At 36.8% G+C, this 72,089-nt stretch overlaps 4 protein-coding genes and 1 non-coding gene across 5 annotated transcripts in view; 3 read left to right on the top strand and 2 right to left on the bottom strand.

Annotated features, from left to right (window-relative positions):
* The window catches only part of LOC133788359 (alkaline/neutral invertase A, mitochondrial), a 4,714-nt gene extending 617 nt beyond the window's left edge, over nucleotides 1-4,097 (bottom strand). The window contains exons 1-6 of the mRNA XM_062225821.1: nucleotides 2,976-4,097; nucleotides 2,184-2,343; nucleotides 1,754-1,965; nucleotides 678-1,171; nucleotides 527-575; nucleotides 1-155 (exon numbers count right to left, since the gene is read on the bottom strand). The exon at nucleotides 1-155 is cut by the window's left edge and continues 617 nt beyond it. Of these exons, the coding sequence (XP_062081805.1) occupies nucleotides 1-155; nucleotides 527-575; nucleotides 678-1,171; nucleotides 1,754-1,965; nucleotides 2,184-2,343; nucleotides 2,976-3,776 (1,871 nt within the window). The 5' untranslated portion in view covers nucleotides 3,777-4,097. The remainder of the gene's footprint in view (nucleotides 156-526; nucleotides 576-677; nucleotides 1,172-1,753; nucleotides 1,966-2,183; nucleotides 2,344-2,975) is intronic.
* Nucleotides 4,098-38,688: 34,591 nt separating this feature from the next.
* LOC133792895 (small nucleolar RNA R71) lies at nucleotides 38,689-38,795 on the bottom strand. The gene has a single exon (XR_009874365.1). It is a non-coding gene; the product is annotated as a small nucleolar RNA R71 (small nucleolar RNA).
* Nucleotides 38,796-39,477: 682 nt separating this feature from the next.
* LOC133791899 (uncharacterized) lies at nucleotides 39,478-40,681 on the top strand. The gene is made up of 2 exons (XM_062229806.1): nucleotides 39,478-39,958; nucleotides 40,047-40,681. Exons 1-2 carry the CDS (start codon nucleotides 39,478-39,480, stop codon nucleotides 40,679-40,681), a joined length of 1,116 nt encoding a protein of 371 aa, XP_062085790.1.
* A 5,160-nt stretch (nucleotides 40,682-45,841) lies between these two features.
* Nucleotides 45,842-46,545, top strand: LOC133791898 (uncharacterized). Its single transcript, XM_062229805.1, has 3 exons — nucleotides 45,842-46,022; nucleotides 46,133-46,207; nucleotides 46,382-46,545. The coding sequence occupies exons 1-3, from the start codon at nucleotides 45,842-45,844 to the stop codon at nucleotides 46,543-46,545; spliced, it is 420 nt and encodes a 139-aa protein (XP_062085789.1).
* Nucleotides 46,546-46,640: 95 nt separating this feature from the next.
* LOC133791897 (uncharacterized) lies at nucleotides 46,641-50,779 on the top strand. Its single transcript, XM_062229804.1, has 3 exons — nucleotides 46,641-46,937; nucleotides 50,107-50,268; nucleotides 50,366-50,779. The coding sequence occupies exons 1-3, from the start codon at nucleotides 46,641-46,643 to the stop codon at nucleotides 50,777-50,779; spliced, it is 873 nt and encodes a 290-aa protein (XP_062085788.1).
* The last annotated feature ends 21,310 nt before the right edge of the window (nucleotides 50,780-72,089 follow it).

Raw genomic sequence — 72,089 nt, 5'->3', positions numbered from 1 at the left:
CATGTTTGGTAAAGTCGAGATTGCTTTCCAATAAATTTCCCTGTTCTGGTGTCATAATATTCAGGCCAATGGTCACCTAAAAGCCTCTTCTCAGCCAAAGCAACTGCTTTTCGAGCAAGATCTAATTTTCTCATCTTAATACAAGCCAGTGTGAACTGCGAATATAAAAAATTATGGTGAGAATGCAGCTTGATAAACAAAAAATAAAGACCTATCTAATCCTGCAAGGTCTCTAATCTCTAAAGCAAAAACAAACTATGGATGCAAGACCTTTTGTTTGCACAAATAAAAAACCAACAAAGGCAAAATATGGTTAAATTCTTGACTCTCCTTTATTATTTCCTATCTAAGCTCAAATTTAGTTTCCTTGCATATGTACTGTTTATTATTAGTATCCTGGAAGAGGAGCTAAAGAACTAATGGACTGAATAATACAGATCATTTATGCATGAGGAAATTTTTTTATAAGGTCTACAGTTCTAAAACCATCTCCAAACTGAACTGTTGTAACAGAATCCAGTCTTACCTGCCACAGAAGTGTTGGCCAAGACCCGCCATTGTGATATGACCAAGGACTGTACAAGACAAGCATATGTTAGTGTAATGAACATAAATAAAACCACTAAAAATTATATAGCTGTAAAATTCAAAACATTGATACGATGCTGTAAACTTACGTGTTCTTAGGGTCACTGCCAGTTATTATACGCCAGTCTTCAGACTCCAGGGCAGGATAACAAATCTTAAGGGGCATATGGCCCACAAGATCATCCCATTTGGCTTCAATCAGATTTAGTATAGCTTCATTCTGCCTAGGAGTACCTAAAGATGAAACAATGGACCAAAGATTTCCAAGGGTGAAAAACCTAAAATCCATATGTGCTGGCTGTAAATTGCCAATGAGATATCCGCCTTCCTCTGGAATCCAATCCATTAGCCATGAAGGAATTTGTTCAGGGTAGATATTGAACTTATTGGTAGCATCCAAAGAGTACTCCTCTGTCTTGTACCGATAGATCTCATTGATCTTTTTCATATCCACCCAATAATATTCTCTAATGTGGAATGACAGAGCACTGAGCCTGTTGTTGATGGCCCTCACCAAATTCTTGGATCCATCATTCACAGAAAGCATCTCACGAGAGCAGCGCAGAGCTGAGTAAAATAAGGCCTAAAAGAAGTCATCATAAAAAAAGGTAAGCCAAAATTCAGATAAAACATCATTAAAAAGAGTAAAAAAAAAAAAAAAGAAAATGAAAAGAGAAAGATCCGTTACCGTCCATTATGATTTTTGAACTTTCCATATATAAGAAAGAAGTAATAACAACAAGCAATACAAAGGTACATGTAAACATATGAAAAGGCAAATAAAAGTATTAACTCAAAATCCATTGCCAAATACACACCCTAAGCTCTTTATAACAGTGTCAAGGTAAAATAAACAAATAAATTAACTGTAAAAACATTGGAAAGAAAAAGGAACAATTGAACATTTAGTAAACAGTGTTGAAGTTATTAAATTTGCTACACCTAAAAGTGACCTCCAACACACCCTAATGGTTTTCCTACTGGCTAAAAATCTGTTAGTTACCAGCTCAAAGTGAAAGAAGTTACAACTATGACAATAAAATCAGAATATTAAAAAAGCTGTGGAAAGTTAAAATTTGAAGAGAACAAGAACTGAATTTATTCAGTCCCCAGTAATTTGTACTAACACAAACTATCTAACCATTTAAAAACAGAAGGAACTCACTTGGATTTCAAGTGGGTGACCATGAATACCCATACGTCGGTCTATCATGCAGGACCCATCAGTGACCAACAGTGAAGGAAACATATCAAAACCATCAGTTAAACACAAGTTCAAGATCATTTTTAACCCTGTTTGAACATCTACTCTTTCTTGCAAAGCATAGTCCCCGGTGATTTTTCCATAAGCCCTCAACAGAATAATCCACCATAACCCTATAAGGAAGTATAAAATCAGAAATAACATGTCAAAGCACATTCAAAATGACATGGTGAAAGATATGTTTTAAAAAATACATTTTAGTTAGGCAATTTTGATAAGTACAAAATGACCATCCCATTAGAAATGGCGGGGAAAACATGGGTTGCAAATCAGCAATGACAAAAAATAGTTCATTATCTGTACACATATAATCAAATTTGTATATGCCAACCTGAATCTACAGGTGCAACACGACCAATTGCAGATTCACCAAAATCTGGATCAAGAACTTCTTCAAATTTATTGCCATCAAGAGGCACAGTTCTAACTTTGAAACTTGCCGGCATCAAACCCTGCCCTGGGCTATAGCAGTCAACTGTTTTTTCCCAACTCTACACAAGGCAAGAAAACACTTAGAACATCAGGAATCTAAGAGAGGTATTTTGTCACATCTGCAAACGTTATGCTAGAGTAACGAGACAAGCTTGGATTTTTTTTTCTCAAAAACATGAAAACAGGAGATAGGAAGATTATTAAAAAATTCCAAGTTCCCTAAGCGTATGGAATACTTCGGTACTTCCATTATTAATAAAGTAGGTTCATTAATGGGGCAAATAAGAAGATAAAATAACAAAACTGCAAGGTATTAAAAGAAAAAAGTCTTCAAAACAGACCAATCAAAGAAGTCCATTGCCCAGTAAAACTACGGGTCAAGCAATATTCCAAATTGAAGATAATTAAATAACACTTAAAGATATTATACTACCTCCTCTTCAATCTTCATAAATCAGGGAAGTAATCTAAAGCCTCCTCTTCGAAAACATTAAAACTTAAAATTCAACTCTTAAATTGAAATGCAAAACTGCCAAATTATACGGACAAGTTAATATTAAAAAACACATAAAAGCTTGTTTGAGAAAATCGCACAGGGGCAAAAAAAAAAGGGTCTAAGATATTTTCATGAGAAAAAAAAAATCCTGCTTGATATAAGAATGATAACAACACAGCAGGCATTAAAAATTACCTGTAATTGCAAGGTATGAAGGAGGAAGTTCCTAACAATCTCTCCTTCTCCCTTGAGCAAAAAAGCGAGTGCTGAAGGAACAAAGTCCCGAATAAAGACCTGGTCATAATTCAATGGCTGCTTGTCACCCGGATCATTTGCAGCCACAGTTCCCACAGGGCTCCCACAATATGTAACAACCGCATCCTTCAACAACTTCCATGCTTCCTTCTCAATCTGCGACTCCTCCCTCTTAGGACTTTCAACCTTGAGCTCATTTACACCCTCTTCATTCTCTACATTCACTTTTTCACCAACAGCTTCTATCCCAGAAGCTTCTTCTCCTCCCACAATATTCTCATCTTTATCAATTCTTTCCACAACTAAAGGTTTCACATTTACACCACCCTGAACATAAATCCTCTCAAAATTGGATTCATTGACACGGGTTTCGATCGATGTTGAGAAATCCCGAAACCTAGATGAAGCATTAGCAATAACAGATACAGCCCTATTTCTCATCCCAACATCACTAGACCTTGATATAACCCCAGATTGGCCAAAACTCCAATTGGGTACCCGAAATTGTTTGCGGGTATCATCGACAATACGGCGAAAACCAGATAAATTATGACAAGGGCTGGTGTGAAATTGGCAATTCCGCTCAAAATTGCGGCATAACTTGGCTGAATTTCCATTAACAACTAAACCATTTACGCATTTTTCAGGTGGGAACCCGAAAATCGCCGCGCTTCGAAAACTAAATAGGATTCTACAAGTGGATTTCATTGTTGAATGTCCAAGAAAACTTGGAGTATTCATAAAGAAGAATACGAACAAGGATTAATCAACAAAATCGAATAGGAAAACGATGTAATGGGTGCTACAACCATGCATACAGCTATAACGTGTTTCAATATTATCGAGGATTGAAATGAGCTTTTGAATTTCTTGAAACTTACAGGAAGAAGAAAAGAGACCAAGGCCGTTGGTCTGAGAGATAATAATTTATAAATAGAAAGAAAACTGCGTCCGAAATTTTGGAAAAGCAAAGAAAGAATGGCTCAAAATGTTAGGCGGGCGGTCGATGCATTTTTCATTTGACGCGGTGAGGAAGAAAGGGCAGTTTGGTGATTCACTATTAATGGGACAGTGGAATTGAACCTCAAGTCATAGTAAGAAAAAAAAACATAAGCCTGATTTTCAGTTTATTAAATTGTTATGAATAGGATACCATTTATATTAAGTAATAAATAAAGTACCAATAACATTCTTTTCTTTTGTTTTTTTTTCATATATAAATAAATTAAATGGCAATTTTGTTTTTAAAAACTATTAGCAAAATTTTCAAAATATGAAGTATAATTTTTTTTTTACTGAATTGAAAATTTTAAATTACACATATACTTATAACAAAAATTATTATTATGGAGACCATTAGTACTTAACATTACAAAATTAATACAGATATGAATTCATATAATAGTTTTTTTTAGAGATAATTCATATAATACTTTATCATGATAAAAACTATTTGTACTAGACTACAATTTTTTTAAGAGAAAAATTATTTGGCTACAATGTTAGGTTAAAAAGCTACACTTAATTGTGTATATGGTGGGTGCTACGAATTGAGGCAATAAATATCTAGTTATGTTTAAGATAATTTATTAAAGTAGTACCTTTGACTATAGTTGTTTACCACAAATATAATGCAATTAAAAAATTAAAAAATATGTATAAAAAAAAATTGCATATATATTACCCTTCCACGACAAGAAATTGGGTGCTAAACCACACAAGTAATAATAGGTTTTTGTTATGTTTGAATGAAAAATCTGATGCTAATTTTAATGTATTTTCTTAATTTTTGTGGATACAATGCCTTTGATTTTGAAGGCTAACAATTTGCACGTGCGGCAGAAGAGAAGGGAGATAGAGGTGGTGACGTGGTCACGCTTGTTATCCATACTTTTCATGTCCCAATGCCCTTTTTTTTTTTTTAAGAAACATTGATATCTTTTTTGAGGATGTACAATTGTTAATATGTGCTTGGCATTCGACAAAGTTATCTATCAACTCCCACGTGGCAAAAGGTGCAAAAGAAAAGGGAAATTAGATTATTTATGCATTATATGGGTACTAACTCAAAAATAATTTCTCATTATTCACGTGTCAATTTGGTCCTATTATTTTCATTTGTTCTCAAAATATCTTTGGCATTTGTTTACCACTCTCTCTCTATTGTCTCGTTCTCTCTCTATTCTCCCCCTCACTCTCTTGATTGCGAAACCAAATCCAAAAAAACCCTCAAATCTACCCTCTAAACTCTCAGTTTCTCTCTAAACCCCCACGGGCATTACTCGGATCTCTATCCTTCACGTTGGTGTGTTGAAGGGGATGACTGAAGACGACGACGACCCATACATCGAAGAAGGCACCTAGAAGAAGGCGAAGGTTAGGGCTGGAACCATTTCTTTATTTACACTGCATTTTTTATTTGCACGAGTTTTTTTTTTTTTTTTGTTAATTTTGTTCATAGGTTAGATCAGGGTTGGGAATACATAATATCTGAGTTTTTTTCCAAAATTTTCATCCACATCGATAGAAATCGATCGGCCTCGATAGCTCTCGACATGACTCGATAAAACTTGATAGAATTTGAAAAATATAGAATTTATATTACCTCGATAGACCTCGATGGGGCTCGAATGGGCTCGACAAGGTTCGATGGATGTTACCTCGACATGCTTGATGAAAATCGATAGGCTTTGAAATGGGAAAATTTATGAGTACCTCAATACGCCTCGATAAAAACTAGATTATTAAACATATATTTATTTTTTATTAACTGTTTTTTTTTTTGCAGATGTCTGGCCTTATTATACATTTGGAGAAGCACTTTCCAGGCCGTGTTACTTATAGGGGGAGTGCTCACATGTTAACGCTTTTAGAGCAATTTGAGAGGCATGACTTGATTGAAAGGGCAAAAGCATGCCCATTTTCTGTCTTTCAAGGTGAAGGATTTTAGTTTTTCTGGGGTTTTATTGCACCAATTAATGTTGCGTAAGGTGGAAAGTAAGAAGCCTGAAGATGGTCAGTTCTATCTGGGGAACAATCTATATAGATTCAGGGTCGTGGAGTTTGCCCTAGTCACCGGTCTAAATTTCGGGAAGACGTCATCCATAGATGAGTTGAAAGAGCAGCTGACCAGTGATTGGATAATCTAGGAATATTTTAATGGTGAGGTGAAGGTTAGTTTCGGTCAGTAGGAATATGCTCTAAAGGATTGTACAAACCCTGAAGATGCATTTAAGGTGGGTTTATGCTACTTGATCGAACGAGTACTGCATGCCCTTGAGAAGACAACTACCATATAGGGAGATTCACTGAAGTTGGTTGACGATCTTGATTACTTTTTCAAGTATCATTGGGGCAAGTTGTCCTTCAAGAATTGATTAGAGGAGTTCAAAGAGACATGAAGAAACAATTGAAATTGTACGAGGATAAAAAAAAGGACAATTCAGGGAAACAACAAAAAGAGTCCAAGTATAGTTTCTATGGTTACGCCCCCGCACTTCAGTATTGGGATTTTGAGGCCATACCAGATATTGGGAGGAAATATGGTGACAAGAGTGGGAACCAGATTCCCAGAATGCTCAGTTGGTCCAACAAGACTGATATCCTCCATTCTACAGCTAAGTTGGCACCATTGTTCGCCAAGACTCGTGTAAGTTCACTTTATATTCTTAAATAATAAAATTAATTTCTTAAGGGTTTACTTTATTAAAGTATTTCTAACATATGTTCTTTGTTATTGCAGTTGGTTGTATTTTCCATGTTGAAGCCACGTCCTAGTGAGGTGGAATACTACAATAGCCTCACAGATGTTGATGGTGATCTATTCCCTGAGTTGGGAACGTGAGTAGGCGAGGTTGAGAATGAAGTTGAAGAAGAAGTAAATCCAGAGAAAGTTGTAGAGAAGCTGGATGAGGTTGCAAAATCAGCTTCTATTTTTTACGAGGATGTCCCGAAGGAAATTGAGCCCATTCCACCAGCAGCATCATCATCATCAGGGCATGTGTCCTATCTTGAATGGGACCATCTAGTACAGAGGCTTGAGAGGGTCGAGCAGGGCCAAACAAATTTGCTAGAGAATCAGTCAGTAATCATGACTCAATTGGCCAAGTTATTGTTATTGGTTGAGAAGTAGTCCATGGCATCGGTTACAGAGTCTGACATTTTCCCTGCAGATTATCAAGCTGATGATCATCCTCCTACTTCTGTGAAGGAGGCTATGATGGACAGTGATGATAGTACACCTGGGGTAGTCATTGTCAACCCTAGTGATGTAGAAGGCTTTGAGGTTAGCTTTAAGAACTACCGACCCGACGAAGTGGACACGCATGCGCACAGACAAAGGTTTAGTCGTTATAGAACCTTTGAAGTCGTGTGACGAGAAGCAATTGCATACTTTTGAAAAGTGGATCCTATGGAAGATTAACAACAAGCAGGATCGGGATGTGAAGACTTGGAACCATAATGTGGCGTGGTTCATACAGTTGAACACAATCCGGACTTGGCTTTGGAATTCTATAAGTACTTTAGTTAATTTTTTTTCCAATTTGAAATAAGTTTTTTTTGTCCTAACGAATTTCCCTTTATTGCAGCATATTGATGCGACCCTCCACTTGTTGCGTTGATGACGCCACTTCTTGAAGGCAGCGTATCACCAAGACGTTGTTATTCTAAATACAACCCTCCCTCGGGTGTGCATTGGTTGTTGGCAGAATGCTAAGAAGACTGGGGAGAAGTTTATGTGGGATGACAACATAATGCGCTTCACCAGTGGCATCCCTGATCAGTTCCTGGCATCATGGAAGGATGCTACTTATTTATATTTTGCCTTGCACATCCCACATGCACAATATTGGGTTGCCATCGAGGTTTCAATTGTTAATTAGACCTTGATCGTTTATGATTCCAATATTTCGGTCCTGAGTGACACCGCTCTAAGGGAAATCATGACTCATTGGTGCAAGCTCCTCCCTAGTTTGCTATATTAGTCTGGGCTATTCGATGACCATGAGATGCTACAGTTGCAACCAGGCGATTGGCCTTCGAACTTTCAAATTTTACGACTACGACCAGAAAATGTCCCTCAATCAAAATCAAGGCACAAATGCTAACACTAGTGTAATATGAAATCAATATATCATTTTTAAATTAATTTATTAACGATGTTTAACTTTCCTTGAAAGCAGTGGCGATTGTGGCATGTATACCATAAAACATATAGAGCACCGTATGGCGAATGTCCCACTTGACACCATTGTGGATGAAAACATGCAGCTGTTCAGGACCCGATGGTGCGAGGACATATTTTACCAAGCATTAGTTCCTTGAGTTGATTACCAGTGTTTTTTTTTCTTTGTATTTATGTTTATAAGTTTCATTGTTTTGGGATATCTATTTAGTTGGTTTTCTTTTGTATGCAAAAAACTATGACAATTTTTGTGAGTCTACCTTAATATAAATTGATATGCCTCAATAGGCCACGATATGCCTATTTCAAAATTTGCAAAATCCTGAAATTTTAGTCTGCCTTGATGAGGCTCGACGAACCTCGATACACTAATACTAGTCTACCTCAATGGGGCTTGATAAGGCTCGACGAAACTCAATACCCCAATAATAGTCTGCCTCGATGGGTGTCATTATCAACCTCAACATGACATGTCTCGATAAACCTCGATAAATCTCGATAGGGCTCGATAGACGTATGCAAATTTAGTTGTAACATTATACCTTGACGTGCCTTGATAAACCTCGACAAGGCTCGATATACGTATGCAATTTTAGTGGGAGATTAAACCTCGACATGCCTCGATAAAAATTGATAGGACTCGATAAGTCGAGGCAGACAACAACAAAATTATAAAAATTCCTTTTTTTTGGATAAAACCAAAAATTAACAGCAGAAGTACTTGAAATTTAAATTATGAAACAAACACAGTGAAATCAATGAAATCAATACAATAGTTACCAATGTTAATATCCCAATGACATACATTTAAAGCCTAGCATTACATGACTTCCTATCATGCCCACTACCACCACATCTGCTACACTTACGTAGTTGCACCACACGTTCCTCATTTGAAGGAAAGTGTTTTGTCTTTAGCCTCCCTAATTTCTTTTTCTTGGGCCTTCCTACATAATTTTTCTTTACTGGGACGCTGACAATGATATCTTTGATGTGTTCATGAAGTATCCATTCACCCTCGTTACCACAAGGGTAAATCGTTTCCTTATAAGTCTTCCACCATAACTCAAATGTGTAGTAAGGAGAACATAATAAGTAGATGCTTATGCTCCTTTTTCTAGCTGCAGCAAATGCATGGACACACAGTATCCCAATGGTTTGGAACATGCCACACGAGCATGATATTGTGAATTTATTAATTCCTCGTGACTCCACTATAGACTCAAAATTGCACTCTTGAATTCATAGAACATATTTCCACTAATGTAAATACGTTATCCATTGTTATAACCATTACCGTTAGTCAATCCTCTATCGATGACCTACTAATGAGTTGGGTGAATTTGACCATTTTACCCCTCATTAGTATTTTATCCTTAACTCCCACTAAGTTCCTTATAAATGATAATTCTATAAACTTAATTACAGAAATGAGTACTCAATCATTTAACCATTTGAACTAAGCTATAAAGGAAATCATCTTTTCACTTCTATTACGAAAACTATAGATTTCATATCTATGATAAATACTCTCATTCAATATTACACCATTGAATATACTACTTAAGCAAGTTAGACAATGTCAGTGGAAAAATGAGGAACTAAGACTTCTTGGAAGCGATCCAAATTGGTGAGAATTTGGATGGATAGACAGTAAATGTCTAAAATTTCTTATTCCATAAGAGAGGATTGGTTGTGGCAAATATTCCTAATCTGAAAGAATGTTATTATCAAGGGCATAGATCTAAGTTTGTACATGCTGAAAGTATAAAAATGTACCAAGACATGAAGAGACGAGACTGGTGGGAAGGCATGGAGTATATCCAACTTTGTCACAAAGTATTTGGGTGTCAATAGGTTAAGGCCGAGCACTAGAGACACTCGAGTTTGCTTCAGCCATTGCTTATACTAAAATGGACATGGAACAAGATCACCACAAATTTTGTTAATGGTTTGCCTTGATGCTTTTTAAGGCAGTATATTGTTGGATAATTGATGACCAGTTGACTAAGTTTGCTCAATTATTAAAAAAAATTATTATTACAAAATTAGCTTGACTATATGTGGATAGTATAGTTGACTGCAAGAAGTGTCTTTGAGCATTGTGTCAGATTGAGATCTTCTTTTCACCTCAAAGTTTTGGTAAAAATTTAAGGAAGATTTAGAGAATGAATTAGACTCAAGTATTGCTCACATTCTTAGGTTGTTGGATAGTTTGAGAAGACAATAAGGATGTTGAGAGACATGCCTCATTCTTGCATCATAGATTTAAGAAATTACTTGGAATCCCATGTTGTGAGTGAAGTTCACTTAAAATCAAAATTTCTTTATCTTCTATAAAATATGACTTCCTATGAGAATCTATACGGGAGACCATGAAGATCGCCCTTTTGTTGGGCATGATTGGACGAGCATGTCACCATTGGACTTCAAATTTTTCTAACATAGTAAGTAACCTCGAGAGCATACAATGACTTAAGGTTGTTCAAAGTCATCAGAATAGCTATCTTGATTGTAACGTCCCAAATTACCTAATAAGGCTTAGGGCCTTGATTAGGGGGCCAGGATGGAAAATTATGGAAATTATGTGTTTATGTGATATATATGTATATCATTATATGATTATGTGAGTTATATTATAATATGACTTGATATGCATGTTTAGGTGTATTAAATATGCATGTGGGCACATTTCTGATTAAAAGGGAAATTTTCGTAATTTGGCCTGTTATGGGTATATTTGGCATATATGTGATATATGTGTGAGACCGAATCATTATGTGGATATATATTTGGGTTACTCGGCACGAGACAATCCTAGGGAGCAAGTTAGCACGAAAGTCACAACGGGACCAATATTTGACTCGGGGTAAGTCACAAGGTGTTTTGGGTATTTAGTACATTACCGGGATATTGGGTAATGAGAATAAATATTTGAGGATATATTTGAAGTTTGTGAGATCAGGAGGGAGTTATGGAAATTTTGACTATTTTACCCTCAGGGACGTTTTTGGGGTACCCCGAGTCTTGGAATTCGCTTAAGGTTACTTAAGCTCGAAGTAACCTGACAGAAACAGAAACACGTTCAAACTCTCTCTCTCTCTCTCTCTCTCTCTCTCTCTCTCTCTCTCTCTCTCTCTCTCTCTCTCCTGTTCTCCTTTTTGATGGTTGATAGCATTTTCGAAAGAAACTCGAGTTTTAGGGCTCAGATTCAAGTAAGGTTAGAGTCATAATGATTCTAGGGAAGATTAGAAGCTTGATAGTCAGAGGATTTATCTGAGAAACTACTTAATCAGGGTAATCCAAGCTTTAAGTTTCTTAAGTTTGACTGGATTTTTGAGTTTTGATGAGTTTTTAATTCATTTGTAATTTGGGTTTGGTTGCCTGGGATGTACTAATGATGTTCTTGGATTGAATTATGAGCTTGGGTACTGTTTGGATAGGCTTTTGGAGGGATTTGGCTTGAGGAAAACAGAGAAAAAAAATGAGTTTTCATGTCGAGCCGCGACCCTGTTCTTGGTGCGTCGCAACTCAAATTGGACAAGGGAGAAGCAAGTGCCTCTGGGCTATTTGAGTCGCTGTGCCTGTTAAGGAGCATCGCGGCATGGGTGCAGTCAGGGATGAGCCTTGGGCTCTCTCACTTGGGGTGGGTCGCGGCTCAAATGTTTGGGCTGTGATGCTTAAGGGATTTTGGGCCTTGGGGACGTTTTGAGTGTGGGAACTTAAACCTAAGGGCTCAGGATCGATCCTACTAGCCAGTTTAGTAGGATTCGATGTCTCGAAGGCTAGGACTTGGTCCGAAAGCCTTTATTTACTCATTTTTTATGGGATTCTATACTTGGTTGTGACTAGGTTATCGCTAGGGGCTCAGAACCGGGATCGTGCTCGAGTGTCGTTCATTCGTAACCTATACTTGGACCAAAGGTAAGAAAACTGCACCCGTATGTTATACATGTGATTATGGCTTGGCCCAAATTTTTAAATAGGAGGATGAATAGGGCATGAACGCCTGTGAATGTGCATGATTATGATTATGCTTGTGATTGTTGATTAAGAATGATGAATGTTTTGTATTTGGATATCTGATATATGATATATGCTTGTCTGCATTATATGGTTGAAAAAGGCTTGACTTATGAGTTAAGGAAGGCAATAGCACTGAGCTCTAGTCGAAAAGCATTGAATTATAAGTCAAGGGCGGCAATAGCGCGCTGAGCGCTGGTCGTTTTGGTTAGGCTAACCAGGAGCGCATCATACACTTGTCCGACCTATTGGTCGTGGAAAACTCAGCGCTAGGTACGCTGGGCCAACTCTAAGGCTGGTTATATTGAGGATAGGGCGAAGGGCCCTAGGGTGACTTATTAGTCCCATATCCTAGGGCTGGGCCTGGACTTGACTTATAAGTCAAGGAACGACATTAGCACGTTGAGTGATGGTCGAAAGCATTGACTTATAAGTCAAGGGAGACGATAGCGTGCTGAGCGTTGGTCGGTATGGTTATGCCTAATCAGGAGCATGATATACGCTTGACCAACCTACTGGTCGTGGAAAACTAAAATGTCAGGTATGCTGGACCAACTCTAAGGCTAGTTATACAGAGGATGGGGCAAAAGGCCCCAGGGAGACTTATTAATCCCATATCTTAGGGCGCTGAGCCCCAGTATGATTTATTAATCATGTATTAAGTCGTTGAGCCCCAATATGATTTATTAATCATGTATTAAGTCGCTGAGCCCCAGTATGATTTATTAATCATGTATTAGGACGCTGAGCCCCAGTATGATTCATTAATCATGTATTTTGGGCAACGGTCCCCGGTATGATTCATTGATCATTTATCTTGGGTTATTGGCCCCATATGACGTGTTGTAGTCATTTATATGAATGGTGTATGCATGAGTAGGGTTATTACTGCTAGGCATGCTTATTATGATTTAGTAACATAATATTAACTACTAATGAGCATGTTTAAGTTTACTTGCCAAGCCTTGGCTCACGGGTGCTATGTGGTGCAAGTAAGGGGAAAAGGAAGCTGGGACATCCATGAGTTGTAGAGCTTCGGTGATGATGTGTACATATGCAGCTGCTCGACCACCACGGTCGGGGTTTTTCAGAGGAACTAGGGTCAAACCCTATTTTTTCGCTTAGGTCGACTGATTGTAACTTTTCAATTGTAATTAACCTTTTAAATGTTAGTTTGGGATCACATGTATGGAAGTAAACATTTTAATGAAACGGTTATACCTTTTGACTAAAAAAATTTAACCCTAAACCATTTATCATGTTTGGTTACACGGTTATGGCCAAATGACTCATTTAGCGTGTCAAGCACTATTTAAAATACACAATGTAATAGTCCCTGGGCAGTAGGGCATTACATTGATTTTCATCGATGAGAGGTTGAGTTCGATGTTGGTGGCTATGTCTTACTAAAAGTTACTCTCATGTATGGCGTAACGAGGTTTAGAGTGAAGGGCAAGCTAGCCATGATGTATGCAAAACCTTTCAAGGTTATCAAAAGGGTTGAGGGATATCACTTACCAGTTAAATTTACTAGCATGATTGGGGCACGTTTACAATGAGATCCATGTGCCAATGTTGAGGAAGTATAATCCATAACAATCACACCTTATTGGATATGAGGTTGTCCATCGTCGGAAGGATGTCATCTACAAAAAATAACTTCTCACAATTTTGGCAAGCGAGTTAAATGTGCAAAGGTACAGGGAGATTCCACTAATTATGTTCTTATGGTGGATCCATAGAATAGACGGGAATACTTGGGAGTTGGAGTTGGGCATGGAGGTGTTTGCCTATGAGAATTGTCCTTGCATGTTTGAATTTTCTAAGTGCGGGAGTAATGCTAAATTTTGGGATGAAATTTTTTTAAGGAGGAAAGAATGTAAAACCCACACTTTTTTTTTTATATAAATATATATATATATATTAATTCCAAAGTGGTGGGACCCACTCAAAAGAAAAAAAATCTTTTGGTCAAAGACCATTTTTCTTTTCACTCCCACCTGAGTTTTCTTCTTCTTTTTCTTCTCTCTCTCTCTCTCTCTCTCTTACCTTCTTTCCTTCTCTCTCTCGTTCTTCTCTCTGCCATAGCCACGAGAAGGAACCAGGCAGCCACCCAGACCACCACCATTTCATACACGCGCCAGATCTATAGAACCACCGGCCGGGAATGACAACAACCCTGAAATTTGGTGACCATCAAAGCAAGAACGTGCCCATACGACCACACCAAAGTTTCATCGTCGAAACTTTGATGTGACTTTTCAGTGAACTCCGACCACTATTTGGAGAGTGGTTGGAACCATTGGAACCAATGCGAAGAGAGAAATGTCACCCACTAAGTCATTCCGCTCAACTTGCCATTTTTTTCCAGCGAGATTTTGGGTTTCTCAGCCCCTTTGGAAGCATTTTCCGGTGACACCGGCGGTTTTTCGGACTAATGGGTTGTATAATTGTGGTCTACTTGTTGACAGAATCATTTTGATATATGCCAAGCCTACATTCAATGATGTTTTTGGTACACCGCTCTTTGCCACCACCAATGGCTACTATTTCCGACTCGGTAAGGCTTCAGAACTTCAAACTTCAAAGATAGTCATATTATATGTTGTTGGACACAATTTTGAATAAGGAATACAATGATGATAATCATTTGCTCATTTGATACACGCGGGAAAAACGTGATATTGAAATTGGACTAAATCACTCTAGGATCATTGTTAAGCGTAGAAGCATTGCTTTGGACTCAGATTGACAATTCTAAGGAGGTAGGGACTCAACTTGATTATTAGACTTATTTATCTTGTATTGAATTAAAAATATTCCAATTTTGATATTTATAAAATGTTTAAAAAAATGAAAAAAACTTAATCTGCATGTTTTTCTGGATTGTTCTAACGGCACTATGTGCCAATTATATTTTTATATACATATTGATACAGGTTATGATTTTTGGGTTTTATTCAAATGTAACTGTTATGCTACCAAATTTTTTAAAATATAAGAGAATATGTTTCATGCTATTCATGTTTACCTGCATTTTTTTATACTGATGAGAGCCATAGTAATCATGGTTTGTGCATGTTGTTATTTCACGGCCTAGTCTCTGTGTCATCATAGGTAGGCCAGGTGTCCACTCACCTGTGTTGGGGGAGAGTGAGATAACACCACCTCAAAATTTAGAATCTACACAAAAAATGGATTGACAGAGACTAAATAAAGATTGAGAAAGATTATGCAAATCCGAGTTGGTGAATGATCTTCTTGAACCTTGATGAACCTTCAAAACCTTTGTAGAACCAGGCTTATACACGTTTCATAACATTGTCCCAATACTTTATTTCCTAGCCACCATTGATGCTTGAGGCCCTTTCTAGGAGGAAATGAGGATTGAGATTGAACAAGCCTTAAACTCACAAAGTCAATCACTTTATTTATGAGTTCTTGGAGAAAACTTGAGATTCTTGGAGCTAGAGAATGAGAGAGAGAGAGAGAGAGAGAGAGAGAGAGAGAGAGAGAGTAGAGAGAGATTGAAGAGAGTGATCAAGTCTTCCAAAACTCTATTTTGACCCTTATATAGAGTAGGCACCATCATAACGTTTAACCAATAGGATTAGACTTGTAAAACACGTCATTTAGAGCAATTTACGTAACTTGTACGGACTCTAGTAGGTGATGCGTCGCCTGCCAGGCAATATGTCGCCTACATGCAGGCGATGCATCGCCCGCTAGGGTTTTTTGAAACCCTAAACATCAAGCGATACTAAGTCACTTGGGTGGTGACACATCGCCACCCTCTCTGTTTTCGGACCTCTTGCTCCAAATGCTACCAAACTTTTTGGGGACCCTTAGATACCTCCATGCAACACTTTGGACCCAAAAATACATTTTTAAAGTGCTACAATTAAAATTCAAATTTCACAACTTCAATATGTGAAATTCACTAAGTGTTTATACCTTGCTTGTATTTTAACACTTATCTTTTTGTATTTAACCAATCATAACAACTTGTAGGTGTGTAAAGACCTAACATCCGTATACATGAAGTGTTATGAGCCTCCCTCTTATGGTGGTTATCAATTCCGGCTACTTGGTTTAGGATGTTGGTTTTTCTATGGTGGGTATCGAGAACTAGGGATCTAGTGGATGGTGTGATCTGCACATGTAGTTTGTCTCTTGTGATTATGTGTGTTCTCTCTATTTTTGTTTACACACGATGATGGTATGTTTTGTTTTAAAAAGCTAACCATGCAGAGATTTTTATTAAAATGATGGGTCCTTTGTGAATATTTGTTTTCCTACTGGGCTTTATAAGCTCACCCCTATTTATCTCTTCCAAGAAATTCTCAATTTGAGATTGAGGGATACCAAGATGGATGGGGATCCAATGTTTGGATTTTTCCTAATTTAGTCCAATCTAGTTTCCTTTAAGGTCTCATGTTCAAGATGAAGTATATGTCTTGTGAATTATTCTTGATTCTATTAAGGTATATGAATTGGAATTTAGATATGTTATTTATTTTTGAGGAATTACAAATGCTAAGTATATATATATTTTATAATTTGTAACTTATTAAATTTAACTATTTGGTGATTGCATAATTGTGGGAATAGTATGTAAAGTATTGATTGATTAAATTTTACACCTCAACAATATTACTCAATGAGATACTTCATTTTTTATATTTTTTTTAAAAACCCAGCTACAATAACCATGTTACATTTAGAGAGCACTACTTATCGATTAAAGTGTATTTTATTAATCTTTCACTTGTTCCTCATTCCCTCACTTTCTTTATAACTTGGCTCGAAACACATAAACATGGCGTACCAAGTACCAATTTTTTTTTTTTAATTTCATATTCTATATATGCCTCGTGGGATTTTATCAATTAATTTAATTCAAGAACACATTCAATAGTTGATCTAGTCAACCTAATGTTTGATCGAGAGATATTTAATTTCCTGAACATCTTATTCATAAAGAAATCTTTCTAATTATATAAAGTATCGATTGAGGAAATTTTATACCTTAACAATACTACCCATCAGATACTTTACTTTTATATTCAATTGTAGTAACCACGCTATATTTATAGAGCACCATTTATCCTTCAAAGCACATTTTGTTAATTTCTCAGTATTTCCTCTTTCCTCTCCCTCCTTCTTTCGCTTTCTCTGAAGCTTGACACCAAACATAGAGGCACGACTATCTTGTCAACCACTAGTGAACCAAGTATTCCTAGGGTCGTAAATGCCCCGTAGTGTTCTTTTATTTAATTTTATATTTGCATATTTCAAAATTTTCTTATATAATTAAGCAATTAAATTTCTTCTTCCAGTTACTCCCATGGAATTTCTTTATCAATTTAATTTATGAACACATTAAATGATTGATCTGGTCAGCTCAATATATGATTAAAAGATATTTAATTATCTTAACATCTTATTAAAAGAATCTTTCTAATTATGGAAAATATAAATTGAGAAAATTTTACTTTTCAACAATACTACTCCATCAGATACTTTATTTTGTATTTTTTTTACATTCAACTATAGTAACCGTGTTACATTTAGAAAGCACTATTTATCCTTTAAAAAATATTTTATTAATGTCTCACTCATTCCTCTTTCCTTTATTTCATTCCCTCATTTTCTCTGTATCTTGGCACCAAATATAGAAGCACAACACTCTTGTTGACCACTAACAAACTAAGTATTCCTAGGACAGTAAATGTGCCTAATATATTTTTTTTCTTTTCAATTTCATATTTTTCATTTGCGCATTTGGGTTTTTTTATTTTGTAATTAAGTATATGAGGTTCTTCCTACAAGTACCCCTGTAGGTTTTCTCCATCAATTCAATTCAAGAACACATTAAATGATTGATTTAGTCAATTTAATGTGTGATGGGTTATTTATAAACTTGAGATCTTATTCGTGAATAAATATTTTTAATTATGGAAAGTGGTGATTGAGAAAATTTTACTCCTCAACAATACTACTCCATCATATTCTTTTTTTTTTTACACTCATCTACAATAACTATGCTACATTTAGAGGGTACTATTCATCATTTCAAACATATTTGATTAATTTATTGTTCATTCTGTTTTCCTCTATTTCATTCCATTGCTTTCCCTATATATTGGTGTCAAATACAGAAGTTCAACACTCTTGTCAATTATTGACAGACTTAGTACATTCATAGGGGGCAACTAGCCCTTGCCCCCTTGTTTTTTTTTAATTTCATATATTTGCATATTTGGTCTTTTTCTCGTATAATTAATCATTGGAGGTTCTTTTTGCAGGTGTTAAATAGGATTTTCTTTATCAATTTAACTCAAGAACGCATTCAATGGTTTATCTAGTCAATTTAATGTGTGATCGAGAGATGTTTAATTTCTTGAATATCTTATTCGTAACAAATCTTTTTAATTATGGAAAGTATTGATGGAGGAAATTTTACACCTCAACAATACTACTCCATCAAATACTTTATATATTTTTTATGCAACTATAGTAACCATGCTGCATTTAGAAATCATTATTTATCCATCAAAACATACATTATTAATTTCTCACTCATTCCTCCTTCCTTTATTTCTATCTCCCGCTTTCTCTGCATCTTGGTGCCAAACAGAGAAGTACAACAATCTTGTCAACTACTGGCAGACCTAGTACCCTCATAGGGGCAATTGTCCCCTTGTTTTGTTTTTTAATTTTATATTATATATGTTGTACCCTAAAATTAGCGCGAGTTCAATTACTCAGCTCGAGTACAGCTGACAGATGAATGTATGGAAAAATAGCCAAGCAGAATATTTGGTTATCAATGGTATGAACAGCTCGAGTTTGGGGGATCGACAGCACGGTACATCCAACTTTGGGCACTCTGAGCTTACTACGAGCTAGGGTTCAGATAGTCGTTGAACACGAGCTCGGGTGAGATATTCAACTCTTGTGAACCTGAACAGAACGCATACTGAAGGAACCCAAGAGATTTGGAGACTCTTTATATGCTCATTAATGCCCATATTGTATCACATATCTATCATTTATTATCCGAGATAGTAGGAGTATATTTATTCTGTTATCAAATCATATCCCAATGTAAATGGGAATAATCTGTATTAATTATATACCTTATTTAATCACGCAGTGACCCAAACCTGTCCATGAAATTCCCCTATAAATACTATGAATATTGGACAGGAAAACGGGCGACCATTTTTGTATTACCAAAACTCTGCAGAAATTAAGAGAGAAAGTAATAATATTGACTCGTGGACTAGATGGATTTTAACCACTGAACCACGTAAAAGTTGTGCGTGTTCGAGAGAGTTTTTACAATTTCATTATGGTTTATAATCTAGCACTAATCTACATGTTTAATTTCTTAATACATTGTTGGCGAAAAACCGCGTCAACAGTTTGGTGCTTTCATTGAGAGGAAATTAGTGCTTCACAAGTTTCAGTCGACTTTCATCATGGTGCTTACTCGATCGATGCATGATAATGAGATGGAACAGCCTGGTGGGCAGTAGGCCCATCATACCGATGTTCCCAATGAAAGGGGCCCAGATGTTCAGCAACGTCCGGGAAAACAACCAGTGGGTCAAGACGACGCTAGGAGTTCAGCGTCACTACCACCAAATCCTAATCCAGGATACTTGACTGCTGTCGAGATGGAAAATGCCCAGTTAAGGAGCCATCTTGCTAGGGAAAACAGGCAGATTGAAGAGGTCTTGGCTCGGTTACCCCTTCTTGCAACTGACATTAGTGTTGGAAAGAGGCAAAATGGGTCTCATAAGTCCCACAGGAATAAACGGTCCAAACCGAGTCATTCTGTTAGAATCGTCACTCTGAGTTTTGCGCCTTCATAGCGAAACCATTGGAGTGCTCAGCCCACTGGTCATCACAGGGGTCATCATCAGCATGTCAGTCGGTCAGTTAGGACTGCGACCCCAAGCTTTGTGCCTTCTGCACATATTCCCTGAAACACCCATAACAACCCATAGGGAGGGGTTGGGATGAGCTCACGAAGGAAAAATGCCCCAGCAAATCCCTCTGTGCCACGGTCAGAGCCCCAGGCACAGAGAACTAGGGACGTTGGAATAGAACCGAGGCGGGCTAATTTAGTCCGTCCTGATAGAACGAGGATAGCCTCACCAATAAGGCATCCTCCGTCACCTGTAATATATCCAACACCACCTCACCCTCAAAGAGATGCTCCAGCTCGCGGGAACAGTAGGAGAAATCCTCCTCTGTCCGTAAATACTTACACCCCACGGACGCGTGCTGAGAATCTAGGTCCTCGATCTCAACCGCGAGCTGTAAGTTTCGTAAATGGAAGTTACTGGACAGAGAGCCAGCGTGGAGGCAGGTCCAAGAGCGGCCTAAGAAATCACTTGAGTTCAGCACAAAGTCCTTGATATAATCCACAACTCGACCTGCGCGATCATTTGAACTCACAGAGAAGGTATCGGGATGTTAGCTATACTCGGCATGAGGGAGGTTTGACCATTATACGCGACAATGGGAATGTCCCACCTAACCAAGCTCGAACTTGGAGGGACAATAACCCATCAAACGTGTATAATATGATGGGAGATGTTGAACGGCCCCCAGCTAACCTAGGGACCAAGGACCAAACCCTTGTAAGACTGGCTTTGATGGAAGAGCAAATGAAAAAGGCTCTTATCTGGGAAGGGAAAGGACGATTGTGACTTAGATGAGGAGCTCGAGCCTTTTGCTCCAAACATTGCAACGACAACATATCCTATTGGATTTAGGATGCCGCACATGCCAACGTTTGATGGAGACGCAGGTCCATCTGATCACCTCGTAATGTTTAACACCATGATGATGGCCCACAATGTTGGGCTCGATCTAAGATGTATCTTATTCCCTGCGACTCTGGTCGGACCTGCCAGGCAGTGGTTTAAACAGTACAAGAAGCATTCAATATGCTCGTTGAAGAAATTTTCCTCCGAGTTTAAAAGAGCATTCTGAGCTTCACAGGCAGCTCGTGTTGAAGCTGATTCATTGGCCAACGTAAAACAACAACCCGACGAGACATTGAAAGCATACCTAAGAAGATTTTCCAATGTTGCTACACGAGCTAGGGACGTTGATGAAAGCTCCAAGCTCATGGCAATGAGAACGAGAATCCTTGTGGGGGGTGACCTGTGGCAAGAACTCCAAAGAAAAGGAGTTAAAAGCATAGATGAATTTCTGGCCCGAGCTTAGGAGTGGATAAATCTAAAGGAGGCACGAGCTTTTGTTGCAGGAACCAGCCAGACCCCTGTCCAACCCATTGGAGCAGTGACGGATGTCGCAGCTATAACTCAAGCCGTTACTCCGAATAACTAAGATGGAAATAACAAGAGAAAGGGGAATGGTGAGGGTGACCAGAACAGAACGAAGAAGAACAAGTCTGTGGAGAAATTCAAGCCCATTTACGTCACCTATACAGATCTAACAGACACCCGAGAGCATATCTTCCTGGCTAATTCTAATCGCCTCCCATGGAAGAATCCAGAACCTTTAAGGCACCAAAGGCAAAGATAGATCCTTCAAATTTTTGCCGATTCCACAATGACATCGGTCATAACACTAATGATTGCTGAAATCTGAAGGATGAAATTAAGACTCTCATTCGAGCTGGACCATTAGCCTTATACGCTCGAAATCGGGTAGTTCCCAGTCAACCTGCCGGGTAGAATTCTCAGTCAGCTCCAGAAGCTCCGATAGACCAATCTGGAGCTCAGACAAATCAGGTCGATCCTCCCCCAATAGTAGGAGATATAACCACTATTGCTGGAGGACCTCATTTAGCGGGCACGAGCAGCGAGGCCCAAAAGAGGTATATCAATGAGTTGAAGGCTCATAATGGAGTGGAGTTTGTCTCAGAGCAGCGGTTATTGAAGCAACAACGATTAGAAAAGCAACCAATCATTTTCATAGTTGATGATGCTAGCCACGTCCAATTCCCACACAATGATCGACTGGTGATAACCGTGCAGCTCGCCAACCGAAGGGTACAGAGAATACTGGTGGATAATGGAAGTTCCATAAATTTACTTTTTAGTTCCACCCTGGAAAAATGGGATTGTCTGTATCCGATTCAAAGGTGACCTCAATGACTCTGTATAGGTTTTCAGGTGAAGGAACAGTGACCATAGGGAAAATCAGACTAGTGGTGACATTGGGAGAAGAGTCACGAACTGTCTCCAAAATACTCAAGTTCATGGTAATCGATTGTTCGGCCGCATACAATGTGATTTTGGGCCGACCCGTGTTGATGGCATTCGAAGCCGTCACATCGATCCGACACCTGGCAATGAAATTCCCCTCAACTTGGGGGATATGCACAGTAAGAGGAGACCAGCTCGCTACCAGAGAAAGCTATAGCATTTCTATGAAGGGAAAATCACAACCCAGGCAGCAGGAGATGGTCATAAATGAGGGAGGTGAGGAGTCCCAGGAAATGGAAGTCACTCGTGGGACAGAAGAACCTCAAGAAGAAGATGGTGAGGTCACCCAACGTGATGACATTGATCCGCAGGTAGGCAAAGACAGGCCTGAGGTTAAAGCTATAGAAGAGCTCGAGGAAGTAAACATCGACCCGAAAGAATCTTCAAGGGTTGTAAAAATTGGGAAAAATCTTAAAGACAAAAGGAAGAAGGAGCTGGTCGAGTTTTTATGGAAGAACCTAGATGTTTTTGCCTGGTCGCACAAGGATATGGTGGGAATAAGTTTGAGTATAATAATACATACCTTAAACTTGGACAAGAGCGTGCCTGCAAAGTCCAAAAAATGGAGGCTTTTAGGGACAGTACGAGCTGAAGCATTAGAGGAAAGAAATAGCTCGTCTACTAAAATGGGGGTTTATCAAGGAAGCAAAATACCTGATCTGGGTTGCTAATCTCGTGCTGGTCCCGAAGCCAAATGGGAAGTGGAGAACCTGTATCAATTTCTCCAACTTCAACAAGGCTTGTCCTAAGGACTGTTTCCCACTACCAAGGATTGACCAGTTGGTAGACGCCATAGCAGGTCACGAGTTCATGTCTTTCATGGACGCATAATCTAGATATAATCAAATCGCGATGAACCCTGCAGACCAAGAGAATACTAGTTTCATGACCGAGCATAACGTATATTGTAACAAAGTTATGCTGTAACGCCCCAAACTCCAGGGACCGTTACGGTGTGCCTTGTAAACAGTGCTAAACTCGCTAATCGAGTCATTTGGCCAAAATCGTGAACTAAGTATGATTAGCGGTTTAGGGATTAAGAGCTTTGGTTAGGATGTAACGTTTCACTAGAACGTTTAGTTTATACATTGGGATCCCGAAAATATAATTTTCAGAGTTTATTACAGAAAATATTTACAACAGGTCGTTCTAAGCGGCAAAACAGGGTTCAACCCTAGTTCCACTTTAAAACCTCGGCCGTGGCGGACGAGCAGCTGCATATGTACACGTCATCACCTAAGCTCTCCAACTCAAGGATGGTCCAACTTCCTCTTGCCTTTACCTGCACCACGTAGCACCCGTGAGCCGAAGCCCAGCAAGAAAACACAGAATAACATGATATAATATCAACAATAACCATAGTAACCATTCAGGACTATCACTCCAAGCAAATAGGTGACAATAGCCAAACGTCACAATAATGAGCATCGCTCCTTCTAGCCATGTGACGATAGGGTCACCAGGGCTTAGCTGATAAATGATCTTTTCATAAGTTTGATTAGGACAGGTGCATGGTGATTAGTCACCAACATAACCTTCCTCACGACTCGAGAGTCGAAACTATGGACAACGTCCCTTAGCCATGTGACAAACGGTCACCGGGGTCATATACCTTGGCTATAATCATCTGGTCGTAGACCAGGCAAGCGCTTATGGTTCTCATTGACCTTCCGGTCAGTCCAGCATTAATACCCCATATGAGTCATTCAATGTCGACCTTGATTGGATCCAATCTTTATTTGGCCCGGCGTTCACAACGCACTGCCACTTCTGACCCTTGGGTCGGTAAAATGTGACCAGTGCTCAGTCCGTGGTGAACCTAACTGATAAGTCACAGCTTCACAGACGGATCTGGCACCATTGTCGATTCTAACTAATAAGTCAGCGCCATACACAGGTAAGCCATGCCACCAACATATACCACATGCCCAATATCCAATAACAAGTATTCATAATGCTTACACAACATATATTAGTACAATTAGGACTATGCATTAACACAGAGGCTCAAGCTCTAGACGGTATCACACCCAGTATACAAAGCATGTCCTAATCACATGTTTGTCATGCATCATATGCAATATATCCAGCAATCCAACATGCACCAATAACAGCCATGCATGTCACATTTAACAGTCAACCAACATGCATCAAGAATAGCCATGCATGTCATACATAATAATCAACCAACATGCATCAATAATAACCATGCATATCCCATATACAAAGGGTGCAGTTTTCTTACCTCAAAGCCGAGCTAGAACGATTAAGAGAGCGACCCTTGAGAACGATCAACTTTTCGTCCTTTAGCGGTCACCTAGTCATAACCAAATATAAGGTATCATTAATAAAAATGATAACTGAGGGTTCCCAAACCAAAACCCAGCCCCCGAGACCTCAAATACTACCCAACCGGGTACTAGGTCCAACCCCGAGGCCTATGGTTTGAATCCCTAGGCTAAAAACCACTTTTTAGCAAATTTGGCCTTAAGGGCCGCGGCCCCCAAAAGCTGTGCCGCGACACGCCCCCAAACAGAGAGGCCCCCATCTGCCAGACGCGCATGGGCCGCGGCACGCAAAAGCTGTGCCGCGGCACCCAGCCCAGTTCAGCCTAAAACCAGCACGCGAACTCAGAATTTGCCCCTGCGTTTTCCCTTAGAACCAGCCCCTCAAATTAGCCCAAAACCCCTTCCAAACACTCATTCAAACCTCTAGACACCACCCATAACCTCCCCTCATCAAAACCCAATCTAATCACCCATCAAAACCCCTTTGAATCCAAACTTCCAACAAGAAATCAAAGCTGTAAAACCAAAGAAGAAAACAGAGTATCACCTGAGTTCAAAGACTAAAACTCACCTCAAACACAGCTTTGAATCCCCTTTGATGGTTGTTACAGGTTCCCTAGCTGCCACCTTTAATCCCCTAGCTCAACACCTCCATTTGAGCTCTCAAAATCCAAGGAAAGGTGAGGAAGGATGCTTGTACGGGATGGAAGGGAGAAAGAGAGGATATGCTCTGTTTTACTCTGCCTTCTACAGCCTACTAAACCTCATGTATATCCAAGCCAAATAACCTAAATGCCCCTAGGTCTTTTAAAGGCTTCTAAACACTCCCAAGGGTAAAATCGTCATTTACAACCTATACCGTTAATCATAATTAACGCTCAATATTCTCAATCATCAATAAATCGTATCTCATTAACCTTTAATTCCCGGGAATGCTCTAATCATTAAATTCACCCCGAGACTCACCCCGAGCCCCGAACTTAAACCCGTTATGACTAGACCGAACGCTTACACCCCATGATCGTCTCATGTCGACAAGCTCGAACCAATCCACCTTATAATGTGGCTATATTAATTAATCACCATCACGCACCCAAAATATACATTTACGCCCACAGTGGCCAAATTACCAAATTACCCCCATAATTAACATATGAGCCCATATGCATGCATTCACCATCATATAATAATATAATTCACGTAAACATGCATATAATCATTAATTATTATAATAAATCAATTATGGCCCTCCCGGCCTCCTAATCAAGGTCCCAGACCTTATTAGGATATTCGGGGCATTACATATGCCATTCAGATTGAAAAATGTCAGGGCTACATACCAATGGTTGGTCAACAAAATGTTCGCTAACCAGACTTGGAGAAGCATGGAGGTGTATGTTGATGACATGCTCGTCAAGTCAAAGACTGCAAATAACCATGTATCCGACCTGGAAGAATGTTTTGGCATCTTGAGAAAGTATGACATGAAGTTGAATTCCCAGAAATGCACTTTCGGGGTGGTATCTGGAAAATTTTTGGGGTTCATAGTCAACACAAGGGGGATAGAGGTGAATCTGGAAAAAATCAGGTCGTTGTTAGATATGCCTTCACCCAAGTCGCGTAAGGAAGTTCAAAGCCTAACTGGAAAGGTGGCAGCTCTAAACCACTTTATTTCAAAATCCACTGACAAGTGTCTACCATTCTACAACCTTCTCATTGGAGACAAGAAATTTAAGTGGATCGAAGAATGCAATCAGGCATTTCACAATCTGAAAACACATCTACCTGAACCCCCCGTACTATCAAAGCCGACGTCTGGAGAGGGCCTGTCTCTTTACTTGGCCGTGACAGAAAACACAGTCAGTGCCGTGTTAGTTTGAGAAGAAAACCGGGCGCAGAAACCTGTATATTACATAAGCAATAGGCTTCTCGGAGCTGAATCATGGTACCCATTGATAGAGAAGTTGGCATTTTGTCTAATTTTGGCTTCCAGAAAGCCCAGGCCATATTTCCAGTCCCATTCTATTGACATCTTAACCGACCAAACTTTAAGGCAGGTATTGCAAAAGCCTAAAACGTCAGGACGTCTCTTAAAATGGGCCATCAAACTAAGCCAGTTCGAGATATTATACATGCCATGAACAACAATCAAGAGTCAAGCCCTTGCTGATTTTGTGGCTAAGTGCACTGGTTTTCAGGATGAGCTCATAGGGGAGCCAGTACAGGAATTATGGAAAATCTTCGTTGATGGATCGTCAAACGAAAACGGATTAGAAGCTGGGATAATCTTAATCTAACCTGAAGGACATCAGTTCCATACAACTCTTAGATTCGGGTTTGAAGCATCCAACAATGAAGTAGAGTATGAGGCCTTATTGGCAGGGCTAAGGGTGGCGAAAGAGCTGAAGGCAAAAGCCATCCAATGCTATAGTGATTCCAAACTCATGGTAAATCAAATATTGGGAGAATACAAGCTCGAGGCATCAAGATGGCAACCTACCTAGCTAAGTTAAAGGGCGAGTTGTCTGAATTTGAGTTTAGCTCTGTTGAACAGATACCCCGCGAGTAGAATTCTAACGCTTATGCTCTAGCTCGACTTGCTACCACCAAAGAGGTCGAAACATTGAATGTAGTTCCAGTGGAGTTCTTGGAAACCCAAGTGTAATGGGAGAAATAGTGGAGGTCGGAATGATTGACATAAGACCGACCTGGATGACTCCTATAATGGAATATCTCATGACTGGAAAACTACCTGATGACAGGAAAGACGCTAGAAAACTGCTCTATCAAGCTCCACGGTATGTAATAGTTGAGGGAATCCTCTATCGGCGAGGTCATTTGTTGCCCCTCCTGCGGTGTGTTCTGCCCGAGGAAGCCAAAACCATTTTACAAGAGATACACGAAGGTTTTTGTGGAGACCACGCTGGGGGGGGGGGGGGGGCAAAACCTAGCACTGAAGGTACTGAGACAGGGCTATTTTTGGCCCACTTTAATGAAGGACTCGATCTCGTATGTTCAAAAGTGTGACAAATGCCAGCGTTTCGCCATAGTTGCCTGAGCTTCCAGTCGAGCTAATCCCCTTGGCCATTTGCAGCATGGGGAATTGACCTGATAGGTTCCCTACCTATGGGAAAGGGAGGAGTTCGGTATGCAGTAGTGGCGATCGATTACTTCACAAAGTGGGCAGAGGCTGAACCTCTAGCAACCATCACCTCAAAGTGAGTCCTTGATTTCATTGCGAAGAATATCGTATGTCAATTTGGACTCCCTAAAAATATTATGTCAGACAACGGAACATAGTTCGATAGTGATCTCTTCATAGACTTTTGTGAAAGATACGACATAATGAAGAGTTTCTCGTCGGTAGCACACCCACAAGCCAATGGGTAGGTCGAGGCTGTAAATAAGACCCTCAAGGCGAGCCTGAAGAAAAGATTGGATGAAGCCAAAGGATTATGGCCCGAGTAGCTCCCACAAGTGCTTTGGGCCTACCGAACTTCGCATAGAACCTCCACGGGACATACTCCCTTTTCCCTAACCTTTGGAAGCGAGGCCATGCTTCCAATTGAGGAAATGGTGGCTACTCACAGACAAAGGACATTTAATCAAGATCATAACAACGAGCTACTTAGTGCATCCCTCGATCTGATTGAAGAAAAATGAGAGGCATCGCAATTACAGCTTGCCCATTATCAACAAAAGATCACTCATTATTTCAATTCAAAGGTCAAGGGACATAGACTCAGATTAGACGATCTGGTTCTCCGAAGGGTCTTTTTGGCAAATAAAGATCCCAAGGATGGTGTGTTAGGCCTGAACTATGAAGGATCGTATAAGATCGTAGAGGTCCTACACGAAGGAACTTTTAAGCTAGCCCGACTAAGTGGGGAAATAGTCCCACGGACTTGGAATGCTCTTCATTTGAAAAAGTATTATCAATAATGCTACCATTTATGTACGGCTTACTTATAAAAGCCATTTCAATTCAATAACAATTGGATTATTAAATAACCACTTCTTTGTTTTATTATTATGAGCTCACATTGTAAAAGCAACCAAGAACGTTTATACATTCTAGTTACTTGGGGGGCACATAGTCGAGGAAAGTTTTTGAGAAACCTAAGCTTACTCGAATAATGATTAAAAACTTGTGAATTTGGAGAAATTGATTATTCAACGACTATCTAAAGCTTGAGTTTTCAATAATCCTAACGTGAACTAAGTTTGAGTCATTATTAAAAACCCTAGATATAACCAAGTCCGAGGCCTGATTCTTAACAGGTATAATGCTATTAAGTTTATGAAAAACCTTGGATATAACCAGGCCCGAGGACTGATTCACAACAGGTATGACGCAAATAAGCAAGCAAAATCTTGGATACAACTAAGATATTGATAAAATATATCTCGATCTAAGAGTCAATCCCTAAGATTTCAAATGTACAAGAGTCTAAGGATTCATAAATATGAGAAAATAATAAATCGAGGGAAACACAAATAGATCACAAGTTAGGTGTATATTCAAAAGTATATTGTCATCTCGAGGAGAAAAAACCTCGAACTAGCCCGAAGGCAATTGTTTTGGTCCTAAAGGACTATTACAAAAAATAAAAAATAATGATACAAAGGGTGAAATAAAATCACTGAGCTCCGTCAGCACACTTTAATGAGGTCACCTCCTCACCATCCCCATATGTAACTCTGGAAGCTTCGTTGGTCTCAGAGGGTTCCTGCGAGAACTGAATCTTGAACCTAGCAAGATACGGATCCCACAGCTCAGGCTGCATGAAAGAGAAGTTCCCATCCTGGTTAAAGGCCCAGCAACCGTAAAGCATCTCCTCCATTTGAAATGAGGACACTGCAGCTTCCTCCTTGGCCTTAGCCTCAGCCTCGATCAACTTCGTCTTGAGTTCTTTGTTTTCAGCCTGAAACTGATTTGCGTGACGGCATGCCTCCACGACCTAAGCCTAAGAGGTGGACAAGGCGGCCTTTGCATATCGTTCACCCTCCTAAGAAGAAGTAAGGGCAGCTTTGGCAGCCTGCTCGTTCTCTTGAGTGACACTCAGGGCAGCTTTGGCGGTCTACTCGTTCTCTGTAGCGACATTCAGGGCAACTCAGAGTTCCACGTTCCTATCTTTAACGTGAGCTATGCTTTGATATTGGGCCAAGACAAACTGCAGAAGAATGAAGCAAGTCAAGAATAGTTTTTTTTTTTTTAAAAAAAGAAACCTAAAGAAAAAGGAAAAGTTAGGAGGGTGAAATGGACTTATGGTAAGGTTCATCCCCATAGCAGATTCATGGACGTCTTTAGGGTTGCGCACCTGTATAGCCCTTAAATCCCTAGCACTAGCTTTGTAAGCATGGCCCACCATGTGGCTTTCTGTCTCGTACACAATTCCCTAAAAGGCCTCGGGGATCTTGTCCAAGTTGTGTGGCTCAACCGGGATCTGGACAATGGGAGCCTCGCTTTGAATAACTTGAGGATTTGAGGGAGGTATGTGTCGATGAGGAGGATGGGGAGCTTGATGAACAGTAACCGTTGTTACCGGAGCTGAGGGGAGCTCTCTTTGTGGCTGCTCTCGAGCGGTGTTGGCACCCTTATCCTTAGACGGGGATTTAGTGATACCCCCCATCTTTGGAGTTGCTTTCTTTATCACCCTAGGCCTCTTCACCACGGGACCAGCTCTGGTCCCACCAACCTTAAAGGCACCTCTCAAATCCAGAGCTCCTGGCAATTCCATCTCTTCACCTAAAAAAGAGCGAACAAAGGATTCTATTCACAGGAGTAATACTTCAAAAATATTATAAATACAAAAAAAAGAGCAGGGATCCTACCCTCAGGGCTAAGGGAGGAATCTATTACGATTAGCTCGGGGGTATTGACCGGGCTAGGCACAACCTCCAACTTTGGGATTAATGGAGGAAGGGGGAATCTAAAGCTATGACCTCCTGGATCGTAGGGGGTTCAGGTCCTTCCTCGGGGCTGAACTCATCTACGTACTGCCTAAAACCAGGGGCATACGTGCCCTGGAGTAGGGAAGGCCAGGACCTACGGTTTGTCCCATACTCCTAAAAAATGGTGGATCTAAAATATAAAGTGTAGTCAACTATGATGGTGCCTTTGGGATAGCTATGATCATAGCGTACCACCAACTGATCCACGCACTAAAGGAGAGATGTGTTTAGGTCCGGATCAGTAGGGTGACGACTAACGAGCTGGTTAGGGTTAAATCGAATTAGCCTATAACTGGCAGCAGCCTGATCTAACTCTCTATAAGGGTATGGGTTACCTTGGCTGGAGGGGCCGACTGTTGCCCCGGACACAACTCGCTCAGGATCAGGCCCCTGATTATATTTAGGAGCCCACCTTTTACGTACAAGCGGTGCCATGTTTTCTTCCTCCTCGACGTCCTCGTTGGCTGGCAAGGCCTCTTGAGAAAGAGGGAGCTCGGAGATGACTGGAAGAGGAGCTCGGGTCCTTAGAGCTAATGTAATGCCCCAAAATCCCTAATGCGGTTTAATGGTTGGATTAGTAGGCCAGAAGGGCCATAACTTTTTAATTATGCCATTAAATAATTATATGCATGTTTATGTGAATTATATTATAATATGATGTTAAATGCATGCATATGGGTCCACATTTCATTACAGGGGTGTTTTGGTAATTTGGCCTGTTGAGAGCGTAATTGTATATTTGTATGCATGTCGGTGACCTATTGTTGAGACCACATTATAATGTGGGTTTGTTCGAGCTATTCGGCATGAGATGATCTTGGAATGTTAATTAGCGGCTTAGTCATAATAGGTTTGAGTTCGGGACTCGGGGTGAGTCTCGGGGTGATTTTTAATGATTAGAGTGTTGCTGTGAATTAAAGGGTAATGGGACATGAATTATTGATGTTTGCGAATATCGAGAGTAGCGGGAATTGGAGAGTGTTAATTATGATTAATGAAATAGGTGGAAATGTCAATTTTTCCCTTGGAAGCCTTTAGAAACCCTTAATTGACCTAGGTGTATTTTGGTCCTTTCACCCCTAAGATAGATATAATCCATTGAAGGCTGTAGAAAGAAGAGGAAAATAGAGCATCTTCAAGAGCTTCTCCCGTACCTATTTTCTTTGTGATTTTTTAGCTTAATTTGAGGATTCAAGCTTGGGAAGTAAGTCTTGAGAGCTTGGGAGTGTGTTCCCCCATTGAAGAGTATCATAATCTGAGCTTAAGGTAAGTTTATAGCCATTAAATTCCCTGGTTTGCTCTGTTTTAGCTTTGGTTTTTAGTTGAGATTTCTAGGTTGGATGATTGGTTTTGTTGGGTGTTTTGGCTAGGGTTCTTATGGCTGTGATGCTTAGGGTATGTGAGGATGGTTTTTGGGTTCATTTGGCATAAAAAATGAGGTTTGGAAGCATTAGAATCGAGTTGGAATTGAAGGAGCCGAAGGAAGAAGTTTCAGGGGAGTTTTTAGCTGGGTGTAGCGCAACAGCGCCCATGAGAGGGCGCTATAGCACTACACAGGTTTTTGTTGGGCAGATTGGGGTTCTGAGTATAGCAATGGGGCGCTATTGAGCAGCGCTACTCTGTTCCTCCTGAATCCTGTTTTGAGTGTTTTTAAGGGTTTTTGGCTCGGGGTTTCATCCTTAAGGCCCAGGATCGAATCTACTCACCGTGTGGGCATGTTTCGAGGTCCCGAGAGTGGGGTTTAGGTTAAGATCCTTTCATTGTTGATTTTCATTAATGGAGGTTATAATTGGTTATGATTAGGTAACCGCTAAAGAATCAAAAGGTCGATCGTTCTCAAGAGTCGTTCTTGTTCTATTTCTCGCTCGAACCAGAGGTAAGAAAACTGCACCCTGTGTATATGACATGCATGATTGTTGATAAGGCATGTTGGTTGATAAATGTGGACATTGATTGAATATTAAATGCTGGTAGATCTTGCTTACTTGTGTATGACACTGATTAGTCAGGGATGGCATTGGTCGCGTATTACTGACCTGAGAGTCAGAAACGGCATAAGCGTCCTGAACGCAGGGCCGACTAAAGATTGGATCTAATCGATATCAGCATTGAATGACTCTAAGGCATTAATGCTGGATCGAACCTAAGGTCGATGAAGATTATAAGCGCTTGACTAGTCTAAGCTAGTTACTCAGAGCCAGGGCCTAAGGCCTAGGTGACAACCTGTCACGTGGCTAGGGAGCGGAATCCCACGGTTATGACTCTATGGTCATGCGATAGGTTATATTGGTGACCTGTTCACCGAGCACCTATCTTGATAAGTTAGTGAAAGGTTCACTTATTTGTTAAGCCCAGTGACCCTATCGTCACATGGCTAAAGGAAGCTGAACCCACCTTAGGGACTTTTGCGACTGTCACTCATCTATTTTGGACTGAAAGTCCTGAATGATTATTATGATCATTGTTGATATTATATTCATGTTATATTGTGTTTTCTTGCTGGGCTTTGGCTCATGGGTGCTATGTGGTACAGGTAAAGGGAAAGAAAAGCTCACCTAGCCTAGAGTGGAGAACTTAGGTGGTGCTGTGTACATATGCGGCCGCTTGACCACCACGGCCAAGGAGTTCTCAAAGGAACTAGGGTGTTTACCCTATTTTTGCCGCTTAGGTCTGCGGGTTTGTAAATTTGAAACAGTAATGACCATTTTGAGTTGTAAATAACTTGTAAATGTTTTTATGGGCCCATGAATAGTTTTATGTTTAATAAAATATATCCTTTCTTTTTTATTGGTTTTCTACCTTATCCTGTTAATAACACTTAGAAGCACGTTTTTAACCAAAGGACTTGGGCAGCGAGTTAAATTTATGGTTCACTGTTCACCGTAACTGTTCTGGGGTAACTAGGGCGTTACAACTAATGTTTGGCCCTTGCTGATTAGTTTGCAAGCCACCATGGTGTCGTCGTTCACAATCTGGTGATAGTCTTTCTCCCCGGGAGGAAGACTAGACAGGGTCTCGTACTGACCCCCGAGGGTCACAGACCGCTCTTTCCTTGCGAATATAGCTGCACAAAGAGCGAACTCAGCCAAAATCTTTTTTTTTTTTTTTTTTAAATTTATACATAATGCACAAGTGAAAAAAGTTCACGTGCTGAATTCACAAAGATAAAATAATTACGAGGACAGTTGAAGAATCGATGGTCACAGTTCTTGAACCAATTTGACATAAAGAATAAATATTTATAGTCATTTGGGTTGCTGGGAAGGTCGATGGCAGAGACGAATTTCGGGAAACGAGTCAGGTAGTAAAATCTGTCACCGCCCTTTCTGGTTGAGACTGGCCTTGAGGTAGAAGAAGTACATGATGTCTGCTAGAGTGGGGACCTCCCACTTGGGAATCAGAGACAAATATTTTAACCCCGCCAATTTCCTGTATGAGTTTGGGGGGAAGGCACTGGCCTTCGGGTGCTCATCACTCCAAGCCCCGTAGTCATCTTGGAGAGGGGCGTAGCTCCATTCTCCCTCAAGCGTAGGTTGGGCGACAAGACCGTCAGCTCCCATCTCAATCTTGTGACTCAGCAAGATCTTGTTCACTTTCCCCTTTGTCCTTATCTGAGAGACTATATGCTCGGCCTCAAAGAATGTGTTGGGGTCGACTACAATCTCTCTCTCCACCACAGGACCAAAGTGAGGGATGGGAGAATCAGAGGTGATCTGCTTTCCTTTATCTTTGTTTTGAGCAGAGGAGCTCGCGGTATTCTTCTTTGTAGGTGCCATGATTCAAACCACCTTACGACAAAACGACCTATTAGTAGGTGACCTAAGATGGTTTTTAACCACGATTGTAAAGTTATGGAAGATCAAAGGTTTAATTGGTTTACTTTTGAGATTTGAAAGTTTATATGAGCTAAGCTTTGCCCTAGCCTCAATGCGTGGTCCCACGCGGGGTCCTAGGCCACGCGGCTCGATTTCTTAAAATCCCTAGATACTTTGGGATTCGTGTGTCAGATCCGTCAGATCCATTACTTTCCTTTTGAAAGCAGTTTAATGCAAAATTGCCTAAGGAATCGTATCCTTTAAGCTACCTAGGATTAAACCTAAAACCCCTTCGGCTTTTACACCCCAAATAGGTATATGGACCGATTTACCATTAGAATTTTCTCAGAAAAAATCCAAAAAATATGCCCAGTTTTGAGAGTACCTTACTTCTGAACAAATCTGATTTCATTCATCTAGCCTAAACCGAATCCTATTTCCCATTTACACTCAGACATAACCTAAAAGATATTGAGCAAAGAGCATTTTTTGAAGTAAAAATAAAACTCACTGGAAGATAAAGAATCGAAAAATTCAAACCAGGTGAAGAAATACTTACAAATTATATGCTCGTTCAAGGAAGATGTTGATACGTCCACAGGAAAGTTCTTTGAAAGCTTCTGAAAGTCTGAAAGCCGATGGAGGGTTTTTGGGAGATTTTGGAGAAGAAAAAGGGATACTTGGGTTTTTGAAAAGGAAATTTTTTGAATGCAAGGGTGGTGAAGTTTCAAGTCTGATTATCCTATTTATACGTAAACTGCGGAAATTAATCTAAGTTATCTGATTGGGTTAGTTCGAGATTCGAAGGCCAAGATTAAATGAGTCATATGGCGGCAAAAAGTTGACAGGACAGTTGTCTCGATCCTCAAAACCCGAACGGATGCCAATTGTAGGAATCCACGTGTCCAATACTTGAGTAGTGGGTAGGCACAATTTTATATGGCAGAAGTCTAAAAGCCCCTATTGTGCATGTTAGAAAGTGATGACATCAAGCACGAGCAGGAGCTTGGGGGGAAAATGTTGTACCCTAAAATTAGCACGAGTTCAATTACTCAGCTCGGTTACAACTGGCAGATGAATGTATGGAAAAATAGCCAAGTAGAATATCTGGTTAACAATGGTGTGAACAACTCGAGTTTGGGGGATCGACAACACGATACATCCAACTTTGGGCGCTCTGAGCTTACTACGAGACAAGGTTTAGATAGTTGTTGAACACGAGCTTGGGTGAGATATTCTGCTCGTGACAACATGGACATAACTCATAATGAAGGATCCCAAGAGATTCAGAGACTCTTTATCGCTCATTAATGCCCAGATTGTATCACATATCTATCATTTATTATCCAAGATAGCAGGAGAATATTTATTCTGTTATCAAATCATACCATATGTAAATGGGAATAATCTGTATTAATTATATACCTTATTTAATCATGCGGTGACCCAAACCTGTCCATGGAATTTCCCTATAAATACTAGGAATATTGGACATGAAAAAGGACGACCATTTTTGTATTACCAAAACTATGTAGAAATTGAGAGAGAAAAGTAATAATATTGAATCGTGGACTAGATTGATTTTAACCACTGAACCACGTAAAAGTTGTGTGTTCGAGAGAGTGTTTACTATTTTATTACGGTTTATAATCTAGCACTAATCTACTTGTTTAATTTCTTAATACACTGTTGGCGAAAAACCGCGCAACAATATATATATGTGTATATTTGGTCTTTTTCTTGTATAATTAAGTGCTAGAGGTTCTTTTTGTAATCACTCCTATGGGTTTCGTCCAATCCAATCTGCACTATTCTGCTCATAATGCATGCAATCTGCACTAAGTACAAATTTCATATTTTGGATCCAATTCGCAATAGTTCAAAATTGATCGATTATTTTATATTGGTTTTTTTTAGTATAAAATTATTCACTAAAATACATATTATTTTTCACATCACCAAAATCAATAAAACATCTAAATATTGAAAATAAATATGCATTTTATCTTTAAATATTTAACAAAAAAATATGAAAGATCCAATTACACATAAGCATAATAGCTCATTAAGTCCCCAACAACAAATCAAAATAAATAAATAAAAAACAGCAAGCTCCAAATCTCTAAGAGCACAAATAACAAGCTCCAACAACATCGAAACAATAAGCTTCAGAAAATTCTAACGACAAATAGAAAAATAATGATTAGTCAAATGATGTTATTGATCATGATCAGCTTAATAATCACTAGCCATCTCCATTTACATACATACGTGGACAAAACAAAATAGCATTCTATTACAAACATAACCCTAACCCCATTTAAGAATCAAATAATTTTTAGAAAGAAAACAAAAATCATTACAAGCTAAATGTGTACCGTGTGAGTTCTTGCTACACAACTTTGTCGGTGTGTCTAGAGGCGACACAGACGAATACCGTGGATGACTGCACTAGTCCGCTGATGAGTGCATGTTTTATGCACTCAAATATCGATTTTTATCCTTAGAATGGTTTGTTTTTCCTTACTTTTTGTGTAGATTTGATGAATTGAGTTTTTAGGTGTTTTGAATATTATTTTGGGTGTTCAACTCAGAGAATGATATCTTACGTCGCTTCCAAGAGGCGAGAAGTCGATGAAATTCGTGAAAAATTAAAACCTAGAAAAGTCCAGGCGACATGTCTCCTGACATAAGGCGATGCATCGCTTGGAATATGGTGATACGACGCTCGGGATATGGCGACACGTCGCCTGTTACGCCACAAAAATAGGAAAACATGTTTTTCCACACGTTTTTCACTTGAATTAAAAAGTAGTATGGCTAAGGAGATTTCTATTTTAGTCCAATATTGTTCTTGTGTTCTACTTTGAATCATTGTTGCTTTAATTGTAATTTTCATATTGTTCTTTATAGTATATGAATTATAATCAGAGTTGTATTTAGATTATGAAAGTTATTACTCGAGAGGGGAACATTCAAACAATCCAGCAGCGGGTAGAACAACTTAGGTTGTGTGAGATTGAGAGACAAGCATAAATCTAGGTAACAAAGATAATTTTAGATTGTGAAATCGAGAGGTGGAATATTTAGGATTATTTCTAGAGTGGAACTTAATGAGTGTAAGGATAAATAGTGGTATAGAGATATAGGCTATGTATCACTTGCACATTCTTTATGCGACATTTGAGAGAGGGTATAGATATCAAAATTGCTTTAGGTTTTTGAACATATTAGATTTATTTAGGCACATTAATGATTAGGGGTAAGATTGTTAGAAAGTGAAGTCAAAACCTTAACAATTGTTATTATCTTGACTCTATTCACATTTAGTTATTTGTTCTTTAAAATTCATAGTTATTTATTATTTTGCTTCTGGTTATCTTTTGAAATTGATTGCTTAGATAAAGTTAGGATTTTAGTATTTTCTATATTTAATTTATTTAATTGATTTTAATCCTGGTGGAACGATATCTGTCTTTAGACTACTTTACTGCTTGCAAGCATATTCATTATTTTTCGCAACAAGCTTTTGGCGTCATTACAGAGGATTAAAAAACAAATTAAAATTGAATTACTATAGCAAAGAAAATATCAAATTTTAATCTAAGTATTTTTATTTATTTATTTATTTTTACTAACTTTGGTTTCTAAATTTTTTGTGGTTAAAGGTGTATGCGAAAAGTTCGTCCATCAAATCTCCTATCATTGGATTTTGAAATTGAAAGAACTATATCTTCTATTAGGTGAGAGCGACGAGCTAGATCACAAAAAATGGCGGACCAAGTTAACAACAATAATGTACTAGCCACTTCTTCGGGCATTCAAAGGAAACAAGTGAATGTCAACAATTTCGAGCTTAAACCAACCTTGGTTAACATGGTGCAGCAAAATCAACATTCTGGCCTAGCTGATGAAGACCCCAATATTCACTTGGCAACTTTCTTGGAGATTTGTGACATGATCAAGATCAATGGGGTCACGACAGATACTATATGATTGAAGCTATTTTTATTTTCGTTGAGAGATAGAGCTCAAGCTTTGTTTCAATCTATACCTCCAGGAATTGTGATTACTTGGGAGGATATGGCACATAAATTCCTCACAAATTTTTTCCCGCCATCTAAAACGTCACAACTAAGGGCTGAGATTACTCAATTTAGATAGATGGAGTCTGAGTAATTGTATGAGACATGGGATAGATTTAAGGAGATGCTAAGAAAGTGTCCTCAACATGGCATAGAGGATTGGTTTCAGGTTCAACTATTCTACAATGAGCTCAATGGTTCAACAAGATCACATATTGATGTCGCATCTGGCAAAACCATTCTATCAAAGACACTAGTGGAAGCATTAATCTTGGTTGAGGATATGGCCATGAATAGTTGTCAATGGCAGAGTGAGAGATCGATGGTTAAGAAGGCAGTTGAGGTTTTCAAAGTAGATCAAATAGCGTCATTGATGGTGCAGATGTTTGCTTTGACTAATCAAATTAAGGATCTCACTGAAAATAAAGTAGCGACAAGTCAAGAAATAGTAAATGTGGCACAAGATGCTAGTTTGAATGGGTTGGTGGATGAACAATGCCAATATTTCAATCAGAACTACAACTTTAGGCCCAACAAATGCCAACAATAGAAACGTTCTCCAACCACCTCAAGAGCCACCTAGACCAATGGGGAGAAGCCTTCACCATCACTTGAAGAGTTATTGAAGACTTACATAGTGGACTCCAAGGCAAGGCTAGATCAACATGACACTCGTCTCAACAATATTAAAACACATTGTACTAATATGGGAGCAACGATGAAGACATTGGAAACACAAGTGGGTAAATTGGCCAATACTATGAAGACTCAAATGTCTAGATCTTTTCCAAGTGATACGGAGAAGAATCCAAAAGAGTGAAATGCAATTACTTTGATGAGTGGAAAAGAATTGGACGCTCCTACAGTTGAGAAGAAAAAGGTTAATGAGATCCCAATGAATGGTGAGAAAGAAGAAGACAAGCAAAAGGAGGAGAATCTGAGGAAAGAGCCATTGGTGGCTAATCCGGGTTCAATTACTTTTCTGGAAAACCCACCCAAGATTACTACTCCATTACCATTTCCTCAAAGATTTCACAATAAGGCGATTGATGAAAAATATGCAAAGTTCTTGAATATTTTCAAGAAAATAAATATTAACATTCTGTTTGTAGATGCCCTTGAACAAATTCCAAACTACGCTAACTTTATGAAGGAGGTGATGCCTAAGAAGCGTAAGTTAGAGGATTATGAAACAATGAATCTAATAGAAGAATGTAGTGCCATTATCAAGAGACAGTTACTGGAAAAGTTGAAAGATCTGGGAAGTTTTACAATTCCATGCGTTATTGGTGAACTACATATTGAGAAGGCCTTGTGTGATTTGGGTGCTAGTATCAATCTAATGTCTCTCTTTATCTTTTGGAAACTCAATCTTGGAGAGGTCTATTTCCTTACAATTGGCAGATTGTTCTTTGATGTATCCTAGAGGTATCATTGAAGATGTTCTAGTGAAGATTGATAGATTCATTTTTCCGGTTGATTTTGTTGTACTTGACATGGAGGAAGACCAAGAAATTATGATAATCTTGGGAAGACCTTTCCTAGCAACTGGGAAAGCTTTAATTGATGTACGTGATGGTAACTTGACTCTAAGGGTGAATGGCAAAGAAGTAAAGTTCAACATTAGTAATGCTATGAAGTTTCCCAAGGAGCAAGTGGATTGTAAGAGAGTGGATGTAGTTACTCCATGCTTAAGAGACTTTTTCAAGACCATGGTTCATAATGATCCTTTGGAACTATGTTTGACAACGCCGATTTCTAAAGAGGACCTTGGAGTGGATTTGGGAATGAATGATATGGAGGTGGTTGATAGTGTCTTTGCTTTAGAAGCATTACCAGTAGAAAATGAGGTGTCTAAGAAGGGAGATATCTATAAGGCTCCAACTCTTGATAATAGCTTAGAGAAAAAGAATACTACTAGTGATGGGCTTGTTTTGAAGAAATTACCCGCTCATCTTAGGTATGCATTTTTGGGAGATGGATCTACCATTAATCATAATAATTTCGTAATCATTGCACGTGGGTCTGTTTCTTATTAAAAGGGCATTTTCGTAATTTTGGCCTGTTGAGGGCATATTTGTATATTTGGGTGCATATATGTGATATATGTGTGAGACCACATTATTATGTAGATATATTTGAGTTACTCGGCATGAGGTGATCCTAGGAGGCAAGTTAGCGATTTAGTCATAACGGGGTCAAATACCAGACTCGGGGTGAGCCTAGGGGTAATTTGGTACTTAGTACATTACCGGGATTGAGCGGGTAATGGGAAATTATTTGGTAATTATTTGAGGACATCGGGAGTAACGAGGATTGTGAGTCGTTAATTATGATTAAACGAGACAAATGGCTAATGACAAGTTTGCCCTTGGGGCATCAAAGGACCTAGATTTGACTAAGGGGTAAAAGGGTCATTTCCTAGCCAAGGGAGGATTTATATAGAACACTCTAGCTTTATTTTTCTTCCTTCTCGATAGTTCTCTTTCTCTTGCTCTCTTGAGCTATTTTTTTTTTAGAAAATCAAAGAATCATTGAGGCTAAGCTTAAGGATTTAAGGCTTGAGGATTTAAGATTGAATTGCTGCAGCTAAGAGGCTTCAATTCACAACTGAGGTAAGGGTTTATAAACTCTATTTTAGTTGGTTTTCTCTATGGTTTTGGTTGTTATTAAGCTTGAAAGTTTAAGGTTGTGATTGGGTTGTTGGTGGTGTTTTGAATGTGTTAAAGCCTGGGTTTTGATGCTGATAGTGTGTTGATGATGATTGGGGGTTTTAGTTTTGGCTTTGGGAAGGATTTGTTATGATTTTGGTTGAGTTTAGGCTGAAGTAAAAATAGGGGTTCTGGGTTCGCAGGGTTAAGTCGTGACCGTGTTCTTGGGCATCGCGACCTATGCGAAGCCCAGGGCCTAGGAGAGGCTCTATGCTGATGGCGCGCTGCGGCCCTCAGGGGCAAGTCAGGCCCGCCCCCTGGACCCAGACAGGGGGGCTTTCTGTCTGGGAGGCGTGCCGCGGCCCGCTTGGTCCTTTTTGGCCACCCTAGGTTTTAATGACAGGGTTTTGAACCTTAAGGCTCGGGATCGAATCTACTACCCGGTTGGTAGAATTCGAGATCCCAGAGGCTAGGACTTGGTACGGAAGCCTTTAATTGCTCATTATTGATAGGATTTTATATTTGAATATGACGAGGTTTGTAACACCCCAAACTCCAGGGACCGTTACGGTGTGCCTTGTAAACAGAGCTAAACTCGCTAATCGAGTCATTTGGCCAAAATCGTGAACTAAGTATGATTAGCGGTTTAGGGATTAAAAACTTTGGTTAGGATGTAACGTTTCACTAGAACGTTTAATATATACATTGGGATCCCGAAAATAAAGTTTCAGAGTCTATTACAGAAAATATTTACAACAGGCCATTCTAAGCGGCAAAACAGGGTTCAACCCTAGTTCCACTTTAAACCTCGGCCGTGGCGGACGAGCAGCTGCATATGTACACGTCATCACCTAAGCTCTCCAACTCAAGGATGGTCCAGCTTCCTCTTGCCTTTACCTGCACCACGTAGCACCCGTGAGCTGAAGCCCAGCAAGAAAACACAGTAAAGCATGGTATAATATCAACAACGATCATAATAACCATTCAGGACTATCAGTCCAGGCAAATAGGTGACAATAGCCAAAAGTCACAATAATGAGCATCGCTCCCTCTAGCCATGTGACGATAGGGTCACCAGGGCTTAACTGATAAGTGATCCTTTCATAAGTTTGATTAGGACAGGTGCATGGTGAATGGTCACCAACATAACCTTCCTCCCGACTCTAGAGTCGTGCTATGGACAGCGTCCCCTAGCCATGTGACAAACAGTCACCGGGGTCATATACCTTGGCTATAAACATCTGGTCATAGACCAGGCAAGCGCTTATAAGTTCTTTGACCTTAGGGTCGGTCCCGCATTAATGCCATGGAGCTATTCAATGCGTGATCATCGACCTTAGGGTCGATCTGGCATTAGTGCCTTAGAGCCACTCAATGCACGATTCTCGACTTTAGAGTCGATCCATCATTAATGCCATGGAGCCATTCAATGCATGATTCATCGACCTTAGGGTCGGTCTAGCATTAATGCCATAGAGCCATTCAATGCATGATTCTCGACTTTAGAGTCGGTCCCTGACTAGTCAGTGTCAAACACAAGTAAGTCATGCCACCAATCATATATCACGTGTTCCATATCCATAAACAGGGTATCCAGCATGCTTACTAAACAAGTACAAGTACAATTAGGACGATGCATAAACACAGAGGCTCAAGCTCTGAATGATATCATACTCAGTATACAAAGCATGTCCTAATCACATGTTTCTCATGCATCATATGCAATATATCCAGCAATCCAACATGCACCAACAACAGCCATGCATGTCACGTTTAACAGTCAACCAACATGCATCAAGAACAGCCATGCATGTCATACTCAATAATCAACCAACATGCATCATGATAGCCATGCATGTCATACTCAATAATCAACCAACATGCATCAATAATAGCCATGCATGTCACATATACACAGGGTGCAGTTTTTTTTACCTCAAAGTCGAGCTAGAATGATTAAAAGAACGACCCTTGAGAACGATCAACTTTTAGTCCTTTAGCGGTCACCTAGTCATAACCAAATATAAGGTATAATCAATAAAAATGGTCAACATAAGTTCCCAAATCAATATCTAGCCTCCGGGACATCAATCCCCACTTAACTGGGTACTAGGTTCAACCCCGAGGCCTATGGTAAGCATCCCTAGTCTAAAAACACAATTTTGGTCAAATCTGCCCTGATAGGCCGCGGCTCACCACAGCCATGCCGCGGCTCATCACCTTGACAGAGGAATATTTTCCTCAGAAGCCACCTTAGGCCGCGGCACACAAAAGCCAGGCCGCGACTCATTACCCAGACCAGCCAAAAATCAGCAACGCACCAGCTCGACCTCCCCTGCATATTCCCTTAGAACCAAGCCTTCAAACCAGTTCCAAACCTTCTCCAAACACTCAATTAAACCTCTAAACATCACCCATAATTCCCCCTCATCAAAACCCAAAGAAAACATCACCCAAACTTCTATTAATCCAAGCTTTCTACAAGAGATTCACAAGCTGAAAACCAAAGCTTAAAAACAGAGCACGCCATTAAATTCATATCTGGAACTCACCTCAAACACGGTTTTGAATCCCCTTTAATGGCTGAAACAAGTTCCCTAGATCCCACCTTTGATCTCCTAGCTCAACTCCTCAATTTGGGCTCTCAAAATTCAAAGAAAAGTGAAGGGAGAAGCTTGTACGGGAGAGAGAGGAAGAGAGGATGAGGTTGGCTCTGTTTTATTCTATTTTCCACAGCTTTCTAAACACCCAAAGCTGATATAAATCCTTAAGGTCAAAAGACCATAATGCCCTTAAGCCAAATAAACCCCTTTAAAGGCTTCCAAGGGTAAAACCGTCCTTTCCCGCCTATCTCGTTAATTATAATTAACGCTCCCCAATTCCCGCTATTCTCAATATTCCCAAATACCAATAAATCATATCCCATTACCCTTTAATTCCCGGTAATGCTCTAATCATTAAATTCACTCCGAGTCTCACCCCAAGCCTCGAACTTTACCCGTTATGACTAGACCAAACACTTACATCTCATGATCGTCTCATGTTGATTAGCTCGAACCAATCCACCTTATAATGTGGCTATATTAATTAATCACAACCATGCACCCAAAATATACAATTACGCCCACAGTGGCCAAATTACCAAATTACCCTCATATTTAACATATGAACCCATATGCATGCATTCATCATCATATAATAATATAATTCACGTAAACATGCATATAATCATTAAATACTATAATAAATCAATTATGGCCCTCCCGGCCTCCTAATCAAGGTCCTAAACCTTATTAGGAAATTTGGGGCATTACAAGGTTACCGCAAAGGGCTTAAGATCAAGATCATACTCGAGGGTCATTCTTAATTTATTTTACACTCGGACCTGAGGTAAGAAAACTGCACCCATTACGTGACATACATGATTAGAGCTTGGCCCGAATGTTGAATATAGTTTTGATTGGGCATTGGCCCCTGTAAATGCGCATGATTATGATTATGCATGTGATTATTGATGAAGCATGTTGAGTGCTCTATAAATTGATATTTATTATATGATGAATGCTTGTTTGCATTATATACTTGAGAAAAGTATTGTCTTATCAGTCAAGGACGGCAATAGCGTTGAGCGCTGGTCGTAAAGAATTAACTTATGGGTCAAGGGCGGCAATATCACGTCAAGCACTGTTCGATATGATTAGATCTAATCAGGAGAGCATTACACGCTCGTTCAACCCAATGGTCATAGAAAACTAAAGCACTTGACTCTCTCTATGGCTAGTTACTCATAGCTAGGGCAAAGGACCTAGGTTGACTCTATGGTCATCTATTTAGGGCAAAGGGCCCCCAACTTGACTATATGGTCATCTGATTAGGGCTGCGAGCCCCAGAATGATTCTATAATCATTTATTGGTACTTGTATGCATGCATGAGCAGGTTATCACTGCTGGGTATGCTAGATATACATCTGAATCTATATATATTGCTCATGCAATTGTATTAAGTTTTCTTGTTGGGCCTTGGCTCACGGGTGATATGTGGTGCAGGTAAAGGAAAAGAAAAGTTGGACTAGCCATGAGTTGGAAAGCTTAGGTGGCGACGTGTACATATGCGGCCGCTTGACTACCACGAACAAGGTTTCTTAGAGGAACTAGGGTTTAACCCTATTTTCGCCGCTTAGGTCGGCAGATTGCAACTTTTGAGTTGCAATGACCATTTTGGAATTGTAAACAACTTTGTAAACGTTATTATGAGATCCCATGTACAGTTTAATGTTTTTAATGAAATAACCATTCCTTTTGACCGAGATTTTAACCTTGGACCATTAATCACATTTAGATGCACGTTTATGGCCTAATGACTCGTTTAGCGAGTTAAGCACTATTTAAAATACATAGTGTAACGTTCTAGGCTAACCAGGGCGTTGCACCTTTGCTTGGCAAATTTTAGATGTTAAAGGCATTAGTCCAGTGATTTGTACGCACAAGATTCTTATGGAGGACTCCTATAAACCTTCTATTGAACATAAATGATGACTTAATCCAACTATGAAAGAGGTTGTGAGAGTGGAAGTCTTGAAGCTTTTGAATGATGGAATTATTTATGCCATTTCTGATAGTTCATGGGTGAGTCCGGTTCAAGTGGTACCAAAGAAAGGAGGAATGGCGGTTGTAATGAATGAAAATAATGAAATAATTCCAACTCGTACTGTGACGGGGTGGAGACTGTGTATTGATTATAGGAAGCTTAATAAGGAAACTCGAAAGGATCATTTCCCTTGCCTTTCATTGACCAATTATTAGATCGCTTGGTGTGCCATGATTTTTATTGGTTTCTAGATGGTTATTCGGGATATAACCAAATTTTTATTGCTCCAGAGGACCAAGAGAAGACCATCTTTACTTGTCCATATGGTACGTTCGCCTTTCGTAGGATGCCATTTGGCTTGTGTAATGCACCATCCACTTTTCAAAAGTGTATGATGGCCATTTTCACTGACTTAATGGAGAATATAATGGAGGTATTTATGGACGATTTTTTAGTTTTTGGTTCCTCGTTTGACTCCTGTTTGTGCAACCTTGGGATAGTTCTCAAAAGATGTGCGGAGATCAATCTTGTTCTTAATTTGGAGAAATGCCATTTCATGGTTAAGGAGGGGATTGTACTTGGGCATCGAGTTTCTTCTTTGGGTTTGGAGGTGGATAAAGCAAAAATTTCTACTATTGAGACCTACCACCACCAACTAATGTGAAGGGGATTCGATGTTTTCTAGGCCATGTCGGTTTTTATAGGCGAATTATTAAAGACTTCTCTAAAGTTACTAAGCCATTATGCAAGTTATTAGAGATGGATGAGCCTTTTCTTTTTGATGAGTCATGTTTGAAAGCTTTTAATGTCCTTAAAGAGAAACTCATTGCAGTACCCATTCGTATTATGCCTGATTGGAGTGAGACATTTGAGATAATGTGTGATGCAAGTGACTTTGCTATTGGAGCAGTTCTTGGGCAGCGAAGAGACAAGATTTTTAGAGTTATTTTTTACTCTAGTTGTAAAGCTCAAGAGAATTATACAACTACTGAGAAGGAGATGTTAGCGGTGGTTTATTCTTGTGACAAGTTTCGTCCTTATATAATTGGATCTAAGGTAATGATCTAGACTGGTCATGCAACTATTCGGTACTTGTTTGAGAAAAAGGATGCTAAAACTCGCTTGATTAGATGGGTTCTATTGCTCCAAGAATTTGATTTGGAGATCCGAGATAAGCGAGGGAGTGAGAATGTAGTTGTAACGCCCTACAATCCAGGGATCGTTATGTTGTGCATTTTAAACAGTGCTAAACTCGCTAACCGAGCCATTTGGTCATAATGGTGTACCTAATTATAATTAACGGTTTAGGGTTAAAAAATTTGGTCAAAGATACAACGTTTCACTAAAATGTTTACTGTATACATTGGGATCCCGAAAATATATTTTAAAGGTTAATTACAATAAAATATTTACAACCAGCCGACCTAAGTGGAAAAATAGGGTTTGACCCTTTAAACCCTTGGTCGTGGTGGTCGAGCAGCCGCATATGTACACATCGTCACCTAAGCTCTCCAACTCAAGGATGGTCCAGCTTTATTTTTCCTTTACCTATACCACATAGCACCCGTGAGCCGAGGCTCAGCAAGAAAACTCAATATGCTCATGAACAAGTAATAACATGTCACCAAATCACAATAGGCATGCCTAGCAGTAATAACCCCACTCATGCATGAAAGCAAGTACAAATAAATGTTTGTGGAGTCCTGCTCTCTGAGTAGATGACTAATAAGTCTCTCGCTCTGAGGTAAATGACTAATAAGTATCTCTGAGGTAGATGACTAATAAATCTCTCTCTGAATAGACAACTAATAAGTCATACTCTGTATAGATGACTAATAAGTCTATCTCTATGTAGATGACTGATAAGTCCATCTCTATATATATGACTGATAAGTCTATCTCCATATAGATAACTGATAAGTCTTTCTTTGAGTAGATGACTGATAAGTTTATCTTTGTTTAGATGACTGATAAGTCTATCTCCGTATAGATGACTGATAAGTCTATCCCTATGTAGATGACTGATAAGTCCATCTCTATATAGATAACTGATAAGTCTATCTCTATGTAGATGACTGATAGGTTTATCTTCGTATAGATGATTGATAAGTCTATCTCTATGTAGATAACTGATAAGTCTATCTTTGAGGTCCCACACCCTCCTAGCCATGTGACGTATCAGTCACCTGAGCTTATAGCCCTGGCTCTATGTAACAAGCCTTTAGACCAGACAAGCGCTTTTGTTTTCATCGAACTTAGGGTCGGTCAAGCATTTCATACTTATGTTGATAATGCTTATGTCGATTAGATCTAATATTTTCAGCTTGCGTTAAACATGCTAATACCGTTCTTGACTCATAAGCCAATACCATACTACTAGTTCCCAGTACCACTGCCGAACTTGACTAATAAGTCACAGCTTCACAATCAATACTAACACCATTGTCGTTGCTGACTAATAAGTCAGTACCATACACAGATAAGCAAAGCTGCTATGCATTTACTATGCAATTAATGTCCATATATATAGCACTCAACATGCCTCATCAACAATTACCAACATAAATATAACCATGCACCTTCAACATCCATATATAAGGTATTCAACATGCTTAATCGATAATCACAAGCATAATCATGATCATGCACAATTACAGAGACTCAAGCTCTGATCAATTCCATATTCAACATTCATGCCATGCCATAACCATATGTATCATATGCATCTCATGCATCACATACTGGGTGCAATTTTCTTACCTTTGGTCCAAGCATAGGTTACCAATGAACGACCTTCGAGCACGATCCTGATTCCAAGCCCCTAGAGATAACCTAGTCACAACCATAAATGGTGTTTCAATGAGTTCAAGTTCCTAAACCCAATCCTGAGCTTTAGGGACCTCCAATCCCACCAAACAGGGTGGTGGAATCATCCCCCGAGCCCTCGGGCCAAAACCCCAAAAAGTACCCAAAAAAACCACGTTTTGAAGACTGTGTAGCGCTACAGTGCTACCTATTGGGTGCTACAATGCTACCTATTGGGCTCTATAGCGCTATAAGAAGAACATCATCCCCCAAATAGAAAACATAGCGCTGTAGCGCTACCAACCTAACGCTACAGCGCTGGTACCAGATTTATGGGTTTCTAACTTCGTGTTCTTTGAGCTTCAAAGCTCCAAATTCAATCCCTACGGGTCCCTAGCCCCTCAAATCAACATTTTAATCCCCCAAACAGCTCACCCAATAGCATAGCAACATTAAAACAACAACAAATACCCAAAATCCCCATAGGAACTCATAATCTAAGTCTTGAGTTCATAAAACTCAAGAACACCAAGAACATCGAATAAACTCAGGAATTCAAATCTTAAATTACCTCTAATTATGTCGTTCCTCACTAAATCCTCTAGCTAATAAGCTTCTAATCGTTTCTAGAATTGCTATACCTCGATCCTCGCTTGAATCCGAGTCCTAAAACTCAAGTTTCCTTCGTAAATGCTAACAGTGTCAAAAATGGAACGAGAGAGAGAGAGAGAGAGAGAGAAAATATATTGAATGTTGTTTTTATGTTTCTGATAGGTTACTTCAAGCTTAAGTAACCTCAAGCAAATCCTAATGCTCGGGGTCCCGAAAACGCCATTGGGGGTAAAATAGTCAAAATTCCCAGAATTTCCCCGTGATCTCACTAACTCTCAATTTATCATCAAATATTTATTCCCATTACCCAATATCCCAGTAATGTGCTAAATACCCATTGACTCACTCCAAGTCAAGTATGAATTCTGTTGTGACTTTCCCACTAGCTTGCCTCCTAGGATCATCTCGTGCTGAGTAACCCTAGCATAACCAAATAATAATGAAGCACCACACACATACCACATATATGCCAAATATACCCGAAATGGCCAAAATATGAAAATTGCCCAATTAAACAGAAATGGGCCCGCATGCATATTTAATACACCTAAACATGCATACTAGTCATATTATAATATAACTCACATATTCACATAATGATACACATAAATATCACATAATCACATAATTCCAAGATTTGCCATCCTGGCCCCCTAATCAAGGCCCTAAGCCTCATTAGGAAATTTGGGACGTTACAGTAGGGGCTGATCATCTATCTCGTCTTGAGGGGGTAAATAGTGGAGATGAAAGTTTGCCAATTTTGGAAGCTTTTTTAGATAAGCAATTATTTTCGGTGGCATATGTGAAGAGTTGTGATTGGTGTCAACATGTGGGAAACATATCTAGAAGACATGAGTTGCCTCTCACTAATATTCTAGAAGTGGAGATCTTTGATGTGTGGGGTGTTGATTTCATGGGACCATTCCCACCTTTGTTTGGTAATCTATACAGTCTCTTGGCGGTGGACTATGTAAGTAAATGGGTAGAAGTTGCTACAACAACTACAAATTATGCTCGGATAGTCAAATTTATTCAAACGAATATTTTTTTATAGATTTGGTACATAGAGAGCAATACTTAGTGATGAAGGTACCCATTTCGCTAATAAGGTTTTTGATGCTCTTATGGCAAAGTACGGAGTAAGACATAAGATGGCCCTAGCTTATCATCCACAATCTAATGGTCAAGCGAAGATATCTAATCGGGAATTAAAGCTTATCTTGGAGAAAACGGAGCAATCCAATAGAAAGGATTGGTATAATAAGCTTGATGACGCTTTATGGGCATATATGACAACTTTCAAGACACCTATCGGCATGCCTCCTTATCGAATTGTGTTTGGGAAGGCTTGTCATCTACCATTTGAGCTTGAGCACCGTGCACAATGGGCCATTAAAAAGCTGAATTTTGATTTGAAAGCTTTGGGAGAGAAAATACTTCTCCAACTGAATGAGTTAGAAGAAATTTGTCATGAAGCTTAAGAGAATGCACAGATTTATAAGGAACGAACGAAAAAGTGGCATGATAAAAAAAATTCTTCGAAGGGAGTTTGTACCAGGAGAGAAGGTTCTTTTATTCAATTCTCGTCTTAAACTCTTTCCTGGTAAATTAAAGTCTCATTGGTCAAGACCGTTCATAGTTATTCAAGTCTTTCCATTTGGAGCTGTTGAGATTCAACAAGGTGATGAACTTGCGTTCAAAGTAAATGGCCAACGGTTGAAGCATTATTTTGGAGTAAAAGTAGAGAAACTGGCGAGCATTAAGCTTGTTGATGAGTAGTTTGGTATTGAGGTACAAGGTCTAGCTAAAGACTTTAAATTAAGCGCTTAATGGGAGACAACCCATCTTTTTGATGACTTTTATTTATTTTTCGTAGATTTTATTAGTGATTTAGTTTAGGATTAATATTAATTTTAGTTTCGAAAGTTTTATAAAAAAAATGAAAAATGAAAAAAAAAATTGAGGCAGGCGATATACATCGCCAAAAGTGGAACTTTTTCGCTCTTTTTGGGCCACAAAACAGAGAGCCTGGCGATGCGTCGCTCGGATTTTGGCGACGCATTTTGCCTAAACCTTAATCGCACCAGGCGATGCATCGCCTGGTGAGTGGTGACACATCACCACTTCTGTTAAAAAAATTCAAATTTTAAAAGAAATCAGCACAAGAGTCACATTTTTTTTAGTTAGGTAGTTTTTTCTTTCATTTTCTTTTTACTTATTTACTTTTACTTATTTTTATTTTCTTTCATTCTCTCCCATTCCCACAATTCTACCTTCTTTTTTTCTTCTTCAAGCTCTATCACCATCATTTTTGTTCATCATCATCTTCCTCATACTTCTCATCTTTTTATGATCCATTCTCCTCACATTATTATTTCCTTGCTATATTTCTATCATTTATTACGTTACATTATATTTCTCAAGCTTTCCTCAATGACAAAGTGGAGATGAACAAGGGTTTCCATTCCATCCCAAGTAAGGTTATTTCTCTTCTTTTGGTTGTATTCTTTGCTTTATTGTGATGATAATTTGAAGTTTGGACTATTTAGTGTCATGATATGTACTTTTGGAGAAGATTCAATGTCTAGAGTGGTGTTGGAGGTGTGTGGTTCTTTAAGACATATCAAGTGTTTGATAAAATGCTCCAATGGCAGTTTCCATTGATTTTTGAGGAATTACTTGACTTTTGTGGGTGATTTTAATTTGTGTATGTTTGGAGATACATTAGAAAGTTTAGGGGTGATTAATTTTGGCAATTATGCATTGATTTAGTATATGTGGGATGTTGATATTTTTTTATGATTGGTGCTTTTCATTGGAGTTTGGGGGAGAATTTTGGTGTTTTGTGAGAGGTAGTTGGGTTCAAGAGTGTTGTTGATCTTAAGAGTGGTTGTGAGGGTCTTTGATTATTGCTTATGGGGCTTAAAAAGAAGAGAACCAAGGCCTCTATCTTGATGTCTTTTATTGTTCAACATTCTCTTGTAAATGATGAGGACAAGGCTAAATATAGGTTGTATAATGATCGGAATAAGAAATCATCATGGAATCTTCTTTTCAGTTGGTGCCATGTGATGGAAATTTGTTGAGCATGATTTAAGAACGTGGATGGTAACACTTATGTGAGGTGTCCATTATGGGGAATATTAGTGTGGTTAGAGAATTTTATGCTAATGGAACCCAACAAAGAGAGAACAATTCTGTGATGGTAAGGGGTCGAATGGTGAATCTTTCTCTGTCGGTGATTAATGCAATTATGGGTTACCACGAGTTTTGGATGATGAATATCATACTATGGTGAGAGAGGGACCATATTACAGATTTATCTTAAGTCATCTTGCTCCCCCTGGTGTGGATTGGAATTATTCTACTATTGATCCGACGGTGCCCCATAATGTGTTTAGTACAGTGTTGAATCCTTATGCCAAAGCATGTAATAGTTTTATTTGTTCAACATTGATGCTCTCTACCAATAAGTCTGAGATTCCGGTTGACCAAATGGTTTTGTTGTATTGTATTTGTGCTGGCAAGTCTATTGATGTTGGAATATTAATTCGGGACAATATTTTTAAGATTAGGAGGGGTGCTACTATAACGGCCCAAAAATGCTAATAGGGTTTAGAGCCTTAATTAGCGTGCTGGGAGGGCATAATTGGATATGTACGTGATTATGCGATTTAAATGCATGACTATGTGACATGCATGATATATATGATGATGTGAATATATTATATGCATGTTTATGAGTATTAGATATGTATGTGGGCCCTTTATTGTTTATAAGGGGATATCTGTAATTTTGGCCCGTTAGGGCGTAAATGCGATTATATGTGATAAATGGTTGAGACCACATTATTATGTGAATATATTTACGGTACATGGCTCGAGGCGATCCTAATGAGCGAATTAGTGAAATAGTTGCAACAAGTTTTAATACCCAACTCGGGGTGAGCTTAGGGGTATTTTGCGAAGTTTAATGTATATTTGGGATTTATTGAGTAACAGATAGGTATTTGATAATTAGTTGGACATGATGGGATTAATTGGAAATTTTTAGGATGACTCGAGGAATTAGTGGGAATCTGGATTAATGACCGTTTTACCCTTAAGGGCAACAAAAAGGGATGAGTTAGCTTAAGGGGTAATTTAGTCTTTTTGGGTTAAGGATATACACAGAAACTTTAGGAATGTATCAGAAAAACCAAGAATCATTCTCAGCTCTCTCTCTCCCTCTCACTCACATACTCTCACTCCCTCTTCTTGTGTCTTTAAGCTAAGGAAAACAGAAGGAAAACTCAAGGTTTTAAGCTGGGTTTGGGCTGGTTTAAGCTGGGGAAAATTAGAGCTAGGGTCAAGCAAAAGGTTCTGAGGAAATTAAGCTATCAATTCAGGTAAGAATCTGACTTTTGATTGTTGAATTCTGTTGAAATAATGCTAGAACTTAGAGCTTGCATGAACATGATTTCCAAATTGGTTTTGAGTGTTTGATGGGTGTAAGAAAATTGTTATAAGTTAGTTGTGATGGTTGGGACATGAGGATAAGTTTTTTGGGTTCAATTCTAAGTTCGGTTGAAGATTGTGGTTGAATTTTGAGGTTTAGGCTCGAAAAAAAAATGCTAGAAAAAGTTGGATTTTCTGGGTTTGGGGGCTCGGGTCGTGGCCCTGTTCTTCAGGCGATGCGGCCTGTGTGCTTGAAGAGGCTGGGATGCCTCTGTTTTTCCAGGTGCACTGCGACCCAGGGGGTGCAAGTCGCGGCCCATGTCGACAAGCAAGGAGGGCCAGACCTCTGTCTAAGGGGTGGATTGTGAACCTTAAGGGAAAGTCATGGCCCTAAATGGAAAATAGAGGGAAGCCAAGGTTTTTAGGCTCGGGGATTCAAACCTAAGTGCTCGGGACGAATTCTACTACCCGACTTAGTAGAATTCGAGGTCCTGGAGGCTAGTATTTGTTTCCAAAAAAATTAATTAGATTAGAGTTTGATCGTTATCCATTGTTGATTGTGACTAGGATTATCATTAAGGTTCAGAACTGAGGATCGTGCTCGGAACCCTTCTTTATCCATCGCTCGGGGTTCGAGGTAAGAAAACTGCACCCATGTGGTTGTGTTTGGGACTAAGGTTCCCCGTAATTGAATATATGTATTATTTAATTGTACGACTGTTGAATGCAATATGAAAGTACGACCTAAGGGTGTTAGGGTTGATGATAAACATACTAAACACAGCTCGGTCTAAGCGAGTCGGGATCAGATAAATAACCAGAGGGCTCAACCTAAAGGCGCCGATTCCTCATTGCTTGTATTACTGATTGAAATATATGTTGAAAGTATATGTTTATCGTTGTCTAGCGTGTTGGAAAAATCTTATACAGGATCTTTATTTATTTTCATGAATATCTAATATTAAACAAATTAATACGAGATAGCCTAAAACATGTTTCTAAAATTGAATTCAAAGAGAAACAAATAATATAATACTTACAGTATACGCAGCGGAATTAAGAGTCCTTCCTTCAGTTTCTCTAACTCTTGTATCCTTTCTGTCGCAGAGTATTATCAAGAAACTGAACCGATCTTCTATTTTCTTCACGATCTTCCAATGTATCCTTAGAACCACCTAGACTAGTGTGGGCAATTCCAACACATGAGATAGATATAGAGAGAAGAAGAGAAAATAACAAAGTGGCTTAGAAAAGGACTTGTGTTTAGAGAGAATATAAAACTATCAGAAAATCTGACTTGTGACTTATCTGTCGTCTCTAAAATCTTCTCTCTATGCACTCCTTTTATAGACTCAATTAGGCCATTTAATTTAATTAAAAAATAAATAACATAACAGCCATTTTGAAGCCCTAGGTCGAAATTATCATGGGCTATAGGCCCGTGAAATTTCCCATTTGATTATAAGCCCATTGGACTTAAAATCAAGGCATGTATTATTTTCTATTGATTTAATTAATTAAATAATTATTTAAATCCTTTATCAAATTAATTATTTATAATTTTAACCTTGATTTAAATTTATTTATTAATTTAGATACCAATTTATCTTAATTAATAAATCTGCCATAATTTCTCTTTTCTTTTCAAAATTACACAACTCTGTGAAACTATCCAAAATTGACCTGGTCAACTTTGATAATTCTAATTGATAATTAAATTAATTAATTGAGACTATCTAGATGATTTTATCCAAGGTACAATGGGGACCATGGGCCTATGAAATCAAACTCCAATAAGTTATCATAAATCTAACAAATAAATTTACTAACTTATTAATTCCTCGTGACTCCACTATAGACTTGGAATTGCACTCTTGAATTCATAGAACGCTCTATAACAAATATAGATACGCTATTAATTATCCATTGTTACAACCATAATTGTCACTCAATCCTCTATAGACGGTCTACAATGAGATAGGACTAAAATACCGTTTTACCCCTCATTGTATTTTATCCTTAAAACACTTAGTTCCTTGTAAATGATATTTCAGTAAACTAATTTAATTACTAAAATGAGATCTCTATCATTTAACACCTTGAACCAAACTAAAAGGAAACCATCGTTTCACTTCTTCATCAGAAGTTATAGATGTTCATATCTATGATTAACACTCCCACTCAATTATACTACCGAGTTCCCAAGATGTAAGTATGGGTTAGTCCGTAGGGTAAGCTGGTAACGAACAAGTCAAAGAACTCAAATAATACAATCAGTTAGAATACTAACCACTCAGAATTGAGATTGAATTGATCTATGGTCAACTATATGATATGACTATAATAGATAATAACGACATGTTTACTTATCTTATCAACTGTCAATATCGGTCCTGTCTGATGTAACATATACATCCGATCTTATCTACTTTGCTAATGTTCTGGAAAGAACATAACACTGTAATGTGTAAGTAGATCATATCGTAGATTGGCAAGTCAGTGTAAATCCAGTGCAATGACTAATCTTAGGACTAACTTATTTTGAACATATAATCATATTTATATTCCACTGTGATTACGTCACTATAAATAAGATTAGCTATATGCTCGGGATTTAATAGAAGTTTATATTAAACAAATAATCATGAAAATAAAACATGTGAGCAAAGTGATTGACCAAGTCAAAAAATGATTTCTATTCTTTTATTGATAATAAAATGAGATTACAAAGAATTTGGGTTTTAATTAGGGCATAAAACCCCAACATAGCGTTATACTTGTATTCTGCTGATTATTTGAGTTGATTGGATTGAAGTTGATTAATGCTCTTGTTTCTATCTATGCTTATTGTTTATGGTTTTCTTGTTGGGCCTTGGCTCACGGGTGCTACGTGGTGCAGGTAAAGGCAAAGGGAGAGTGGACCAACCATGAGTTGGAGAGCTCTAGGGTGGTGTGTACATTGTCAGCTGCTCGACCGCCATAGCCGAGGGAAATTTTACAGAAATAAGAGCTCTAACTGTATTTTTACGTTAGGCTGGCTTATGTAGTATCAATTTTTGAGAGTTTTTTTCCACCATGTAAATGCTATTTTTGGGATCCCATGTATCAAACATTTGTTTAAATGAAAATTAACCGTTTATGATCAAAATCGTTTAACCCTAACGTGCTAGTTGACTTTAGATTCACATTTATGTTCAAACGACTTGATTAGCAAGTCTTGCACTATTTTAAACACACAGTGTAACAGTCTTAGTTATCTAGGGCGTTATAGCTACTAGTGGTCATGGTCATGCCAGTCTGATTACTGGGTTATGTAGGGCGGCTGGTGTTTCGAAGAATGAGACTGAGCCCTATTTGCAAAATACCACTACTGATCATGGTAATTTGACTCGTGGTTCGTTCTGGCAAGGGGGAATCCTCATCCTTCTGGCCTTGGATTTGAGGTGGATGATAGTGAGAATGTCCCACCACTGCCTAGTGCCCCATGTCCATGTCTCCAACTGCCACTTGATGCTTTCCAACAATCAAATTATGATAATCAAATTTGGCAACATGCTCGTGACAGACAAGCTTAGCGTGCTGCTTCTTCGTCTCAACCTGCTGAGGATAGGCATTATTCGATCGATGACATTGTTCAACTATTGGTTCAGCAGGGAGAGCGATTGTCTAACTTGGAGTTGTCCAATCAGAGTCTTCATCGATGTATGTCTGATATGCAGGAGCGTTAGTTTCACTTCTACAACTACATGGCGACAGTTCATAATCAATGGTAGCAACAATCTCCTGATTGTCATTTTCCACAATTTCTGAGCTTGTTTCATGACCCATACCGCTCTCCAAAGCCCGATGAGCCACTATTTGTTGATGACGGTGATGATATGGCCGACGATCCTTAGTCGGGTAATGGGGTATTTTTTTTTTCTTTCCTTGATATTTTCTTACTAACAGTGGGGACACTGTTTTTATTAAGTTTTGGGGGAGAAGAGTTTATGTTTCTTTTATTTTTGTTTATTTTATTTTTCTTAGTTTTTTTTATGTTTTATTGGATGACTGTACTTGACTAAATTGATATGTTGACTTTATGACTCAGGGGTTTCAATGATGACTATTATGCTTAACTCTTTGATATCGCTTGGTACGTGTTTTGAATCGTATTGACTGTGTGCTTGGCTTATCTTACTTGGTGTTAATATTATTATCTCTTGTTGAAGTATATCTCTTTATGATTCTTATTCAATATATGGCTTTGTGGGTATTTTAGAGACTTGGATTCATTTTGTTTGACATAGATACAACTAGAACTTGCTCGATCAATTTGTTGAGGCGAAATCCTAGATCTTTGTTATGTAGAGATGATAGAGGCAATTTTTTTTTGAATCATTTGAGCCAAAAATCTAACCTATATATATATTTTTTTTCTTTTGTTTCCCTTTTTGAGCTATTTTACATTATTATTATTTGTTATTTTAACACATTTTGAGCTTGTGACATGCCAATTTCAACTTGATTAATTTTTATCCTTTTACCCTCTTTTGCACCATAACCATAGGGTTGAATTGTATTGATTTTTGGAATGTGTTGTCAAGTAGGGGAATGAGATATATTATGATTGTGTGATTGGACAACAGATGATGTGTTGGATTTCAATGTAAAAAGTGAGTTACTCTTCAATTGTGTTGATTGTAAAGTTTCTTTTCAAAATAAATAGAATAGAAAAGAAAAGAAAGATGAATGTTTTTTTTTTGAAAAAAAAATGTTGAAATGAAAAATAATTGTAGAATGGAAAGAAACAAGTTTGGGAGAAGTAGTAACTCAATGATGAAAAAAATGTAGATGCAAGGGATGAGAGAGTGAAAGAATCTTTTGGGAAACGAGAAGTTTTATAGTATGAAGTTAGTTCTTTTGTAAGTTTATGGTGTGAAAGTACGCCTAAATGTCTATTCTCATCCACCATTGACCTGAACCTAATGTTATAAGCCAAATGAAGACCTTTTAATTTACATGACATTTGATTTACATTAGTGGAGACAAGTTGATCAAGTGAGCTTATGGTTGTTTTGACTATGTGGTCTTGATGCACATGAGCTACATATTTGTTTGAGATTATTAGAGATGTTTGTATACAATGAGATGGTAATATTAACATTTGAGTATTGATTTATTGAAATTCTAGTCTTATGCTTTAATTCACATATTGAGTGATTGAAAAGAGTTAGTAATTTGAGAAGTTAACCCTTGAGTCTAAATAAACATTCTTGATTTGGTTGTGTTAGTCATTTTTAGTGTTTAAGAATTCGTTGTTTTGATTATGGTTTGTTATTACTAAGAGTCTCTTTTGCTTGAGGACAAGCAATTGTTCAAGTTTGGCGGTGTAATGAGTGCATGTTTTATGCACTAAAATATTTATTTTAATCCTTAGAATGGTTTGTTTTTCCTTAATTTTTGTGTAGATTTGATGAGTTTCATTTAAGTGTGCAAGAATTGAGTTTTTAGGTGTTTTGAATATTATTTTGGGTGTTCAAGTCAGAGAATGATGCGTTACGTTGCTTCCGAGAGGCAAGAAGTCGCTGAAATTTGTGAAAAATTAAACCTGGAAAAGTCCAGGCGACATGTCGCCTGACATAAGGTGATGCATCGCCTGGCACATGGCGATACGTCGCTCGGGATATGGCGACATGTTGCCGGTTGTGCCACAAAAATAGGAAAATGTGTTTTTCCACATGTTTTTCATTTGAATTAAAAACTAGGACAGCTAAGGAGATTTCTAGAGACTAGGGCACGACCACAACACACATATAAAGGAAAAGAAACACATTTAGAAGGGGGAGACTCATTGGAAAAGGATCTAAGAAGTGAATCAAGCAATGTCAACAAAGTTCTTTAGTGTTCTTTGTTTTTCCTCTTTTATTTTCTTTGTTCTTTTCAAGTAATTATAATATATCTGGGATTATAAACCACATCATGTGTGGCTAATTTTCTTATTTTTTTAGGGTGTAGATGGATCTCTTAACATGATTTTATTTCTATGATTTAATGCAAAGTCTATTTTAGTCCAATATTCTTCTTGTGTTCTACTTTGAATCATTGTTGCTTCAATTGCAATTTTCATATTGTTGTTTATAGTATATGAATTATAATTAGGGTTGTATTTAGATTGTGAAAATTATTACTCGAGATGGGAACATTCAAACAATCCAGCAGCAGGTAGAACAACTTAGGTTGTGTGAGATCGAGAGATAAGCATAAATCTAGGTAACCGAGATAATTTTAGATTGTGAAATCGAGAGGAGGAATATTTAGGATTATTTCTAGAGTGGAACTTAATGAAGGTAAGGATAAATAGTCGTATAGAGATATAGGCTAGGTATCACTTGCACATTCTTTATGCGACATTCGAGAGAGGGTATAGAGATAAAAAATGCTTTAGTTTTTTGAACATATTGGATTGATTTAGGCACATTAATGATAAGGGGTAAGATTGTTAGAGAGTGAAGTCGAAACCTTAACAATTGTTATTATCTTGAGTCTATTCACATTTAGTTATTTGTTCTTTAAAATTCATAGTTATTTATTATTTTACTTCTGGTTATCTTTTGAAAATGATTGCTTAGATAAAGTTAGGATTTTAGTATTTGTTATATTTAATTTATTTAATTGATTTTAATCCTGGTGGAACGACATCTGTCTTTAGACTACTTTACTACTTGTTCTATTTGTGCACTTGCAAGCATATTCATTATTTTTCGCAACATCCGCCAAAGAAGAAAGACTGCAAATGGAATGGGTACAGGGCAACTTGTGTTATGATTGTGAGACAGAGAAAATAAAAGAAACTTCGAAGATATGAGGAGGCCAGAGAATGAGGAGAATAAGTAGGTGTGGACTATGGATGGTCGGTGTAAGATAAGTGACAAGAGATTGAAGAGAAGGAGTTGGGCTAATAAAAGCAAAATAAGTGACAACTTAAAGAGATAAGATGTTTGCGGGTGTACATAAAAACTAGGGTTAGATTTAGATTTAGATTTTCTTTCCCTTTATTTCTTAGCAATTAAATTACATATATACATTATACATACATGAGATTTTAAAAAAAAACTATGTACATTGATAAGTGCAAATTTTCATCATATATTTTTAATTTCCTTATGCTTAGAAATTGTTAATTTTTAATTATTTTAATGATTTTAATTTTTTTTTTGATATTTTATGATTTTTGGGTGAAAAAAAATTTTAAGAGTAAAAATACACATTTATTATTAAAATAAATTGAGTTTAAATTAATATTTCTATGGCTTTAATTTAATATATATATTTTTATTTAGAAATATTTAAATTTAATTTGATTTATTTCATTTTGTAGGTTTATGTTATATTTTTATAAAGAAAATAAAAAAAAAATCTGAACCTGAGTGTGAGACAAAGCTGAAGCTAAAACTTAACGAGTATTTTGACAATGTTCCAGCCATATTTTGGACACTATTCAAGAAATAGAAGTTGTAGATATTTTTCTAAGATTTCAAAAACATATTAAATCATCCAATTCGTAGTTATATCGAGGGAGATATGACCGAAATACGATTAGCTGCATGGGAAAATTTAGTTTATTGAGCAATACGAAAATATTAGATTCAAACTCCAATTTTTCAATATCTATTAGTTTTAGTTTAAGTTTAAGTTTTAAATTTTAAATTTTAAATTTTATTTTGATTAGTTTTAGTTAGTATGAGATTATTATAAATAGAGACTATTTCTTTAATATTGTTTTATCATTTATTTTATGTTTTCAGATTTTAAAATAAAAGCCCCTATCTAATTTCTGTTTAGTAATTATTTTGAATAATAGTTTGATCATAGTCCTTGTGGGTTCGTGTAGTGCACCAATTTTTTTTTAGTTATTAAAATTTTGTGTTTTATTTTATTTAAGTGTTAAGTGTGGTGAATTGTTTTATTTAAATGTTTGTTTATTTTATTTTATTTAATTGTTTGTTTATTTTATTTAATTGTTTGTTTGCTTTATTTAATTGTTTGTTATTTTATTTAATTGTTAGAATTGTTGGTAGAATTTTTATGAAATTAATTGTTAGATGATATGTAATTATTTTAATTTTTTAAAAAATGTGATTGCGTGAGATTTGGTTGAATGCACTAAGGTACATGGTAGGTAGTGATGTACCCTAGTGATTTAGTGTGTGCAAGTGCATGGTAGCATGATGCACATGTGTAGAATTTTCTACACATTTTTATAGTTTCCTTATATTAGATTTAATTGATTATTATTATTAAAAAATAAAATAAAATAAAAAGAAATGGAAGTGATGGTGGACGTGTAGCATAGTGGGAATGATATTGGATATTTTTTTTTCCATATTTTTCTTTAAGAAAATAAATTAAATTTGAGGATAATAGTTATTTTGGGTAAGGTGTGATCATGTTCCTATTATCTATCAATTTTAATAAAATCAAATAAATAAAAAATTAAAGGGAGATAATAGAAAATAGGAAACTTACCATTTGGTGTGTAGACTATTTTTGGGCCATTTTAGAATAAAAGGGGAAGAGAGGAAAAATGGAGAGCATTATGCTCTTGGCTGCCATGTGTTGGAGAGAGGACGAGAGAGAGAGAGTGGCGAGCTAGAGAGAGAAAGGGGAAGGGGCTGCCATTTTCTAGAGAGGAGGAAGAAAAGAAGGAGAAGGAGAAGAAGAAGAGGGTTTCGTAAACCCTAGGTATTGGTGTTTTAAATATTTGAATAAGAGTCTTATCCTCTTCTCTAATCTAAGAATATTTTGTGGTTTCTTTCTTTGGTTGTATGGTGTTCAAAAATCCTCTATAGGTGACAAGGTTTTTCTTGCTAGAGTAATCTTGATTCAACAATCAAGAGAGGTAATTATTTTTCTTAACCTATATTGGTTTGATGAGTCTATCCTTGGTGTTGATTTTGTGGTGTTTGATGGTTTGGTCAATATAGGTTGGTGATGAGGAGGTTATGTTTTGTTTTATTTCTCATGAAAAGTATATGGTTTGTTAAAAAGACTCATGGGAATGTTTGGGAGATTATGTGTTTGATGAGATTTATATGAAGGTTGTATTTTATGTTTATGTTGCTATGATCACTTTAAAACCATTGATTTATGTAAGAATATGCAAGGATGATGATAGATGCATGCTAGGTTTCATGTGAAGATAGATGAGAATTTTGTGATATTTTGTGGTGAATCTTGAGTGTTTCGGCCTAGGGGTGAAGTTTAATCATGATTGTTTTCCTTGTATGTTTTAAAATAATTGTGATTTTAGAAACATGGTAGGATGTATATGATATTATGTATCAATAAATTATGGTATGCATGAAAAATGATAGAAACATTTTAGGTTTAATATAAAGGCATATATGAATATTGGTGTTTATGTTATTAATGCATGTTGTTATTATTGTTTTGTTGGATTGCATGTATGAACTCATTGGAAATAGAATAAGGTTTTGTAAGGTTGTAATTGAATATGTGTTAGTTATTTTTCTTGAATTATTTGTATAATAAGAGCATGTTAGGATTTGTAATTTATTTGTACTAATTAGACATGTATGATTTTGTATGAATTTTTGAGAGGCATGAGATAAAAGATAAAATTCATGATGAATTATGCTTGCTGATTTTGTGATTAATTGGTGAAAAGATTGATGAAATAATGAGGTGCGTACATAAGAAATGTCTCTGATGATATGTTGTATTTGTGGGAATAAAATAGTGTTTTAATTTACACTTAAAATGATGTTTTTGCATAAATAATTGCCCACATATATATTTTTTTTTTTTACATTTTGATGAAAATATGAGTTTTAAAAAAAAAATGAAAATGATGATTTTAATGATAAATATGATTGCTGGATTTTTTGTAAAATAAAAATATGAAGTGTGTTTTAATAAGATGAATTTGATTAGTATTTGAAATAAATTAATACCCTAAACTATGGTAATATTAAAAGTGGTATTTTTAATATAATATGAATGTTTATTTTAATAGTTATAATTTTTCTTTATTTTGATTAAGAAAAATATTGAATTTAATTCATTTGTGATTTTTAAATAAATTAAATGGTGGCTGAAAGTTTAGCTTAATAAGTTTAAAATAATTATTTGATTGTCACATATGAATTTATGTTACATAAAATTAAGTTTCCAAGTAATTCAAGCAAAATATATTTTTTTCCACACTTAAAATTTATATTTTTCTCACATCAATTATGTAATTTTATTAATTAAAAATTTAAATTGATATTTTCTAAGGAAACATGGTAATCATAGGTATTTTAAATAAATTTCAAGCTTTTGTTATTTCTTTGTAATTTGAAAATAATAAATGGATTTATCACATATATTTTTAAATGGCTAAATAAAATTATTTTTATGAAATAAAAATAATGTCTAGAGATTTAATCAACCTAGTAATTTTAAGAAGATAATTAATAGTAAACAAAGCATGTTACAAGTCTATTATTTTTAAAACGATAGAAGACGCATAGAATTATCATTTTAAACGCCGCAATTATGCAACATTCCCACGTATGCATATTACATGCAAATTCACCTTTACGTCCAAAATTATGTCTATTATGCAACCATGTAGTTTTTATAGAAAAATCATGCATGCAATATAAGTAGAATGTGCATTATTCTTTTATGACATTATGTGTAACTATGCATATTTGTTGTGAGAAATTCTCACCATGTGTGCATGACCCATGCACACATGAGTTATATGAGTGGGCAAAATAGTGATTATGTGAAGCTAAGGAATGTCATTTTGATTATGGTATAGGCTCGTTGAGAAGTTGTCGTTTTACTTAGCTTGGACCTAAGGTAAGGAAGTTAGATAGAATTTATGATTGTGTTATGCTATGAATGGTAAGACTGTTTGTATGAATGAAAATGTTATGAATTGTGAAATGCTATAATGTGATGATATGTTGGCTTGTATGAATGTTGTATGATATGAATGGATGTTAGCGTGATGAACGCGACACATCAAATAAAGAGGTTACTAAGGATATGAAGACGTAACCGAGTTATATGTAATGGTTGTTAGCGTGTTGAACGCGACACAACAAAGGGTTGCTAAGGATACGAAGACGTAACCCGAGTTACTAAGGATATGAAGACGTAACTCCAAAGGTGGACGCGCCGAGGTTATTCAAGAACCAGAGATCCTATTTACCTCAAAGGGTGACATGGACAAGTTAGCGGGCCATGTTCACAAGGAAATGTTTATGATGGTGTTATGATGTTTTGTTATGATGATGCTATGATGTTTATGTTTATGATGATGTTATGATGTTTTGTTATGATGATGCTATGATGTTTATGTTATGGTGATGTTATGATGTTTATGATATGATGATGATGTTAATGTTGACGTGAGTATGTTTGTGTTTATGATATTGACGCTATTATGACGATGATGCTATGATGTTTAAAGATGAATGAAGGTGTTTGTGATTTGTTGTATCTTACTTGTATGTTGTTTGTACTTCCTTACTGAGCTTTTAGCTCACCCCCTTACTTTCCCTTCCAGGTAGCAAATAGGTTTCTCTATGGCACGCGTGGTGATGTGGGGAGTTCTATCGTCGTGGTGTGTATGGCATGGGGGCATCCTATGGACGAGAAACGATCAGTTTAAAACACCATTTTCTTTTAATAATGTTATGTTTAATGAGACTTTTTAAAACTTATCAGCGAGACTTGAACTTTTGGTTGTTTTAGAACTTTACATGAAAACTGATATTTTCTTTTTAAACTATTGGGCCCAACTTGCATGTTTTAGCAAGACCCCACTGAGATTTCATAATAAGTGTCTTTTCTCTTATAAAACAATGAATATGTGAATGTTCTAAAAAGCACTAGATTAGGGCGTTTTACAGTTCGACCATTATTTACCGCTATACTGAAGTAGCTGATATAAGTGATTGATAAAATATATTTAAATTTGATACGACATATGACACCCATCAAATTTTTGGCACCGTTGCTGAGGACTATTTTATTCAATTTGTTATTTTTTTTTATTTTTACTAACTTGTTCTATTAGTTGTGGTTTATGTTTTCAAGACTTTCATATAATTTAGTTGGAGAAAGGGCGATGTATTATCAACAATTTATCAATTCATTCAATGTCTCACAACAAACAAATAGATATGGCCCAACATAATGACCACATGAGCAAGACCCAGTCGAGCTAACGATGTTAAACAAAACATTTGTGGGATTTTTTCTTACCCTTATCTTTTTATTTTGCATTTATTTTTATTTAATTTGTGTTTTGAGGACAATGTTTATATTAAGTGTGGGGGAGGACAATGTTTATGTTTTTTTTTCTTTTTAGTTTGTTTTTGTTTTTATTAGTTTTAAAAAAACATGGTTAAGTTGAAATTAATTAGTCTATGATAAGATTTTTAGTTGTGATTGATATGATTTTAGGAGAATGATAGATTTTGCAAGAATTGTGTGCTTGACTTTTGTTTTGATTACTGCTTAGATTTGATTCTTAATTTTTAAATTTACACATGATTGACTTTGCTTAGTTGTTAGTACTTATAGAAATTTATGCATGCTAAGATAATATTTTTGCTTAGTCTCTACCACTCTAGAACTTATTAGATGATCATTTGAGGTGAAATTTATAAGTTACATATGATTAAGGATATGATTTAGGCAATTTCTTTGGACCGGTTGAGCCTTTCAAATCTGCCTTATTTATTTATTACCTAGTTACAAATTTTGAGCTTTGTTGATATCCTTTTGTTTTTCTTATTTTACCCTTATATATGAGCCTTATGAAAAAATAATAATATATCCTTATCTTTAAACCTATAGCACCATAGATATAATGCTTGATTGTTTATTTGTTGTGAAGGAGTTGTAAAGAGGGAAAGTATTGAGATTAATGTTTTGTATTGGGTTTGTGCTTTAAATGTATAAAATCCCCTATTCCTCTAGAAAAAAAAGTTTGCAAGATGAAAAAAAAAAATGAAATTCAATGAAAAAAAGAAAGAACAAAAAAAAAAAAAAAATCTTGCAACAATTCAAGTGTGGGGGAAATAGTGAGATTTATGTTTGGAAAAAAAAAGTAAACATTTTGTAAATTGTTGGGAATATTTGTAAGGGTTGAAAGTAGAAGAAATTGTATACTATGGTGTGATTTGAACCTAAATTGTCTTTCTCATGTACCATTAACTTTAGGCATACACTACAAGCCTAATAAGTCCTATTGATCATTTGATTATGTGTACTTACATTAGTGGAGAATGATTTGATAATAAGCTTATGGAGTGGATATTCTTAATAATAAATCTATATATTTGAGACACTTTTAATTAGTTTTGGCATGTATAAATTGATTTAGGTGCAAGTGATATTGTGAATTTAATTGTGCACACACATACAAGAATTAAGTTTTAGAGGTAATCATACTTAAGTTGAAATTCTAAGGATTGTGAATCTAGATTTTTCTTGGAATTATATATTTGTACAATCTTTGAGACGATTATTATTTTTGACAAGACCATGGCTTTATATTTTTATTGTTTATGTGTTTAGTTTAGTTTTAGTTTTTGTGTTTGCTAAGGGACTAGCAAAATCTAAGTGTGTGGAATTTGATAAGTGCAAATTTTCATCATATATTTTTAATTTCCTTATGCTTAGAAATTGTTAGTTTTTATTTATTTTAATGATTTTAATTTTGTTTTTGATATTTTATGATTTTTGGGTGAAAATGAATTTTAAGAGTAAAAATACACATTTATTAATATAAAAATAAATTGAGTTTGAATTAATATTTCTATGGCTTTAATGTAATATATTTTTATTTAGAAATATTTAATTTTAATTTGATTTATTTGGTTTTGTAAGTTAATGTTATATTTTTATAAAGAAAATAAAAGAATCTAAACCTGAGTTTGAGAGAGAGTTGAAGCTGAAACTTCACGAGCAATTTTGACACTGTTCCAGATATATTTTGGACATTCTTCAAGAAATAGAAGTTGTATATGTTTTTCTAGGCTTTCAAAAACATGTTGAATCGTTCAATTCAAAGTTATATTGATGGAGATATGGCCAAAATACAATTAGCTATGTGGGAAAATTCAGTTTCTTGAACAATACGAAAATATCAGATTCAAACTCCAATCTTGCAACCAACAAGCATATATTTTTACTTCAAATTTGAAAATTGGATATCACAATAATATTAAAACAAAATTAATATCTATTAGTTTTAGTTTAAGTTTTAAATTTTATTGTGATTAGTTTTAGTTAGTATGAGACTATTATAAATAGATGTGTGTCTCCATTTGAAAACATACTCTCAAGAGAGACATTCTCTTCTACTCCTTTTCTTTTAGTAAATTTAGTTTTTATTTATTGTTGTGCTTATTTTTAAGGGTGATTTCAAAGCCCTATATATGATTTCTTGTTTTAATAATTTTCATTGATCTTCTATTCTCTTGTATTAAATTGCTTCTATTTTTCTAATTGAATGCTATGAATCTTGTGAGATCTTATTGGGTGGCCAACTAATTAAGGTTTTTATTATTCTACTATCATCTTAGGATTCCTTTTAACTTAACAGTTTAGGATTCTAAGTAGAAGTGATAAACTACAATTAAGGTATTGTGACGGGTAATTTAATTGTGATGAAAAATAGAACCTAGGTTAAATGAATTGCATGCTTAATGAATTTGTTGCCTAGATTAACATGTTTTCACAGAGTGTAATGCTTTTCCTGGGTTAAATAGATCACATGTTTAATAGGTTTATTGCTTGGTAAAAAGGGTTAATTCAAAGTGCTTAACTTTAATTAATTATAATAGGAAAACTGAGATAATTGACTGCTTAAGTGTTATGTTGGGAATTGTGCCCTGAGAGCATATGTGGTAGACATTGTTTTAAGAAATAAATATATAAATTGAATTTGTTATGCATATATTTTATGGACTATATTATTCTGTGATAATATTAAGTAAATAACAGAAAAATTCCTAAGTTCATATATGTGATCTCAACCACATATTGGTACAGAAGGATTGTGTTTGAGATAAATGAACTTGAATAGTTCGCAATAAAATAAAGTTATAGAATCTTTAGATTAATTACTGCAAGTACGGTCCACTAGTATTATGAATACATGTGATCCAGATCCGGATTACTAGTGTAGTAGGACACTTTAGTGGATGTGCTTTATATATTAGAGAATATATAGAATTGGACTAGATATGTTTCAAATGATGATCATATACAAATAGATCTTAATCCTGAAGTTACTATGAACTCATGTTTATGTTATATGAGTTTTTGATTCACTCGTTAGGGTTTGTCAGAATGATCAGGCTAGAAACTTTTGTTTTGGGAACTCATTAATATAAATAGATGGGGACATAGTATACAGATAAGGAATCTATACCTTCTTGTAAGAGATTAAATAATAGTTCTCTTAAGGGTTGACTTTTGGGACTGAAATGTTATTGAGCTCAAATTCATAATTTAGTTATGAATTAACCTTCGCTAGTAAAGTCAATGGTACTTAAGGAAACAAGATATAATTAAAAGGATAAAACGATAATTTTATTCCTGGTTAATTATGAACCATTATTAGAGGGTTAATTTGTATGTAATGATTATATCAATGGACGCTTTGTTGTTATAAAGTACTCAGTAAATGAGATGTCTATAATTACAAGAGTGCAATCTCATATTTATAGTGGAGTAATCATGAGATTAATAAATTAAGATTATTTAATTAAAGAGTTTAATTAATAATCACAAATTTATTGGAGCTTGGAATTATAGGTCCATAGTCCCCACATCAGATCTATCAACACTATTCAAGGCAGGAGTTCATATAAAGGGTAAAATGGTAAAAAAGACATATTTAAGAAGAAATTTGTTCTTTGGGCCAAATATGCAATTATGTGATAATAGTGATTAATTAATTAATTACAAAATAGTTGTAATTATCAAAATTAATTAATAATTAATTATTGTATAGTTTTTGAAATTATAGAAATAATTAATTTATTATAATTTTTGAAATTATATAAATAATTAATTTATTATAATTTTTGAAATTATAATAAAATAAATATCAAAATTTTCAAAATTGATATTTAATTAAAATTAGTTTTAATTAATTAAATATCTTTATTTGAGTGAGAGATAATAATCTGATAAGTTCAAATTGGATTTGAATTTAAAAGATTAATATTTATCAAAATAATTAATTATATGTGATAATTAGTTAAAAAGATAATATATTCAAATTTGAATTAATTATCAAGTTGTTGGATTTTATCTGATAAGATAGTTTGAATAAATAATTAAATAATAGTTGAGAAAATAAATATCCCTATTTTATAGGGTACTGCATGACACACAGTCCGTGGACTGTGTGTGGCGTGCAGCTATAGAAATCAGTGATAGATTTTTTCACTTTAATTTATTTAATTAATGAATTAATAAAAAATTAAAAAATAAGTTTTGATATTTTCATTAATAATATAATTAATTAATTAAAAGATAAATTATAAATGGTTACATATTTATTTTTTAAAATTTAAATATTTTCTATTTAAGTTATACTTATCAGAAAATAACAGGATACTAAATTTATTCGCTCTAAGAAAAGAACGATACTTTCCATCTCCGTGAAAAAGATACAGAACCAATCTCAAGCATATTCTCTTGATCTCATGTGTTGAGTACATCAAGTTGAATAAGAAATATACTATCCTTTATTCTCTAAGTACCCACATACTTCTTGAGGTGTAGAGAATGTTGTGGAAGATCTTGGTGTGAGTACCTAGGAGCAGCTTGGATAGGAAGATTGTTTATTTTACGAAAAGATAGAAATGACACTTGATAGACATCAAAATGTATGTTCTTTATTCTTTTCTTGTTTTTGATTAATATATGTATATTAATGGATCCGCATATTTAAAAGTAGTTTAAATATGTTACAAAATTTTTGTTGTACACTGGGTCAACCCATCACTATTCCACTGCGTATTAGGAAACTCGTTCCTAACAATTGGTACTAGAGCGGTCATTAATCTCTGTATACATTAATTACTGTGTGGGCATAATATGCATTTTTATGTTATCGTAATATGTGTGAATGGATGGATGTATGTTTGTTTAAAGTTTATTCTTAAGGGTCGTTAATTATATGGTGTTTTAGGTTTAGAAATTGTTCTTAAATTTCTAGATGAAAAATGTAAGCCATTTTGGGGCATAGGAGTTTTTTGTAATTTAATTTTCTGCATTAAATTATTTGAAAAAATTATGTAAGGCCCAAGCCCCGGGTTCTGTGCCTCGAAGCCTAGGCCCCTGCACTTGCCTCTTGTGCGCACCCCTACGCCTGCATTAGCGCGCCTTCCAGCCACACCTCCCCATGCCAAGCCACCTTGTGCTGCCGGCCCTAGGGTTTCTAAACCATAGAGCTTGCATCTTTGTTATCTATTTAAATTATGAGCCTAATTAATTTTAGCCCATAATTAAAATTGTTTTGTTTTGAATTAATTGTTTAAGCCTAAGTTTAAAAGTGGGCCTAATAACTTGTTGGACATTAAAATCAAAGTTAATTATTCTTAAAATTTGTTTAAGATAATTAAAATTTATTTTAATTCAAAATTAAATTGATAAATGGCTTAATGAATCAAGACTACTTGTGAAGGCCCAAAGCTGAAGATAGAGTTATCTTTAGGTTTTATTTAGTTTCTTACATTTTTGTGTATACTTTTGCAAGTGTTGTAATTTTTCTAGAAATACCCAAGACACGCAACCTGTATTTATTTATTTATTTAAATGTTTGAATGTGATTAAATTTTTTAATAATTTATCATGAATTTTTGACATGTCATACATATTACCCACCCAATATTTAAAATTAGCATGCGTCTCATATGAGTAGAAATATGCCTTATGATTGTCCTTTGTGATTATATGCTTTATGTGATGGACCATATAATAATAAATCTTGTTTTAACTAGTTCAAATTCGGAAATTGATTTTAAAAGTAGTTTAATTTCTAGTATTTAATAAAGTTGTTTTATTAAATAATAAATGATATTCATAGTAATTATAGCAAATTAAAATTGAATTAATTAGGGCATAGTTCTATAATTTTAATTTTGCTTAATTGGATTAGTAATTATTAGATTATCATTTGGTAAAAATATATTATTTTATTTTTACAAACTAATTAAAAAGCATAGGATGTTTTGAGAAAACACATATTTTAAAATAGTGAGTGGAAGAGGGAGTTATGACAATAAGTCTCATGGTCTCCATTATTAGTTAGCACTGAGGTAA

The sequence above is a fragment of the Humulus lupulus genome, chromosome 7 (genome assembly GCF_963169125.1).
Source record: "Humulus lupulus chromosome 7, drHumLupu1.1, whole genome shotgun sequence".
In the NCBI taxonomy this organism is placed as follows: Eukaryota; Viridiplantae; Streptophyta; class Magnoliopsida; order Rosales; family Cannabaceae; genus Humulus; species Humulus lupulus.
The sequence above is the reverse complement of the archived record's forward strand: the minus strand, read 5'-3'. Positions and strand labels throughout refer to the sequence as shown.

Bases quoted from the DNA above. Each gene is read 5' to 3' on its own strand.
- LOC133791897 (XM_062229804.1), top strand. From the start codon at position 46,641: ATGGATGAGCCTTTTCTTTTTGATGAGTCATGTTTGAAAGCTTTTAAT. The intron at 46,938-50,106 runs GTAATGATCTAG...GCATATGTGAAG, and splicing joins CTTATATAATTGGATCTAAG to AGTTGTGATTGGTGTCAACA. The intron at 50,269-50,365 runs GTAAGTAAATGG...TTTGGTACATAG, and splicing joins GTCTCTTGGCGGTGGACTAT to AGAGCAATACTTAGTGATGA.
- LOC133791899 (XM_062229806.1), top strand. From the start codon at position 39,478: ATGAGTGGAAAAGAATTGGACGCTCCTACAGTTGAGAAGAAAAAGGTT. The intron at 39,959-40,046 runs GTGATTTGGGTG...TACAATTGGCAG, and splicing joins ACATATTGAGAAGGCCTTGT to ATTGTTCTTTGATGTATCCT.
- LOC133791898 (XM_062229805.1), top strand. From the start codon at position 45,842: ATGAAAGAGGTTGTGAGAGTGGAAGTCTTGAAGCTTTTGAATGATGGA. The intron at 46,023-46,132 runs GTATTGATTATA...ATTGGTTTCTAG, and splicing joins TGTGACGGGGTGGAGACTGT to ATGGTTATTCGGGATATAAC. The intron at 46,208-46,381 runs GTACGTTCGCCT...ACCTTGGGATAG, and splicing joins CATCTTTACTTGTCCATATG to TTCTCAAAAGATGTGCGGAG.